At 37.7% G+C, this 72,089-nt stretch overlaps 2 protein-coding genes and 2 long non-coding RNA genes across 10 annotated transcripts in view; all 4 read right to left on the bottom strand.

Moving 5' to 3' along the window:
* Positions 1-558, bottom strand: part of LOC308346190 — a 6,012-nt gene extending 5,454 nt beyond the window's left edge. Inside the window, exon 1 of the long non-coding RNA XR_013967148.1 lies at positions 1-558. This exon is cut by the window's left edge and continues 691 nt beyond it. This is a non-coding gene — a long non-coding RNA (uncharacterized lncRNA).
* A 5,570-nt stretch (positions 559-6,128) lies between these two features.
* On the bottom strand, positions 6,129-17,363 carry LOC308346189. Its single transcript, XR_013967147.1, has 3 exons — positions 16,893-17,363; positions 15,926-16,076; positions 6,129-8,097 (listed from the first exon to the last, which is right to left on the bottom strand). It is a non-coding gene; the product is annotated as an uncharacterized lncRNA (long non-coding RNA).
* Positions 17,364-20,953: 3,590 nt separating this feature from the next.
* On the bottom strand, positions 20,954-33,973 carry SNRPN (small nuclear ribonucleoprotein polypeptide N). 5 transcript variants are annotated; one of them, XM_080807962.1, is made up of 8 exons: positions 33,820-33,973; positions 28,097-28,243; positions 26,705-26,856; positions 23,906-24,017; positions 23,338-23,490; positions 21,955-22,093; positions 21,402-21,527; positions 20,954-21,299 (listed from the first exon to the last, which is right to left on the bottom strand). In XM_080807962.1, the coding sequence occupies exons 2-8, from the start codon at positions 28,097-28,099 to the stop codon at positions 21,262-21,264; spliced, it is 723 nt and encodes a 240-aa protein (XP_080664088.1). In that variant the 5' UTR covers positions 28,100-28,243; positions 33,820-33,973; the 3' UTR covers positions 20,954-21,261. The 5 variants fall into 5 exon arrangements, with proteins under 5 accessions (XP_080664088.1, XP_080664090.1, XP_080664089.1 ...); XM_080807964.1 differs by having other exon boundaries at positions 28,097-28,154; positions 33,820-33,896; XM_080807963.1 differs by having other exon boundaries at positions 28,097-28,165; positions 33,820-33,872.
* Positions 28,112-51,161, bottom strand: SNURF (SNRPN upstream open reading frame). 3 transcript variants are annotated; one of them, XM_080807969.1, is made up of 4 exons: positions 51,040-51,161; positions 42,327-42,422; positions 33,847-33,973; positions 28,112-28,165 (listed from the first exon to the last, which is right to left on the bottom strand). In XM_080807969.1, exons 1-3 carry the CDS (start codon positions 51,051-51,053, stop codon positions 33,868-33,870), a joined length of 216 nt encoding a protein of 71 aa, XP_080664095.1. In that variant the 5' UTR covers positions 51,054-51,161; the 3' UTR covers positions 28,112-28,165; positions 33,847-33,867. The 3 variants fall into 3 exon arrangements, with proteins under 3 accessions (XP_080664095.1, XP_080664094.1, XP_080664093.1); XM_080807968.1 differs by having other exon boundaries at positions 28,114-28,243; XM_080807967.1 differs by lacking the exon at positions 28,112-28,165 and adding an exon at positions 33,030-33,097 and having other exon boundaries at positions 33,820-33,973.
* Between the last annotated feature and the right edge of the window lie 20,928 nt (positions 51,162-72,089).

Here is a 72,089-nt window from a genome sequence, read left to right as displayed (position 1 = left end):
AGTGTTTAAATTATATTCATATGATGAATAAGATATAACCATTATGATCTTTTAGGTATGTATTATTTCAGATGCTCTAATTATTTAATACTCAATATATAATATACTTTCTTCTTCGTAAATTTGAGACTTTGGAATAGATAAAATCCCAGCAGCAAGTTATACCACTTCAAATGTTTACACACTTTTATTTCAACTATTATTGACAAACTGCTATTCAAAAAATATGTTAATTTATATTTTCGTTTATATTCTTTATTTCTTAGAAGACTACCAAGATGCAACACTTTTGACATTTGTTTGACTACGCATAACATACAAATATAACTATACACTGGATATTTTTGATAAGCTCTTAGAATAATAAAATATTCATAATCACAGCAATTATTTTCATTTAGATGTATATATACATGGTAACAAAACACACACAAAATAACCATTTTATATTAAAAATAATATACATTTAGATATATCATGAAGTGGGATTATAGAAATGTTTAAGCTTAGATTTGACATATTTCCATAATTTTCAAAAAAAATAAAATGCAAAGCAATATGGTAATAAATGAGAAAGAGAATAATATCAGGTTTATACTCCTACAACTAATTTTACTGTATACAGGTGCTTAACATTTATATTATATATGTATATGCATATATACATATAAATTTGCCATAGTAGATTTATATGACACAGTAAAATAACAATTACTTAGCAATACAGGTATCACTTAAGTATGAACAGATCTGTGATTTTAAACAATTCCCTTTCTCATTTCTTCCTTATCCTAAGGATAACATACATCCTGATTAATTTTTTTTTAAGATTTTACTTACTTATTTGACAGAGAGAGAAATCACAAGTAGGCGGAGAGGCAGGCAGAGAGAGAGGGGGAAGCAGGTTCCCCGCTGAGCAGAGAGCCTGATGCGATGCGATGCGGGGCTCAATCCCAGGGCCCTGAGATCATGACTTGAGCCAAAAGCAGAGGCTTAACCCACTGAGCCACCCAGGCGCCCCTTGTTTGTTTTTTAAGTATAAAATCTAATCTTTTCTTCTATATGAGAAGCTAACGATCTGAAGAAAAAGGAAGCAATCTGAGGATTTGATGATCTATCTACCCCTCTGCCCAAACACCTACCTAACAATCATCAAAATGTTACATAACCTTAAAAGAACAATTATTACTTATTACACTGACAAAATATTTAGAAAAAAACAATTTATGGTATTTGACAATGTAATATTTATAAATGTATACATTGTGAAATTTCATGTCTGGAAAAACTAGGTATTTATAAATAATATAGTCATCTGCTATTTACAAAGTTGTCTTGTATGCTGTCATGCTGTCCAGTTAAATACAAAACTGAATAGTTCTAAGAGGGAGAATAAAATTTCTTATGTTACATATTTTCTATGATTAAATACATAATGCCCTTTCAGCAATACACCTATAAAATTATGACTTTGGATTCTTAATGTGTAATAAATACAAGGACTAAACAGTGATTAAAATGTAAAATTTTCTCTGAGAGAACTGAAGAGTGGTAGTACACCCTTCTAACTTTCTCCTTCTAACTTTCTAACTTTCCCTCCTAACTTTCTCCTTCCCCTAACAACAGATACCAAAATATGTATAGCTCAAGAAACCTAAAATTGTTATCAGTTGCAATGCTATTACAACACTTGATAACAGTGACTATGAAATTTTACAATGAATTATTTACAAAATTATACTTTGTGAGACTCTACACATCTAGAAAGACTAGATGTTAAAAAGTAAAAAAAAAAAAAAACTGTATCTGCCTATTATTTACAAAGTTGTCTTGAATATTGTCATGCAACCAAAGGAACAAATACAGAACTGTATATTGTTCCATGAGGTAGTATAAAAATCTCCTTAGAAAGTCATTTATATATCCAATGTAAACAACAACAATAAAACAAATATGGGAGAGGGATGAATAGGTGGAGCATAGAGAATTTTTAGGACAAATAAAATAATCTGTATAATACCATGAAGGATGCAGGACATTATACATTTGTCCACACTCACAAAATGTACAACACCAAGAGTTAGCCATAACAAAACATGGGCCTTGGCTTAGAACGATATGTCAATGAATATTCATCACTATTAACAGATGTACCAGTCTGGTAAGGGATGTTGATAATGGGGGGTGATTATGCATTTGCAGAATGGTTAATGATGGAGATTATGCCAAGTGTTGGGCTGGGGCTATATGGCAAATCTTTGTACCTTGCCCTCAAGTTTGCTGTGTACCTAAATCTGCTATAAAAAAATAGTCTTAACATAAAAATAAGATGCATATATATCAGGAAAGTCCTAATAAAATACGTCACAATACATTCAGAAACATCAAATGAATTTACACAGTGTAGGTTTAATGGCATACTATTTTACTATGAGAGTGGAATAAAGCACAATCTATTCTATTTCTCCTCGTAACAACCAAATTAATAGATAAATGTTGCACAGCTCCAAGAGCCTGTGCATAAATGATCAATGTCTTTGCTGTGCTGATTTTAAGACAATAATCCTAACACATTTACAATGAAAACATTTATATTATACTGCGACACTCAATATATCTAGAAATACTAAACCTTTTAAAATAAATATTTCACTTGCTCATTATTTACAAAGTTGTCATATTGCCACACAACAGATATACATAGAATTTTCTAATTCAGATTCTACAAAATGTTCTTTAGTAAAATGAATTTCATCAAGAATCTCAGTACATCTGAGAAAATAAGATATACCTGCATGTCCCTTAAACTGGCAGAAATATTTTTATATAAAATGGGTACAATTTAATTATTGCAGTCTAACTTTTCTTCTAAATAAAACTGGAGACAAAATACTGTTGACCACCCTGTCCTTCCTGACTGTGTACATTCATGTGCATGTGTATAAGCACACTAATGTTAACAAAAATAGGGCTCAAAATCCTTTAACTCAATTTTTAAATAATTTGTATTTAAAAATCTCAACAATCCATGCAATTCTACACAAAGGTAACAGTATCAAAAGAAAACTGTTTCTTCACACTATCATTATATTTATCAACAATTCTATCTACTTCCTTAGTCAAATGTTATAAAGTAGCCATTATAAATACCACTCCTTAACAAACCAAAGAGCTACCCAAACAGAATTCTTAGAATAATGTGCAAATGCTAAACATGTCAAACTTACATTTTATCAATAGCATGACTGCAACATATACATGATGTTCACCATCTCTTTAAACCAAAAAGAGTAGTTAAGAATCAAAAGAATCATACATTATAGATGAGACTGGAAAACATCCACCCCTCCATCCATATCCATCACAACAAACCACTGAACATGCAGAGAATCTAATTACTATACTGATTTTTAAAAGTATGGTATTTAAAAGTATGTTTGTCAGCAATGGCTATATATCTAGAAATAACAAGTGTTTTATAAATAATTACATACACAGCATTCTAGACATCATACTTAACAACAGAAGGTTATTTTATCATTTCATGTCTACAAGCATTAAAAAAAAGTTTATGTGCTCTAATTTTAGGTGAAATATATTCAAATATATAACAGCAATGTCTGAGCATCTATAAAATTATATGGTATAAAAATAAACATCTGATCACATGTGCATAACTACTTAGTAACAACACAACACACACCAGGTGAAAACACAGAAGTGGTCTTGTAACAGTTCTGTTTTTGCCCTAGCTGTTCAACATTAATAGGTTTGCTATGCGCATGTATGCATGCTGTGTGTTTATGTGGGGAGAGGGTATTTCTATATAGCTAGAAATTAAGATGTTATATAAATTAGTGAAAGGTTTCCCTGCACTTTTCCCAACATTTTTTTTTTTAATTTATTTGACAGACAGAAATCACAAGTAGGCAGAGAGGCAGGCAGAGAGAGAGGAGGAAGCAGGCTCCCTGCTGATCAGAGAGCCCGATGCGGGGCTCGATCCCAGGACCCTGGGATCATGACCTGAGCCGAAGGCAGAGGCTTTAACCCACTGAGCCACCCAGGCGCCCCTGTTCCCAACATTTAACATCCAAAATTTACATTGAAATAAGAAGTTATTCAAGTTTCACAATTGAAAATATGAATGACAGTTTCTGTACTCTAACAAAAATTGTTGAAAAAAATCTCAGTAACACAAAGAGAGAGAAAAAGAGGGAGGCAAACCAAGAAAAGACTCTTAACTATGAAGAAACAGTGTTACCAGTGTTACCGCTACCAGGTGGGAGGTGGGTGAGGGCATAGATTAACTACGTAATGTGGATTAAGGAGTGCATTTGTGATGAGGACTAGGTGTTGTATGAAGTGCTGAATCACTATATTGTACACATGAAATTATTACTATGCTATATGTTAACTATCTGAAATTTAAATAAAACCTTCACAAAATACACAAATATTAAAAAAAATCAAAATCAAGCCTAACTCATGAAGATGCTCACCCTATCTACACTCAATGTTTCTACCTCTAATGTTTCAATGAAAATATATTTCCAAAATTACTGACAGAAATCATATATCCAACAATGTTTTCGAAAATGACACTGATCTTCTATATCCAAAAAAATAATAATACAATCTCCAGCACCAAATACATCCTAAACAGACATGGTATAGTGATTCAACTTGCCAAAATAAAATGTTTTCACACTGTCGCTCAGATTTGTATTAAAAAAATAAGTGCCTATCAGCGAATCCTATGCAGATGTTCTGAAACAAAAACTAGCATTGGTCTATAGACTTAGGTAGCAGTCTAACAATATCTTCAGCAACTAAAGCTCAAACTGCAACTCCCTTTATCATGAACCACAAAATGACATGAAGAACAGACTAAACCTGAGTGATAACTACTTAGCCAAAAAACGTTTCTTTGCTATGATTTTTAATAAACACTTATTTTATAGACCTGTATACTATACAGCTGTGTGTATATTACACAGGTGTACATGAAAGAAATCCTATTAAATCAAGGATTAAAAGTTTAAAGCAAAAACTATTATATATCCTAACTATTTCACACAGAACAATCTAACAAAATCCCATGAACTTCACCTGCCCAATTATTTACTGAGATAATCTGACAACTGTTACCGTAATTTTTCACTCTATGTATAATTAATATATTTACAAAACATGCTGATATAATAGTTCCTTGGCTTTAATAAAACATAGTAATTGTGCCTATTATATACACATTATATAAAACATTTCTTGGATCAGCCCATCCTTTACTGACCATAGGTTTGACAGATAATTGTGAACATTCCCCATAAAAACTTACAATCACCTACACCTATATAATTAGATGTAAGTATTTTAAAACAAGAACAATTTGGTTATTATTAAATGTGGAATTCCACTGACATGTAAACATGAAAACTTTTCTAACCTGTTACGTTTAACCACATGTACGATTTATGTAGTAACTGTATTTTCTGTTGGTATACAAACATCTGAAAACCATGAACAGAGTCAGACCAATAGCTATGATGACATTTCCACCACGATGAGTCTTACATGAAACAATGAGATATTATACTAGACACTACACATTTACCACAACATAAAATTGAGCCTAAAGATAGGAAGAGGCTAGATATAACATCACTTTTGGGAAATAAAAATGTCTGTCCTATAATATTTACAGTTATGTCTATACATGTAAAAAATTAGATGTTAAACAAAGAAAGTTACATTATATATAACACTGTAATAAAATATGTAACATTATCAACTGAAAAGGAATTAACTTTAGGAACTGAGAGGCAATTCCACAATTCCAATTTTGTTACTGGTTAAAAGAGTAACAAAAACCCACACCAGTTTAACATTACAGTATTAATAAAATACATGTAAGATTCCCAACATCTGAACATGGAGTAAAGCCTGGCTGATCAAGAACTATCTCTGTACATATGCATACTCATATAGCCCTCAAAAACTCCTTATTCCCTATCTTCTAAATTCTGTTTTTATTTGTTTAAAACAAACAAGGCAATCTAGAAACTCCTCTGTAACCCAACGAAACTACATTCGAACAATTTAAATGACCAAATGTCAGCCATCACCATGCTTAAAAGGATGTTTTAACAGTACTTTTTTCTATTATATACAGAGAAATAAAAAAGGCCATTATATCCTAGTCCATCAAACATGCATAGAGACTGGCCTCTTATGCAGCAATTCCATCATGAGAATTCAATCTCATACCATACAAGTATTAACATAAAGAGCATTTAGAGTATAACATCCACAGCCGTATATAGCAGCCTTAAAAAAACTTACAAACACTGCATACAGAACAATCCCTACCCCAACCCCCAAAAAAGCCACAGCAATCCCATCATATAATATTAAATATCCATCATTCAGAGGTAACTTCTATTTCTTTAGTCATGATATTAAAAAATATTTCTTTTACATATGTTAGCAACCACCTTCTTAGCAATCACAATGCCTTAAGGTCACAAAGCAATTATATTTGGTTATTTCATATACAACAGTCTCAAAATGCACATAAATAACTAGTGCCTTATATTTTTTCCTGATTAATATAGTAAATACTCCCATGCCCATTTCTTCTTTGCTTTACATAAGCACTCGAACAATAAATATAGAATTTAGTACATCTTAATAAAATGGCCCATTTCTTTCTAAAATATTTTCCAGAAGGCAGTTTTACCAAACATGTTTTTATAAACTTCCCTAGGAAGCCTCTATTATCACAGCAACCATTTTTAAAAGTACCTAAAAACAACAGATTTGTTTATAAATGTAGGCCTCTGCATTTCAGCATTAGATTCCCAAAAAGGTTAAGTAAAGAAAGAATAAAATACATAAAAAATTATTACATTTAATTTCATTACATTTAATTACATTAATTTCATTCTCTTCACCACCAAATAGCTAATGAATAGTTCATGCATATTCATCATTTACTGAGTACTTTGTATTTCCATTTCAATACCATTACCCAATCACAATTTTTGTTAAGTATTTAGATAAATTCTTAAGCTATATATGTCCAGTAAAATAGTTAATAGATGAGGTTCCTAGCTCTTGTAAAATGGCAGGCAGTGGAAGAAAAAAAAAGAAAAAAGAAAACTAACACTTGTGTTTATCACATATGCAATCAATGCCACATATGCAAGGCTCTCACTGGTAAATATTTTGATGGCAAGTTGATACTCCATAAAAAAGCAAAATATTGAGATTTTTTTTCCAAATTCAAAGACTAACAATGAAATATAAGTATTTGAAAGGCAAGATGAATTTCAGGACTGTATGCATCTTTATTTGTCTGTGATTATTTGTAGTTGATGAAGCTTCTAGATTAATTCATGATGTGTTGTCTTTCCCCTTCTTTTCATATTTTCCTAGAAGGCTGGCATAAATGTACTTGAGATTCATCCACACTAGACCAATACTATTAAATGTCATCCACTTGAAATAATTTTCAATCAGCAGACACCTTCACGCACTTGCATTTTTGGGATAATTTGGAATGAGAGATGCTGTGCTAATCATGTTGGATCGTGAAATAGAGTAGAAGATCTAGACTGTCTCTACAGGAAGGTCCTGGTCAGTGACCCCTTAAATCAACATCAGATTTAGACTTCCATAGCAGTCCATAAGTAAAATTGCACAGGATACCCCAGAATGACTTGAAAACTACTATTTTATCAATGTAGAGGCACTCAGACTATCCTTCCCTGTCCGTGTTAATGGAAAAAAGGTTTGCACATTATCCTCTATCATTCTGGATTTTAATCACAATGTTTCTTGCTGCAAAAATTTCTCCAGATTCTTATCAGGGGCATCTTATTCAGGGAGTGAAAGTAGAACTTCCAGTTCTGACAGAGTCAAAAGATGATCTAAATATTATCAATTTATATAATCTTTGTCCTCTTCTCTGATTATTGCTTTTTTCTATCACTCTTGAAACATGTCAACTGCAGATTTTTGAAGCAACATGATGAGGTTTCTCATTATCTTTCCAAAAGACTGCTCTGGCAGACAGATGAATTAGAGAATCTGAAGCTAGAAGTAAGGGGATCAATTAGAAGTTTTAATACAGATAAAAGACAACAGTAACAACAAAACTAATCTAGAAAAGCAGCTCCAGAACCATCTAATGGAACTTATACAGCATCTACTGTCCAATAAATTTTCTAAGTTTCCGGATGAAATACTTGTCCTTGTTTCTTAGCCTCCATTCACATCCATGAATGATAGCCACTTCCTAACCTAGCTGGCATCACCTTTATATGTCTATGTAAAATTGATAAACAAATATATCATATGATGATTTCTAAAGGATGTTTATGAGTGATTTTCAGATATTTCATTTTACTTGCCAATATTTTCTTCTTTGAATTATCTGTAGATGTTTTTGTCATTTTGAATACAATCATTCCAAGTCTTTTTTTTAAGATTTTTTTTTATTTATTTATTTGACAGACAGATCACAAGTAGGCAGAGAGGCAGGCAGAGAGAGGAGGGAGGAAACAGACTCCCTGCTGAGCAGAGAGCCCGGTGCGAGGCTCGATCCCAGGACCCTGGGATCATGACCTGAGCCGAAGGCAGAGGCTTTAACCCACTGAGCCACCCAGGCTCCCCCATTCCAAGTCTTTTAGAGTTGTACAAATGTTTATGTACATTACAAAAACCAAGAAAATAAATAACTGATATATTTAGTCAACTTAAATGATGACACATTTTACATGTTTTTATGTGCCCAACTACTTTATTACCTACTGCAAGTAAAGGTCATATACCCTCAAAAACAATGCTCTCTTGATTTATAAGAGATATGCACAAAGGGCTAAGTTCAACAGAACACAGACTTTTTAAAATATTTAAACTTGCAAGATTTATTCTCCTTTGAGTTGTACTGAAACAGGAAGAAATATCCAATAAGAGTAGATAACTTTTTAAGGAACATCATTTTACATTTCCACCAAGACACAAATTAAAATGTGGCACTCTCTAAATGACAGAATAGGCAAGTTGATTTTAAGATAATAAATGGACCCACAACTCTATGGTCAAATAAACTTCAGGAAAGCAGGAAAAAATTATCTAGTGGAAAAAAGACAGTCTCTTCAATACATGGTGCTGGAAAAATTGGACAGCTATATATAGAAGAATGAAACTCAACCATTCTCTTACATCATACACAGAAACAAACTCAAAATGGATAAAAGACCTCCACGTGAGGCAGGACTCTATCAAAATCCCAGAGGAGAACACAGAGGAGAACTTCAACATCAGCCACAGCAACTTCTTTCAAGACATGTCTCCAAAGGAAAAGGAAACAAAAGCAAAAATGAACTTTTGGGAAGTCAACTAGATCAAAACCTTCTGCACAGCAAAGGAAACAGTCAACAAAACCAGGAGGCAACCCAAGGAATGGGAGAAGATATTCATAAATAACACTACAGATGAAGGTCTGATATCCAAGATCTATAAAGAACTCCTCAAACTAAACACCCAAAAGAGGTAATCATGTCAAAAAATGGTTAGAAGCCATGAACAGACACTTCACTAATGAAGACATACAAATGGCTAGTAGACATATGAAAAAATGTTCATCATCATTAGCCAGAGAAATTCAAATCAAAACCACACTGAGATACCACCTTACACCAGTTACTACAGAAAAAATTAACAAGGCAGGAAATGACAAAATGTTGGAGAGGATGTGGAGAAAGAGGAACTCTCTTACACTGTTGGTGGGAATGCAAGTTGGTGCAGCCACTTTGGAAAACAGTGTGGAGATTCCTCAAAAAATTAAAAATAGAGCTTCCCTATGACCCTGCAATTGCACTACTGGGTACTTACCCCAAAGATACAGACATAGTGAAAAAAGGGCCATATGTACCACAATGGCCACACTGGTCAAACTATGCCAAGAGCCAAGATGCCCTTCAACAGATGAATGGATAAAGAAGATATGGTCCATATATACAATGCAATATTACACCTCCATCAGAAAGGATGAATACCCAACTTTTGCATCAACATGGATAGGACTGGAGGAGATTATGCTGAGTGACGTAAGTCAAGCAGAGAAAATCAAGTATCTTAGGGTTTCACTTATTTGTGGAGCATAAGGAATAACATGGAGGACATTAGGAGAAAGAAAGGAAAAGTGATTTGGGGGAAATCAGCAGGGGATATAAACCATGAGAGACTGTGATTTCTGAGAAATAAACTGAGGGTTTTGGAAGGGAGGGGGTTGGGAGGATGGGTTAGCCTAGTGTAGGTATTAAGGAGGGCACATACTGCACAGATCACTGGGTGTGGTGCATATACAATGAATCTCGGAACACTGAAAAAAATAGAACAAAATTTTTAAAAAAGGTATTATCACTTAATTTTGTGATCCCAGCAATGTGCACAATAATATGTCCATGTTTCATGACTCGAAAAAATAATAAAGAATGAGAAATTTGAGTTTTAAGCTGAAACCAAGTTTTGTCTATACATAAGGAAAATTTCTTGTGCCATTTGCTCATTTATGTATTGATTCCACCAATACTAATGTTATTATGTTAATATCAATATAACAAAAATTGCTACCTTTCCTAAGTCCTACAAGATTCCAATTATCAATGTTTTGCTCTCCCTATAAGGGAAGGGTTAAGTCTATGCCTTCATGCAACCATTTTTATGAATCTTCCACATTGTATCCTTAGACATACAAATATTGTTTGGTAAGTCAGGGCTTTTATGCATTGTTTCTCCATTGTGACTTCACCATCTTAGAGGAAATGAGTATTTCTATTGTTACTTTGATAACATTTAAGGCCATGAGTCACTTAGTTGAGAAAACACCCCATCTGGGATGCCTGGGTGGCTAAGTCAGTTAAGTGTCTGCCTTTGGCTCAGTTCATGATCCCAGTGTCCTGGGATCCAATCTCCCACTGGGCTCCCTGCTTAGCAGGGACTCTGCTTCTCCTTCTGCCTGTGCTCTGTGCTCATTCTCTCTCTCTAGGTCTCTGACGAATAAATAAACAAAAGCCTGAAAAAAAAGAGAGGGAGAAAATACCCCATCTATCTAGAATACAAAGCCATTGTCCAGAGAAGCTCACCAAAGCAGATTATACATTATACAAAACATAAGTAAGAAAAATACAATGTGCAAAATGTTCTGCCACGGGGCGCCTGGGTGGCTCAATGGGTTAAGCCTCTGCCTTTGGCTCAAGTCATGATCTCAAGGTCCTGGGATCAAGACCCCCATCGGGCTCTCTGTTCAGTGGGGAGCCTTCTTCCCCCTCTCTCTCTCTCTTCCTGCCTCTCTGCCTACTTGTGTGATCCCTCTCTCTCTGTCAAATAAATTTTTTAAAAAATCTAAAAAAGAAAAATGTTCTGCCATTCTTCAAAAATAAGAAAACCAGTTTCACTGCAATAATTTATTTTCAGAAATCATAAGTTACAATATTAAAAAATCCTCTGTAATTTATTTTACTTACTCCAAGCCACAGAAAACAAGTCCCCTCATTTCAATTGTGGGTTCCTTATTTCCTACAGCATGGGGGAATGACTCTGATTTGACCTACATCTATATTCTTCAGACTTTGTATCCTAGAGAAATCCTTGGCTAATTTTCATTGTTTCTAAGTGGAAGTAGTCCATTGTAACACTATTCCCATTAAGAAGCACCATTAGAAAACAGCCCTAGATTTTAATAACCATATAGAGCCACCAGCGTATTCACAGTCAAGTTATAGCACAGTGGTTGAAATTTCCCCAGAAAACAGACTCAATCCCAACATCAACACCCAGAAATCCATTGGTATTACCAGTTTCTGGCCTACTTAAGATGATCCACAAGTGGCTGCTTAAAACAAAACAAGGGCACCTGGCTGTCTTAGTCATTAGAGTGTGCAACTCTTGATTTGGGGGATAACTGTAAGTTTGAGCTTCACACTGGGTGTAGAGATTACCTAAAAATAAAATCTTAAAAAAATACCCAAATGCAAAGTAATTCAAGTTATGATGTGTGATTAACAGAACACAAACCAGATAAACCTTGTCCCAGAAGCAGAATTATTATACAGAAATTACCATGTCCTGGAAATCACACAATTCACTGAGATTACATCTACTTTTTTTTTTCTTTAGATTTTTGTTTATTGATCATCTTACCGAACGTGAACTTGGTGAAAATTTGTATAGTTAATTCATTATCAAAAAGAAATTTGGGGCACCTGGGTGGCTCAGTGCATTAAAGCCTCTGCCTTCAGCTCCAGTCATGATCCCAGGGTCCTGGGATTGAGTCGGACATCAGGCTCTCTGCCTAGCATGGAGCCTGCTTCCTCCTTTCTCTGTCTGCGTCTCTTTTCTACTTGTGATCTCTGTCAAATAAATAAATAAAATCTTTAAAAAAATAAATTTACTTCTTCAAATGATGTACATAATTTAAATGTATACTGGCTATTTGTTCTCTGAAGAAAATCCAACTGTTTTCTACATGTGGTGCTAAAATCAGCATCTGTCAGCTTCTCAGACCTAGACCTACTGCTGATCCAGAATCCCTCACTCAAACTACACAAGCCCTCCTGGTAATTCACTTTTTTAATTTTTTTTAAGATTTTATTTATTTATTTGAGATACAGTGAGTGAGTGAGAAAGTGTGCACATGCTGCAGGGTGGGGGGAGGCAGAGAGAGAAGTGGACGCCCTGCTGAGCAGGAAGCCTGACAAGGGGCTTGATCCTGGGACCCTGGGATCATGACTTGAGCCAAAGGCAGACAATAGGCAGACACCATGAGAGTGTGGTTATTTGCGGGCACAATCAGAACACTGAAGTAACCAAACAAAATATGAGGTTATGAATATTCTAAAATTTCTGGCAGGGAAACAAGGACTTAAGAGAAATACCTGTGAAAAGACTTACCCTCCCTGTTCCTTTAAAAAAAAGGAATGTAATTTTTCTGAACCTCAAAAGCTTTTCCCTATAAACTACCACTCGTCATAGTATCAATACCCGTGTTATTTACACACACACACACCACATACTCCTTAACAAATTAAGATACCTATTTAAGAATTATATCCAGGTGGGGCACCTGGGTGGCTGAGTGGGTTAAGCCTCTGCCTTCGGCTCCGGTCATGATCCCAGGGTCCTGGGATTGAGCCCCGCATCCGGCTCTCTGCTTGGCGGGGAGCCTGCTTCCCTTCTTCTCTCTCTGCCTGCCTCTCTGCCTACTTGTGATCTCTCTCTCTGTCAAATAAATAAATAAATAAATAAATCTTTAAAAAAAAGAATTATATCCTGGTATATTCAACTATCCGTAGTACATTTCTATAAAGGCTTTTCCCAATTAACTGTTTAATTATTACTCAATTCCCTCATAACTAAAATAAGCAAATCAGAGGGATCTATCATAGAATGCCAATCACAGATAACAAAAGGTCCATTACTCACTCAAGTAAACATAAATAACAAAGAATAATGGGAGATTAAGGTCCTGATTCAAAAGAAAATGCATGGTACTTAGCAAATCAGTTCCTCTCTTGGGCTCAGTATTAACAACTACAAAATGTCACCTTCATCTCCTTAAATCACAGTCAAAACTTCTACATCTCCATTTAGGACTTGATAAAGATGCAGAAAGTAGTAACTTATTAGGAGAATTAGAGTAATCCATCTGATGTTTCTTTAGCATTCTGCTTAAGGTGTAACTCTCATTTCAAACTCATTTCTAACTCTCATTTCAAACCAAAGCAGTATCTCAACAACTAGAAATTTCGTATTCATGTTTACTGGAGCTGCCTCATAGTTTGGGGACATGCTCTTGGGAAACAGATATAAGGTTTGAACTGAATGATGATAGTAATATAAAAAAAAAACAGCAAAATACATCTACCACATCATTGCTCACTTGAAATCCCTAATAAAAAAGATCAGGTATACAAATGTTACAAACATAGAAGACATTCTATAAAAGGAAACTGCAGTAGTGGAATTTAGAAGTCACTTCCCTTTACATCTCTGGGAAAACCTACACTTCTATATTCCCTAACCTGCACAATATTGCTCCAAATACCTTGTGAAATTTACAGGCTAAGAACTTACGGTCAGATTTTATGTGTCCCAAGTACTTGGACTGACTCTTAGGCTATACTTCAGAGTACTCATGCTGAGCGTCATTTCATCATGCTCAGTTATCATAACTCATCACAAACCCAGTTAAGGTCTTTCCCAACAACTACTACAACTCTGTAAAGGAATATCTGCATACAGTACATCTCTACTAATGCATAGTCTTCTAGCTTAGGAAAACAAATGATCATCTTCATGTAACAAGGTAAGTTAAATGGCAGCAATACCATTCAACTGACACAGAATAAAGGTAAAAATATGGGAAAAAATTTAAAAGACAGTAAAACCCCAGCAATGTGATAGAATAACATTAAGATCTTTGCTGTCTTAGAACTAAATATAATAATTTATAATCTGCTTCTACAAGCAAGTCACCTAATAAATTAAAAAAATGAAATATTCGAATATATTAAGGATCTAGATTACATTGAAAACATCTACCAAAATATTCTAGAGTTAAGTTAGAATCAATGTCAATGGTCAAATAAAATTAAGGAAAATCCAATAAATAAAACACAAAGTCCAACAAGTCCACTGATACATGGTGTTTAGGATTCTGAAGGAGGTCTAACATTTCTAATACAAAGAACAAAGAGATAGATAATATAATCCAAATTATCATGGGACGAACAGAGCACATACTACTCTTCCTGATACAGATCTCCTAATAGACAATAAATTATTCCTATCAGGAACTGTACTTTTTAACTTTCTTTCTGTGTTGGGTTAAATGTTTTGGAAGATTAATGAGTGTACAAGGTATTATATAGAAGTGTCCTATATGTTAACCAACTACCATTTAAATAAAAACTTTTTTTTTAAATAGAAAAAAAACGTTACTAGGGGTATAAATAAATTTTATATAAGAACAGATATTACCATTTACATCAAAATGGATGGAATTGGAGGGTATTATGCTGAGCGAAATAAGTCAATCTGAGAAAGACAATTATCAAATGGTTTCACTCACATGTGGAATATAAGAAAAACTGCAGAGGATCATAGTGGAAGGGAGGGAAACTGAACTGGAACTTATCAAAGAAGGAGAAAAACCAAGAGAGGCTCAAATTAACTACAGTAAACAAACTGGGGTTTGCTGGAGGGGACATGGGTAGGGGGATGTAACTGGGTGCTGGGCATTAAGGAGGGCATGTGATGTGATGAGCACTGGGTATTATACGGAACTGATGAATTACTGAACTCTACATATGAAACTGATGATGTACTATAGCTTGTCTAATTAAATTAATCTTAAAAATATGGGAACAAGAGAGTCCAATGATTGCAGATATACAAACATCTCACCCCCTGGGTCACTGTGTTACCCACGTGAACAGTAAATCTAATATAAATGATTCATAATCATCAAATATCTGGCTGGTCTTCGAGACTTTTTATTGAATCTTGGCTACCTCACCTAATTTTTAAATTATTTTGCCCACCAAAGAAAATTAATCCAGTCCAGTCTTCTACTAACCAATTCTATTCTACATTAAAACTTCCTAAATTAGAGGCAAAAAAACATGATGTTAGCAACATGGCCTCCAGAGCAAAACTGAGGTGACACAGAATGCAGAAGACCTATTGGGACTATTTCTTTTGGTCTGCATCCTGCCAACAGAGGATACTAGGGGCAAACGGCACATCACTTTTAATACAAGGAAAGTCCCTTGAGGTTTCCTCATCTATCATTTAAGAAGTTGAATGCAGTATACTGCAGCCAACACCCAGCTTCTCCCCTTCACATTCTACTCACTTTTGGTATAGATGGACTTGCTGCATTAACACCTGAAGTCACTAATCAACATTCACATCTAAAACAAATATATCCTTGGAACTGGATTTCAAATACTGCTCTCTTATTGGTCCTCCATCATCTCAATTAAGCAGTAGAGATCCTCTCACCCCTGTAAAATCAAACAGAATTTTCTTATTTCTACTCTTTGACCAAAAATGACTAAAACGCATTGTAAACATCATGCCAAGGTACCTAGCTTCATAAAATTAAGTCCATATAAACATATTTCTGACTGGCTCCTATTTAGGAAAACCTGACCACTTCTGCATTAAGAATACAGAGCTAGGGGCACCTGAGTGGCTCTGTGGGTTAAAGCCTCTGCCTTCAGCTCAGGTCATGATCCTGGTGTCCTGGGATCGAGCCCCACACATCGGGTTCTCTGCTCTGAGGAGAGCCTGCTTCCTCCTCTCTCTCTGCCTGTCTCTCTGCCTACTTGTGATCTGTCTGTCAAATAAATAAATAAAATCTTAAAAAAAAAGAATACGGAGCTAGATAACAGTTAGGCATAGATTCTAATCACAGACATTACACTACATGGAAGGAACTATAATAAATCTTAAAAACTTGCACCCTAACATTTTTAAAAAATTGGTAATCCTGACACATTTTTTATTAATTATTTTTATTAACATATAATGTATTACTTGCCCCAGGGGTACAGGTCTGTGAATTGTCAGGCTTACACACTTCACAGTTCTCACTGTATCACATACCCTCCCCAATGTCCATAACCCAAACTCCCTCTCCATAACCCCCCTTCCCCCAGCAACCCTCAGTTTGTTTTGTGAGATTAAGAGTCTCTTATGGTTTGTCTCCCTCCATGTGATAGGGTCTATGCCCACTGATCACTGCAGACAACTGAAGAAAAACAAAACCAAAATAAATTGTCTTCAAACACCAGTGGTGTCCATGAAAGGACACTTACCATACTCACTGCATTTTATAGTAAATGTTCCACAAATATTAGTTCCCCTCTTTCGTGGACATCACTTAGACATCTCTAATTTCAGCATTCTGTTTCATCGAAGAGGTGGTCGTCTCCCTTTTACATGTCTTTGCTTCCATTTCAGCATGTGTGTGTGCCTTCTGGGATCTAAGGATGAGTTTCCTTTTTTGCTTTCAACAGCATACATGTTTAAAAAGAAGGGAAAAACAATGAGCTCAGAATATCTTATGAAAACTTAAAAAAAGATGTCTGAAGAATTGGCAATGTATACTGCCAATTTTCACCTGCCATTTCTAAGTATTCAAAGTTTCCACAATAAGCCAAAATATCTGTTGAAAATAATGTTCTATGAAAAGTCAACTGAGGCACATTGACTGGATTTCAGAGTGTCATTTAAGCTCATGTTTTGAAATCATTATGTTCAGACAAGGTCCTTTGTCATCATGAACCTAGCCAAGGCCTCTATAACACACTATTACTTTTCTTTACAAGGTTATTTTACCTGGAATGATTTTTGTTTGTCCTAACTGCAGCTAACACCATTTTCAGCTTCCTTGTGATACTACTGGGTAGAATCCACAGAGACGTATCAGAAAACTGAGTGGTCAAATTCTCTCCTCGTTTCAGAGTCATCAACTATGTGGGCAAAAAAGACCTTATTACGACTAAAAAAACTGAAATACAAAAAAAAAAAAAAGATTAGAATATGACACCGAAAAAATAAAAAATTAAATCAAATTTTAAAAAAGAATGTATCTTGCTTTACTTATTTACTATAATTCAAACATTAAGCTTTATTATATGAATGGTCACTCGCAGGGAACTGGAATGTACAGATGAATAAGAATCTGGCAATGTATTATCAATTGGATAACATGTATTTGAAAACTTCATATAATCTTAGAGGCTGTAACTGACTACTGGCTGAAAATTAAGTTTTATTGGAAATGAACACAATAAATTGTTTTCCTGATCTCTGAAATCAGATTATGTAAGTTCTAGACAAGTATTACTATTACCACATAACTCTGTAAGTTACTTTCTATTACATTATTATTCTAATGCAAGTTAAGACCTATGAGAATTAAAACACCAGTTAGGTTTACCAAAATTACAAGCCTTCTGGGCAACCCCCTTGGGTACCCTCCCTCCTTAGGAGCTTTGTATTACCACTTTGTTATCACTCAATAAACCTTGCATTGTTGCCCACACACACAAAAAAAAACAAAAACAAACAAACAAAAAAAACCTCGTCTTCTGGTATCACCTGCATGTGAATTCTGAGAAAGTTAAACTCACTGAAACAGACTATAATGGTGGTTGCCTGGGGCTGATGGGCTGTGTAAAATGGAGATGCTGATCAAAGGATATAGACTTTTAATTATAAGATGATTAAGTTCAAAGGATCTAATAAACAGCATGGGAACTATAGTTAACAGTATTATAATAATTGAAATTTGCCCAGAATAAATCTTAAATGTTCTCATCACAAGAAAAAAAATGGAACTATGCAAGGTAATGGATATGTTAAAAAACCTTGTAGAAATCTTTTCACAATAGAGGTGTATAGTAAATCATTATGTATCATACCTGAAAATTACATAATATAATTTATCAATTATATATTGATAAAGCTGAAGAAAATCACAGGACTTATAAAATTTTACATGACTGAAGAGAAAGGAGTGTATGAGGGCAGGAAGCCACATCATTTTTATACACTTTTATATGAAGTCCAGTTTACCTATCGTATCATATAAACACAGAATACCATCATAAAGATTTAAGGTAACATTAACTATTAAATCCCAGAATTCTATTTAAAATTATTATTTAAACCACAATGAAAAATCTGTATTGATGTGCTCTGTGTATATATTTATGAAATTACTGCTAATAAATGTGACCAGGAAATCAAGAAGTCATTGCCCAACTATGCTTTAGATATAATGTGTAATTCATGTGAATACAGAATGGGATAAAACTATAAGGGGCAAGTATTACTGCCATGAATGTTTGGAAACTCTTATGTCATTATGTGTTTACAAAGGAACTCTGTAGAAGCTCAGATCTAGCAATCCATAACAAAAGATCCAATCTTATACTCCACATGCAATTATAAGAGTATCTGTGCCAAGTATTTTTTTCAATATGTGTTCCCACAATCAAGGTTATCAAGCAATTAGGGAAGTTCCAGACAAAGAATATTACCACCAAATCAAAACACCCATTAGAAGTAAGCATCTTGCAGAATCTAGAGTTCTCGTCACTTACCTCTACCTTGCAAAAGTAGCCATCAACTTTACTTAAGGAAATATGAGAGAACAGGTTTCCTTTGAATATGATGCACAATCACTCATGCCAAAATCTAAGGATCATCCGCATTAAAAGATCTATGCAAGTAGAAAAGTTTTCCTTTCAAAACAGGAAAAAGTACCATAAATTATTCAAAAGTTGGTCCACAAAGGCCAACTGCATAGAAAACAAGGCTCTTTGCATATCACACACACAATTTTGAGCAGAAGTTCTAAGTCATATATATCAGTCAATTCTATCTTAACAGAACTGCTTTGCCTTCAGAGATCCAGATCAAGTACTTTGCCTGGTGCTCTAGTAATCAAGAAGTTCCACTGTAACATTTACAATCTCTAAAATAAGTATTACACCTGTCTTATATAAACCAACTAAACAAAGGTGGACCTGGCTACTTTACGTTCCCTTCCTGATAGTGGCCATCAATAATTAGAAACTACTCTAGGAGAGTCCATACAGATTTGGTGACAATAACTGCAGTAATTTTAAGGGTCCCTTTTCCTTGGGAGACTATTAGTTGAAAGGCCATGATTTAAAAGATGGAAATTGAAGGAGCACCTGGCTATCTCACTCAGTAGAGCATATGACTCTTGCTCTCAGGGCTGTGAGTTGGAGCTCCACTTTGGGTACAGAGATTATTTACAAACAAAGTCTTTTAAAAAATTAAAACTAAAAGGTGGAAATGGTGATATACACAACATTTTTTGGTAAAATCAAAGGAAAAGACACAATCAATCTACTGAAGTCTGAAGTTACTGAGGAATTAAAACCATCTTTAACTCATATTTTATAAGCTACTCTTACAATCAATAAGGACCGATTCATTGCCCAGTTGAAAGCTTAGCAGTAAAAACTAAAAAATTTTACCATCTCCCTTTTAAAAGTGAGTTCACCATTGTTGCATAACCATCTCAAACTAGACCCAGATATCTGGGCATCCCTCAGCTATTTAACTGGAAGATATTTCCCATTCCTCTAAACATTTCCAGTACACCACTAAGTGATGTGATTGGATAATTTGTACTCAAGAGTTATCGACTACATTTTAGGATGTAAGTTATCTGTATTTTAACTAACACAACTTATCCAAAATAATGAAATCTCCCTGGCTCCCAGTACCCAGGCTCTTCCATTCATTTAAAAAATTTGTAAGTAAGGGGTGTCTGGGTGGCTCAGTTTGTTAAGCGACTGCCTTCTGCTCAGGTCATGATCCTGGAATCCTGGGATGGAGTCCCACATTAGGATCCCTGCTAGGCAGGGATTCTGCTTCTCCCTTTGACCTCTTCCCTCTCCTGCTCTCTCTCTGAAAGAAATAAAATCTTTAAAAATAATAAACTAAGTAAAAAAATGTATAAGTAAATACTTACTGGTAGGCAGCGATGATTGTTCCAGGATCATATCATCTATTCTGATCACACAAGGCCCAAGGGCACTGTAAAAGTTCATTACCTGATATAAACTTCCATGAAAAGGAGTATCTCCAATTCCAAATGCTTCGATTTAATGAACAAAGTTTGTTTCAGTACCAGTTTCTTTCCATAGGTGGCCTTACAAGGCCTTTCATCCCATCCCTCCTTCCTTTCAGGTATGTATGACATAGCAAAGAGGAAGATGCCATATGTAAGTCTTAGCCTATTTACTTAAGCCCCTGGTTAAGGGTTTTCTTTTGTGTCATGTATACGAACTAGTATCAGTCAATGCACAAAGTAGAAGTTAGGAAGCTTAATCAGGTATCACAACCATTTTATCTTAAGAATCAAAGAGAAAATTATTTAAATGCATTGCTTAACAGAATTCACCTCATCCATAATAACTTCAAAACCAGAAAAATCCCAGTCTTCACTTTGGCCACAACAAAATCAACAGGCAAAAAAAGTACAACATACAACAGTACCTCGCAGTTTAATTGTTCTATGCATTTATTAGCTAGTATTAATGCAGCAAGGAGGGAACAACAGCTCACAAACACTCTACACAATTTCACAAGACACATCGCAGGGAAAAAAGTGACTTTTTAAGAATGATCAACAGTATCCTAGGGTCTTGGTGGACGCATTCCTGGGGGAGGTGGACCTGGGGGGAAAAAAAAGCAAAATTCCATGGGACCATTAGAAAAACATCACATAAATATTAAAGGGCCCAGCTGGCACCAATGCACAAAGTGTAGCCACTCACCTCTAATTCCTGGTGGAGGGGGTCTCATTCCTGGAGGGGGCATGCCTATTGGCGTCCCTCGAGCAGGGGGAAGCCCAATTGGTGGTCCCATGGGTGGTCTCATACCAGGTGGAGGAGCCATAATGCCTAGAGAAGAAAAATGGTAGAAATAAAGACCTCACAATTAAGCTCAGTTAAGATGATAGAATAAAATACAAGATAATATTTAAAGAAATGTGTCCAGATACTAAGTAGAGGGTTGAACAATTTCTCCTGGACCATTACCATGTAAGCCATCCCCAACTCCATTAGTAAGAGTCCACAGCTTTTCATTAAAAACTACTTAAAAAGAGGTTTAAAAGTGGGAAACATAATCTAAGCAACTAGTTAGGTACTTGGGCTGTTTCTTAGTTCAGTATCTTCTTAGAATATTTTTTGTCATCACTTCCTCCAGAAAATATAATTTTTTCACATAACATTACACACATACACACACACCCCACCACACACATATATATTTGATGTCTATATAGATAAATATCAAATTCTCTTACTTTCTGTATCAATTTCTTACCTGGAGGTGGTGTTGCTCGGCCCACAGGAGTGGGTGGGGTCCCCCGACCTGGTGGGTATTGAGTTGGGGCTCCGGCAATGCTGGCAGTAGCAGCAACTGCAGCAGCTGCTACAGTGCCTCTTCCCTGTGGAGTCATTACCTGACAAGGCATGGTCAGATATTGTAAAGGTTAAGGCACATTCTCACATTATTCAAACAAAGTAATCAGCAGATACCATGGCCTATTAAATATGATATAATAATTTTGTATTTCTCCCATTTTCATTTCAAAAATCTTAAAACACTCATACATCCTCCTAAAACCCTACATTCCTTATTTTCTTTTACTATTACTTTTTTTAATTTCTTTTCAGTGTTCCAGAATTCATTGTTTATGCACAACCAGTGCTCCATGCAATACATGCCCTCCATAATACCCACCACCAGGCTCACCCAACCCCCACCCCTCTCCCCTCCAAAACCCTCAGTTTGTTTCTCGGAGTCCACAGTCTCTCATAGTTCATCTCCCCCTCCCAACTAACTTCTCTCCATTTCCCATGTCCTCCGTGTTATTCCTTATGCTCCACAAATAAATAAAACCATATAATTCACTGTCTGCTTGACTTATTTCACTCAGCATAATCTCTTCCAGTCACATCCATGTTGATACAGAAGTTGGATATTCATCATTTCTGATGGAGGCATAGTACTCCATAGTGTATATGGACCACATCTTCCTTATCCATTGGTCCGTTGAAGGGCATCTTGGTTCTTTCCACAGTTTGGCGACTGTGGCTATTGCTGCTATGAACATTGGGGTGCAGATGGCCCTTCTTTTCACTACATCTGTATCGTTGGGGTAAATGCCCAATAGTGCAATTGCAAGGTCATAGCATAGCTCTTTTTTTAATTTCTTAAGGAATCTCCACACTGTTTTCCAAATACATTCCTTATTTTAACCTAAGTCCTTTCACATTTTTTCAACTTTTTTTTTTGAAGACTTTATTTATTTGACAGAGAAAGATCACAAGTAGGCAGAGAGGCAGGCAGAGAGAGAGAGAGGGGAGTAGCCTCCCCACTGAGCAGAGAGCCTGATGTGGGGCTTGATCCCAGGACCCTGAGATCATGATCTGAGCCGAAGACAGAGGCTTAACCCACTAAGCTACCCAGGCATCCCTCAACTCTGGTTTACCCATCCATACTTCTCTTTACTCATGCATTCTGGTAAGTTCCTCTTATCAAAGTGGCTTTAATCCTTTCCCCTCCCTAATGTGTATTTGTCTTTGATCACCTTCTACAACATATGCTGCTTACATAGTATAGGATGCACACTCAGGCTTTTAAATCTATTCGGCCTCTAGACATGTTCTCTAAATAATATAAAACCTTCTCCTATCTCCTCACCTGTTGGGATGGACCCCCAACCCCTCGGACAGGGCCTGCTAATCCAGCAGGAGCCTGGGGAATTGGAACACCAGCTGGCACTCCTCTGCCAGCTGCCCTGCCAACCCCAGGACCTCCTGCAGCTCCAGCAAGTGGTACCCGAGCAATTCCCGTCTGAAACAAGAAAAATTATTTGAAATTAAATTACTTACCAAGGTCATAAATAATCTTATTCCTAAAATATCACTACCTCCCACTATTTTCTCACATCGTCTAGTTTGTATTAGTTCCATATTCAAAGGAATAAACAAGTACACCATGGAGGCAATCAACACATTAAAAGTATGTATGTCAAATTTTTAGTACATATAAATCCGTCACTCCCACCCTTATATAAGTAGTCCCAGCACATAGAAAGTCCTTTATCACCATATATGGACAAGTAAGCACTGACCTTAAGTGCTGGGCACATTTTACTTGACAAATGTGTATTATTATTATGCCTTATTGTACCTTCATTTAGCAAACACCTCAAATAATCTGATGTCCTTCCACATTAATGTTCTGTCCTACCCTACAGCTTCCTTACATCTTTGGGGGGTGGTCCTTCCACAGTCATGGATACCAAGTTTTCCCCACGTAGTAACACCAGACCCAAAACCCGCTTTTCTTCACGCTCTGGCTGCTTAGCATTCTTTGGCCTATAAATCAAAAGTAAACATTGTTGAGATTAAATTAGTGATCACTCACTAAAATTTAAGTTAGGTATCAACTAAGACAATAACTGATGGAAGATATTCATGCTCAGTTACTAAGTTATTACTAAGTTATGACAAAACAAAGACCAATACAAAAACACTAGACTCACTGACATATAAGGATAAATGGTAAACCCCATTCCTATCAAATTTTTCAGAATGTTACCTCAATGTTTTATTTTAGCAAGATTAATTTTTGCTTCGTTAAACAAAATGCAAATTATGCAGCTAAAACTTTTAAGACAAGTAAACTGTAATGTGTTTTCACGTTAACTTGGGAAATAAATTTTTTTAAATCATATTTTAAGTAAATCTAGATGACAAGACAACTAAAATAGTAACAATAAGAGGCAGTGTGTTCATACCAAATGATAACGGCAAAAAAAAAAAAAAAACGGCTTTGAATAAGACATGACTATGCACTACTGGCATTACCACTTACATAATATAACTATAATTAAAATAAAATAACTATAATTAACGACAAAATTGAAAAAAAAACTTTGTAGTCACAACTGTCAGCAGCAAAAATCATATATTCATGAGGCATATACTATGTAATACGGGTAAAAGCAATTGACAATGTCATTCAACAATCCTCACTAAGTATTATCAGAGAATAATGTGCAGTTTAAAGCATTATACATGTGAAATTATCCTTATATCTTAGTGAGAAAAGTGAAACAGAGAAATTAATATGCCTGAAACTCTCAAATACCTTTAGAATTTGTATTTTAGGGAAAAATCTGGGTTATTTACACACACAAGAAAAAACATTGAGGGGCGCCTGGGTGGCTCAGTGGATTAAGCCTCTGCCTTTGGCTCAGGTCATCATCCCAGGGACCTGGAATAGAGCCCCGCATCGGGCTCTCTGCTCAGTGGGGAGCCTGCTTCCCCCTCTCTCTCTGCCTGCCTCTCTGCCTATGTGTGATCTCTCTCTCTGTCAAATAAATAAATAGGGGCGCCTGGGTGGCTCAGTGGGTTAAAGCCTCTGCCTTCGGCTCGGGTCATGATCCCAGGGTCTTGGGATCGAGCCCCACATCGGGCTCTCTGCTCAGCAGGGAGCCTGCTTCCTCCTCTCTCTCTGCCTGCCTCTCTGCCTACTTGTGATCTCTGTCTGTCCAATAAATAAATAAAATCTTTAAAAAATAAATAAATAAATAAATAAATAAATAAATAAAATCTTAAAAAAAAAAGAAAAAACATTGAAACATGCCACCATCCTAGAATATCTGAAATAATCCTACTTGGTGTGGAGGGAGGAGATGGAGAATACATGAAAAGGGAAAGATGTGGAATATGTTTTTTTTTTTAATTTATTTATTTGACAGACAGAGATCACAAGTAGGCAGAGAGGCAGACAGAGAGAGAGAGGGGGAAGCAGGCTCCCCGCTGAGCAGAGAGCCCGATGCGGGGCTTGATCCCAGGACCCTGGGATCATGACCTGAGCCGAAGGCAGAGGCTTTAACCCACTGAGCCACCCAGGTGCCCCTGTGGAATATGTTTTTGAATATGTTTTTTACCTGAGAGGAACAGACTTAAAAGAGTACAGCAGACAACTCATGCTGAGCATTATCTTTTTCTCCATATTTAATAAAACCTATATGAAATAGGCAAATTAAACTTCTGGATATCCAGATATCCAAGAATCCAGGGTGATGCCTCACAAGTTCTATCCCATGATAAAAGCCTAAAACAAAGCCATCTTGAATGTCCAGAGGTATTACAAGCACCAACTCAACACCTCTGAATGAAAAGTCAACTGAGTGGAAGTAGGATGCCACTAAGATCCACCAATTTCTGTGATCTTGCTGCAGATAGTCAACAGTTCCCTGTGAAAGCAAGCTCCCTGGTCACAGGTATAAAGATGGTAGCCTAATGCGGTAAGGCATAACCATAAAGGTTATTCCTGAAGAAATGAAGTGGGCATATGATAAATACAATAGCAAAAAGGATTAAGGATGGACACCAAATCAACACTGCACATGATGAATTTGGCCAAAACAAGGAACATGCAAAGAGGCTAGCATAACAAATGTTGAACTTATCCTGGAGTATTCTAATAATATCCCACCTCCTCTACCACTAAGATCGAATTGTTATCCTTAAGATTCCCTCAGGAATGCTGCAGAACCTAACCTATTAATAACATCTCATAACTTTTTTTTAAGATTTTATTTATTTGCCAGAGAGAGAGAGAGATCACAAGTAGGCAGAGAGGCAGGCATAGAGAGAGGGAAAGCAGGCTCCCCGCGGAGCAGAGAGCCTGATTCGGGGCTCGATCCCAGGACCCTGGGATCGTGACCTCAGCCCAAGGCAGAGGCTTAACCCACTGAGCCACCCAGATTCCCCATCTCATAACTTTTTAAATAAATGTAGATACTCTGTTCATACTGTGAGTTCTATTCCAAATTAAGTTCATGTATGTTTGCAAACTTAAAACAGTAGTGTAAATACAGTGACTTTAAGAGTGGGAGACCCTAATCCGATTCAGTAATGGTTTAGGTTGTGAGGCAATAGACTAGCCCTGCCACATTTTTCCTCCTCCCTTAACAGTTATCTTCTATAATTCCTTATTCCTATTACCCTCTCCCTCATTCTCCCACCAACCAAACCCAAAATGGTCTTACTTGATCTTTCTGAATTCATCGCAATCACAGAGGATCAAGTTCATATGTTTGTCAAAAGCCTTAAAGGTGCCAATGAAGATCCGGCCATCTTGCAAGATACATCTCATTCTATAGTCAATATGCTGCAGCATCTTGCTGCTCTTTCCCACAGTCTGAAAGGAGTAAGAAAGTTGTCAGTCAGTCATAAGCCAGTTTGTAATTACGTTATAACCTCCCCACCATGTCTTCCCTATTCCTTTGTCAATCCAAACTTGGTTTCCTTAACACATGCTGCCTCCCTTGTTTTCTCCAAAAATCCCTTCAGTCTCAAGATACTGGACCCAATTTAGGCCCAGAACAACTATACTACTCTGTGGAACCCTCTACTTCTCAGAATGTCTCGAGTGTAGTCTCCCATCATCCTAACTATATTTCCCTAACTACATTTCTTCCCCAACAGAGTCACAAACCCAGTTTCATGTTAGTTATTCCATCATTCTAATTAGTCTCCTTTCCCAATTTTAATCCCAAATCCCACTCTCTTTCAGAACACTTGACCCTATGGAGTATTTCTTTTCCCCTAGACCTGTAGCCAAACAGTGGGAAATTCCTACCCCCATCAGAAACTTTCCAATTCCCATTGACCCATTGCAAATACAAACTATTATTTAGTTCCCCAAAGACCTTTATCCTAGTTATATCACACCCCACATCCCCTCCCCTTCAGAGTTTGGAACAGTTGTTTCTCAAACCTTTTTCAGTTTGATTTAACCTACTAAGTCACTTCTAAAAATATTTTTATCTTAAATCACCCACTCTACTGAAATTTTAATATGCTGATAATACTGTATCTCTATTTATATACTGTAGTCCTTAAGAAGACCACAAGCTATCATAAAATCTAATATTCCTTCCACTTTCCAAATCAATTTTTGCTGCCTTAACATATCTTTCCTGTCGGGAATACACGCTATAAGTAATCTAAAGTTTAACAGAACCACAAAACAGATTATTAGGGTGTTTATCTCTTTAGAAACTGCTTATTATTATGCATTTCTCATGCCCTGAATTGCTAAACCCCTCCACCTTTAATGCAGAATTTATGTCTATTATAACCTCAGTCTTCTATCCACTGGATGGTCTCTTACTATTTTAAGTCATAAGGAAAACTCTCTTCTGTATTTTCTCACATGTAATATCCGTCCTTAAGATATTTCCAACCACTTTATCACTACTATAGGACGACAGACATAGCTGTTCTTCAGGTGGTATTTCATACAATGAGATACCATCTCTAAAGACTGATTTCTTATTTCTAACATTAAGAACCCAAAGATACCCCACACTCTGGTAAACCATTATACTAGGTCCTTGCAGTAGATTTTCACCTTCCTGTCTTAATATACACCTTACCATGGTTGCTGTTCCACCAAATCCAACGTCCACGGGAAGGTTTCAGGATCCTTAAGACCTAAAGGAAGGCTACAGATAAAGGTATGACGCAGGTTCTCCTATAAACAATGCAAGCTTGGGGCAGAAGCTTCAAACAGTAGATGGAGCCTGCAGAGGAAAGCATGATCTAGCTGCACTGCGATCTACCATGTTTAAAAACAGGCAGACAATTTTTCATGAAAATCATTTTAACAGACATGTTCAAAACACTTCCCATGTTCTTATACCCACCAAGTGAATACCAAATTTCACTATTCCCTCATCTTAATTCCCCCGTTTGTTTATATGACTATATGGACAACTTTCTTAGCAGTCAAAAAATATGCATTATGATAAAAGTTGTTTTTCCCAATATACTAATGAAAATGCTCTTAAATCTGGCAACCGATAGAGTCAAAACTGGAAAAAGTCTTAAGCTACTAATTACACTTATTTGAAAAGTAAACACATAAATTAGACTTGTATGGGAATTTGATTTTATGCATAGAAGTAACCCCATATCATAAACAGAATCTCATGTAATTTTACTTTTAACAATACAGACATTTCTAATAAAACTATTCTGTTTTCAATAAAGGCACTTTTCAAACAACATGTATGCTGCTTAAGTAAATTATGAATTATCTATTTCGGGATATGAAAAAAAATTATAGTGTCAACTGTAACATCAAAACGATAAGGTAAAAGGAATGTTTTGAGGATACAGTTTTCCATGTGGAACTACAGGACACTAGATCAGAAGGTAACAGAATGGTATGAACGAAATAATTCAGTTAAAGTGGTAAGATATAGATGTTTCTCTCTAATTACAAAAAATGTGATGGTAGTTAAATACATTTCTATGAGAATTTGGAGTACCATATTGTCTAAAAAATAAATTCATCATTACTCAGAATTTCTCCTAAACTTTGTTCTCCAAATGCAAACTGCCATGCACAATTTGTGCCCTTTTTCTGAAAGACAATCTACCTATATCCTCAACACTGTCCACGCTTCTCTTTCTTAAAAAAGATTTATTTATTTGAGAGAGACTGTGTACGTTCACAGTGCACAAGCAGGGGGTGGGGGGTAGGGAAGGGCAGAGGGAGAATCAGACTCCCCACTGAGCAGGGAGCCTGATGCCAGCTGAGCCAAAGTCAGATGCTCAACAGACTGAGCCACCCAGGAATGCCTGTAACATTTATCTCAACCGACAATAATAGCTATACACTTTTTTCTTCTCCCATCTATCTAATTTACATCTTTAAAGATACAATGACATCAGGGATAACCCCTTTTGTAGCATCCAATATTTGTACATGAATTAACATTTTGCATAAACTGGCATGTAAAGATCTCAAAAGATCTATTCAAATCAGCATACTAATGCACGCTCCCCTCCCCAAATAATTGTAGTTTCTTTTTAATTTAAATTAAATTAGCCAACATAGGAATAGTTTAAGGCCTATAATATAGGTGTTCTTAATCCTGACGGCATTATCTAGGAAGCAGAGTCTAAAATCCTATACTTGTTTATTTTTAAGTTAGCAATTCTTTTAGCAATTTTCATTTTTATAATATTGGATCTATTACGATATAAAGTCTTCAGCAATCTATTATAGAAGAAGGTAAATTATCTACAGAAATGGAAAAAAAAACATAGAAACAGAAAGTAAATTAAATGGTAACCTGAAGTTGGGTGTGGAAACAGAGAATGTATGTAAATGAGCATGAAGGATATTACTTTGGTAATGCAGCATCCTAAAAGTACCTGGCAATGGTTGCAAAAGTCAGTAAATTTTATGAAAAAATTAGGTACATTTTATAGTATATAAAATATATATCAATAGAGCTGTTCTTAAAATGTAAAAAGTCAAGACCTTCACATAATATACAAAGTCTGTAACATTACTTTTTATATTGCCATTATTGAAAAAATAAAACAAAAACAAAAAATGCTAACCATTCAACAAGACACTATTACTGGAGTACACCCCCTCTACCATCAACAATGGAGACATGCTACCAGACACTAAGCCACAAGACCGTGATTATTAGAACAAAAGAAAAAAAATGTAGGTTTAGATTTCAAGATTTCATTTAAGGGAAAAAATGTAATCACTGAAAAGTTTCTTATGTAAGGATGTAATGGGACCCAGCATCAAATGTGCATTTAAGGTAAAATTTTTAGTCAGTCCCCTTTCCAATGAAAATTTAAAATTCAGAAACAAGACTTTTACCTTCAAATGCCAAGAAGATTCAAGTACAGATTTCTCTATCAGCTTCAGTTTAAATGTTCTGTCCCAACTGGCATTTCAGTGAACACATAACCATCAGACCTAATTCATAGTTTAACTATAAGAAACCAACAAATTCAAAAAACATTTCCTTGTATAGTGGAAGGGTAAAAAGGAAAGGCCGGTCGGTACTGTTTCTGTCCATCACCTAAACTGTTTGAGTTTCCAAACCCTTCCCACATCTACTAGATGTTGTTAGCCAGTTACCAAGTATAAAAATGTACCTAGAGATGTGAGTCATAACCTAAAGAACTGGGAACACGGATATGTAATATAAAATAAAATATTCTATATAAATAAGAGGTACACATTTTACTCACAACTCAGATTAAAGGTTGACTGAAGTGATTTAGGAAGTTCCCTAAATTTAGCAAACCATAATCTTGAACCCTTGTAAGGGAAAGGATGTTTCACTTAAGAGATTGATCAAATTTATCTCCATAACAAATGACAGCAAAATCCTTCAGGAAGTAGAGCATAAGAGCAGCAACATGACACTGCCCTGATGAATTAGCAGCTACGATAAATCTCCTTATATCAAAAAGCCATGTAAGCAAATAAATGGCCCCAGGTCCCTGACTGGGGGCCTGAGATTCCTAATAGGAAAAATTCTTAAATTTCTGAAAAGTCTGGACTTTCAAATGATTAAACTTTATAAAAATATAAGTAAAAAATATAAAAATATAAGTGAAAAGATAAGATGTTCAAACCTGGCCAAGATACATACAACAGATGAGAAATCATATAATAATGGTAATGAATTAGTGCTCATTCAATTCTGGTAAAATATCACACCCCTCACAGAAAATGTTCATAGAAGTTAAACAAATTAAAAGGAGAAAACGCACATAAATGGGAAAGTACTCATCCACAAAGCAATGCCAATTAAAACCACACACACACACACACACACACACACACACACAAAAACATTTTCAATTTTTGGAACTGTTTATTTATCAAAGAAAAAGACACACAAAGATGGTTCTGAGAAACTAGCACTAGTAGTAATTATCCTTGATGGCAATCAACAATGCTTATGATGCTGTCACAAAGCAATGTAACAAAACATTTAAGTCATACTAATATGCATACCCTGCACTCCCCAACTAGATCCTTATCCTAATAAATTTAGGATACCAAATGTATCTTTAAAATATAGAATATTTATAAAGCATAGCAAACTAGAAAAAAAAACAAGTACAAGGGAAAAGTAAATCATGAATGAACTATCATTTATTCATTACAAATGATAATTATGTTGACTATAATAAAATGAAGAAATATTAGCGATATACATTTAAGTGAAATAAATACAAAATAAATTTATTTAAAAGCATGATTCCAACTAAAAAGAGCAAATGGGCAAAATGAAAGAAAATTCAATCATTTTTTCTTTTTTAATTCAACCTTATGCTGTGGTTGAAACATGGGTTTTAAAATCTTTGGTTTACCTCCCCATTTTTCTTGTCTATCACTTGGAAGCTTTAGATTTATATTGTAAAAAAGGAAACATAACAATTGTCAAAATGTCTTTAAAAACTACCCATTCTACATTTACTCTTTAGATATAATTCTTTAACATGATTCTAAGACTTGACCCTTATCCTAGAAATTTATCTGGTTCCCTATCTGTAATGTTTACTTTCATATACCTTCCTTCCTAATAAGCCCTTTCTCTTCACCACCTTCTATAGTATCACTAGACCCCTATTGTCCCAATTTGGTGTTTTCATCTTTAAATGTGATTCTCTAAGAAAGATGCCTGAGAACTTTCTTTTAAGGGAAAATATAGTATTGCAAGCTTTGCCTGCCATTCAATCTATCACAACTACTTCAATATGCTGTAGTGACAAATACAGCCACAGACCATACACAAATGAAAGGAAATAGCTGTGTGCCAATTAAAATTTCCTTTGGGAAACCTCTGGTGTAGCTAAAATAATCCTAGAAACTAGTGCTGTTTAACAAACACCTGAGACTAGAATAAAACGTTAAGATCAGAAAATCAGATGATCCTATACGCAAGATCATACTGTATGATTTAATTATTACAGGGATGCTTGGCTGGCTCAGTTGGTAGAACGTGTGACTCTGGATCTCAGGGTTATTAAGTTTGAGCCCCACATAAATAAATTAATTAATTAAATTATACTTAGGAACTTGTAAGAATATATGAACTGCAATGAAGAGAAAAAAATTCCTTGTTTAAAAAAAAATCCATTCTCACTTAATCACTTAAAAATGGCTTTACTCTGGGTAACAGCTGGGGACAATGCTCAGATTCCACTGTTTGAAATCAAGTCCACTGCCCTGCAATCAGCTCCAGGTAATTACTGGAGAATGCTGAGTAAAGGATTCAGCAGAGGAGAATTCTTCTCAGAAAATTTTTTCTATCTTTTAATTTAATATCAAAATAGTGGCTATAAACAGGCCTAAGTAATTTGAGTCAAGAGGTAATACACTAACAGAAATAGAAAATCTAGAATAAACTCATCTATAAAACTGTCTCTTGGTTTCTAAAAAGTATATTAAACCCTTTGGATTACAGGTATTCAAATCTTAAAATTTAAAAAAGGTCACATAAAACATAAAAAGACAGACTGTAAATAAATAAATTGAAAATATCATGGATAACAGTTTTATTACATTGTCAGCTGAATCAAATACATTGACACATTGTCAACTAATTCAAATACATTGTTTAAAAAAGTGAAAAAGACAAAACAAAAAAGGAATAATTAGTAAATATGCATGGGAAATTATTTAACTTACTTGATTATGAATGTGGTATGTATTTATAATTCAGCAGGAAAAATTGATAATGTATTTAAAACAATCAATGCAGGTAAAAGTATATCATAACTGGTATTCCCTTTTTTCAGGGTAACAGCGACTAATACTTCGTAATTCAATAAGAAAATGTACCTAAGCTTATACTTCTGACTCAATTTATTTGCACATCTGCATATCTGAGGAAATGATCCTAATATGTTATGTTCAGCAACTCACTGAAGCTTTACTAAAACTACCAGAAAAAGATTAAGTTTTTCACAAATGGTAATTACAAAGCATTCACTAGTAGGATATTCAGCAGCTATTTATAATGCAGTATGTTTATATAATATTAATTGGAAAATCAACAGAAATTAGACACAAATAAAACTACCTAAAAAGCATGAACTAGAATGATTGGGAAACTAAGTGTTAGATTAAGAAGACCAAGGTCCTATTGCTTGATTTTACTTTTTTGATCTTTCTGCAATGTGCCTATAATAAGAATTTTTTTATTTAATTCCAATTATGAAATTTTAAAGAACAAAACTTATTTCAACACATCTCAAATAATTAAGTGACCTCCAAACACATTATTTATTTATTTTTAACCATTACTGAATTAATTCTAACCTGGTTTTTCACTTGGAAATCAGCTACCTGGATGTTCCAATAACTGCTTTAACCACCTCTCGGTGTCTCAGCTAAAAATGCCTGTCTCAGTTCCGCCTGGAAATCCACCACAAGTACTTGCTGCTGCTGAGATCTCCTTGGGTACAGCTGACACCTATGACCAGAGCACAATACATTAAAATGAATATAAATGGAAAGAGAAAATTAAAAGGGTAACAATATGAAAGAAAATGTATAGATCCTTACATTTAAGGAGAGCCTCAATTGGGGTCAGAGTGCCCCATTATCTTATAAAGAGATTATAAGAAGAAACAGGAGTCTCTGTACACAGAACGTGCAGGGAACAGAAGGACACTTACTACTTTGGGGATACTACCCAAAGAAACTTTAAAATAAAAAAAAAGTTCTTTTGTTTTAAATAAACCCTGTAGAAAAACCATCAGAACCATATGCATCACTCACTTTCCTATCTGAAAACAATTCTTTAACCCTTAGCAAGAAGGAGGCATTTGCTAAGGCATTTCCAGCAAGACATTAAGCCTGTTAGCCATACTAAATACTCCAAGGAGTAACCATCTGAAACAAGGAAATACCAGAGCCCAAGCTTTTAGGTTCTCGAACTATATAAACTAACTACCTATTAGTTGGAAGGGAATTCCAGACAAAAGTCCTCAACATATCTCTATGGATCAGTTATTTGGCTGTGAATCTGGTTCTACGAATAATGATTTAGAAGTGTTGCTGGCTAACAAGTCAAGCATAAAAATAAATCACCAGCAATTCTGCTCTTGTTAAGTGTGTGTGTGTGTGTGTGTGTGTGTATGTATGTATCACGCACATGTGCATTATATATATGTATGTGTCTATTTATGAAACTACTCAATAGTAGTTACATTTGGAAACGGGCCTGAAAAAAGGTATTCCACTATTTTTTTAAAATTTTTAAATATACTTTAAACATTCTGTTATATAATAACGAATTAGGTTGGACTTTGTCCATGGCTCATGGGAGATAACCTCTAATTTCTCAAATTTACCAAGTGATAGAAATATCTTCATTATTCTTGATGGGCCCCTTGGATCACACCTGAGCTAATGCTAACAAGAGGATTCAGGATAGGGGCTGGCCAAGCCACAAGGAGCAAATACGTGATTAGAGTATAGGGCCATGGACCTGACCTCTTGGGAAGGAATGGCATCGAGGAAGATGGAGTTCAACCCCATGCTGAATGATTCAATCATGTTTAAATAATGAAACTCTAGGGACGCCTGGGTGGCTCAGTTGGTTAAGTGGCTGCCTTCGGCTCAGGTCATGATCCCAGCGTCCTGGGATCGAGTCCCACATTGGGCTCCTTGCTCGGCAGGGAGCCTGCTTCTCCCTCTGCCTCTGTGCTCCCTCTCTCTCTCTCTCTCTCTCTCTCTAACAAATAAATAAATTTTTAAAAAATCTTTAAAAAAATAAATAATGAAACTCTAATAAAAACTCTAGAAGACGGGGTGCCTGGGTGGCTCAGTTGCTTAAGCATCTGCCTTCAGCTAAGGTCATGATCCCGGGGTCCTGGGGGTTCTGGTATCAAGCCCCATGTCAGGCTCCCTGTTCAGCAGGAAGTATGCATCTCCCTCTACCACTCCCTCCACCCACAACCCATACTCTCTCTCTCTCTCAAATAAATACATGAAATTTTCTTTTCTTTTTCAATTTTTATGTTTTTCTTTTCAGTGTTCCAGAATTCATTGTTTATGTACCACACATAATACTACATGCAATACGTGTCCTCCATAATACCCACTACCAGGCTCACCCAACCTCCCACTCACCGCCCCTCCAAAACCCTCAGATTGTTTTTCAGAGTCCATAGTCTCTCATGGTTCATCTCCCCGTCCAATTTCCCCCAACTCCCTTCTCCTCTCCATCTCCCCATGTCCTCCATGTTATTCCTTATGCTCCACAAATAAGTGAAACCGTATGATAACTGACTCTCTCTGCTTGACTTATTTCACTCCGCATAATCCCTTCCAGTCCCATCCATGTTGATACAAAAGTTGGGTATTCATTCTTTCTGATGGAGGTATAATACTCCATAGTATATATGGACCACATCTTCCTTATCTATTCATCTGCTGAAGGGCATCTTGGTTCTCTTCCACAGTTTGGCGACTGTGGCCATTGCTGCTATGAATACTGGGGTAGAGACAGCTCTTCTTTTCACTACATCTGAATCTTTGGGGTAAATACCCAGTAGTGCAATAGCAGGGTCATAGGGAAGCTCTATTTTTAATCTCTTAAGGAATCTCCACACTGTTTTCCAAAGTGGCTTCACCAACTTGCATTCCCACCAACAGTTTAAGAGGGTTCCCCTTTCTCCACATCCTCTCCAACACAGGTTGTTTACTGTCTTGTTAATTTTGGCCATTCGAACTGGTGTAAGGTGGTATCTCAATGTGGTTTTGATTTGAATCTCCCTGATGGCTAGTGATGATGAATACTTTTTCAAAAAAAAAAAAAAAACAAACCTCTAGAAGGCACCTAAAGTTCTGGTGAGCTTCCTGGTTGGTGATATATACACACTGATAAGCTGAGAGTATTACAATCTAAGGTCCTGTAGTTATGGATCATGTCCTAGGAGTCTCTACATTTGGCTTATCCTGATTTGTATCTTCTATAGGAATCTTAATAGTAAGTGTAGTGCTTTTCTTTTGTGCTGTGAATCATTTTAACAAATTATGGAACCTGAGGAAACAGTGGAAACCCTGAATCTCTATCTGGACGTTCAGAAGTGCAAGTGGCCTGGAAACAAGGACTTGCAATTGTTATCTGCACTGAAGGTAATCTTAGGAAGGGACTGTACGCTTAACATGTCAGATCTGCACTAGCTCCATTAGGAATCTGAATTACACTGCTCATGCTTTTAAACTGTCCCATTTTTATTATCCCATTTTATTTTATTTACTTATTTATTTCCAAAAGGCAACTAAGAGTCTCACCTACTATGGTTCTAGAAGTGTTTCAGAGAAAAAAAATATATTCTTTGGCATTTTAAAACTCCTGTTGGTGGAGAGTTCCTCTTGGTTAATCTGAAACCCAGCTGTAGACTAAATTAGAACTGAGAAAATAAAATGCAATACAGAGTTCATTTCATAAAATGCAAATATAATTTAGAAAGACATCCAAAAGGATGCATAAAATAGACTCTCCAGGAGACTCTCCAGCCCCCATCTTCAAATTCTCTCAAATTTATAATACATCAAGGAATGGGAAAGACATTCACCAGCCCCAAAGATCACAAACAGATTTACTTGATAGATCTATTGGAAGATGGTATAACCATAAATTCCAAGAACAAAAACCAATGAGCTTCTATTAATAATTGTTGGTCTACGAGAGGTTTTGTCTGCATCGTTTTGGTTTTTATTCAATTTTGCTTTTTATCTTAGATGGAAATGATTAGCAAATCTTTACTAGCATTAGAACCAGTACCACACAATTTCTCTGGAATACTGACTTTTAGCACTTATGGTCTGGGAAAATGTGGGATATTGATGGGTTATCATTAAAATAAACAGACTACAGCTATTAACTATCCAAATCCTGAGAGAATTCTGAGCATACGTATCAGTATGCAAAGCTTAGCAAGTAAAAATACTGCTTACCCATTTTATAATACACTTACTCTCAAAATGAGAGAAATGACGGGGGAAATTACACTATTTCCCTAATTCGAAACTCCCCTCCCCCATTTAGCACCCTATAGTATTTATACATAATATAAACAGCAGAGGTTAGGAAATGAACTTATTTCTTCTTTGAAAGCAATAAAATGTTTCCATAGATTTGGACAAGAAAATGACAGCTAAAAGAGGGCTTAGAAATAATTAAGAGATTTTGTTATGTTGGTTCACACTAGTCCTATGCAAGATAAAGGCTCTAACAAAATTTAACGACAATAAACCATTATCCACTAACAAAAGAGTCTCCCTTCAAAAGAATCCCCCATACCTCAACTACAATCTTTTTTTTTTTAAGATTTTATTTAGTCATTTAAGAGAGAGAGACAGAGCACAAACAGGGGGAGAGGCAGGAAAGTGAGCAGTAGTCTTCCTTCTGAACTAGAGCCTGATGCAGAGCTCAGGCCTCCATCCCAGGACCTGGACATCATGACTTAACCTTCTGAGCCACCCAGGCACCCCTCAACTGCAATCTCTAAACAACCTTAAGATACTTCCAGAGGATCTGGGTAAAAATACCACTTTTTTTTTTAAAGATTTTATTTACTTATTTGACAGACAGATCACAAGTAGGCAGAGAGGCAGGCGGTGGCGGGGGGAAGCAGGCTCCCTGCTGAGCAGAGCTGGATGTGGGACTCGATCCTGAGCCGAAGGCAGAGGCTTTAACCCACTGAGCCATCCAGGTGCCCCAAAAATGGCACTTTGAAAATCTCTGAAGTTATATGGGATGCCTGGGCTGCTCAGTCATTAAGCATCTGCTTTTGGCTCAGGTCATGATCCCAGGGTCCTGGGATTGAGTCTCGCATTGAGCTCTCAGCTCAGTGGGAAGCCTGCTTCTCCCTCTCCCACTCACCCTGCTTGTGTTCCCTCTCTCACTGTGTCTCTCTCTGTCAAATAAATAAAATCAATCTTAAAAAAAAAGCTTTTAAGTTACAAAAGATATTACCATACAAGAGAAAATTAATATGGCAAGAGGTCTATTATAAAGGACAAATTATAGGGGCAACTCGGTGGCTCAGTTGGTTAAGTGGCCACACTCTTTGATTTTTGCTCAGGTGAGGATCTCAGGGTTGTGGGATTGAGCTCTGTTCCATGCTCAGCAGGGAATCTCCCTGAGAATTCTTTCTCCCTTTATCCCACCTCCCTCACTTGTGCATGGCTCATGCTCTCTCCCTTGCTCAATAAATCTTTTATTTTTTTGTTGGTTAGAACCTATTTTATTTTATTTTTATTATGTTATGTTAATCACCATACAGTACATCATTGGTTTTTGATGTAGTGTTCCATGATTCATTGTGTGTGTATAACACCCAGTGCTCCATGCAATCCCTGCCTTAATATCCATCACCAATACATCTTTTAAAAAATAGAACAAATTATATAGAATATCCATTCAGAAGATACTTTTTTTTTTCAGCATAACAGTATTCATTGTTTTTGCACCACACCCAGTGCTGCATGCAATCCGTGCCCTCTCTAATACCCACCACCTGGTTCCCCCAACCTCAAAACCCTCAGGTTGTTTTTCAGAGTCCATAGTCTCTCATGGTTCACCTCTTTTAAAGAAGTTCCCAAACTAAAAATGTAATAAAAGAATAATGAGCTCAGAAGAATAAACAAACAGGGAAAATGGGGAAATTGCTAGCCTCACCAGTAATTCAAAATGTGCAAGGGAATATATTGCAATTTTCCCATCTAAAATAAGAAAATACGAGAAATAGAAGACAAAATTTTACCTCCATTTTATAACAGCCTTTTTTAAAAAAGCTTTGTATTTGAGGAACCGAAATAAAATGTAAATAATTAATATTAAAGAATATTAACTTTTAAATTGACTGCCCTTATCTTTGTTGATAATAGCTAAGAAACCTATCTATCATTTTTTCCACTGGATATTTTTTCCTGTTTTGTCAAAGATTATTTGACCATAGAGTTGAGGGTCCATATCTGGGCTCTCTACTCTGTTCCACTGGTCCATGTGTCTGTTTTTATGCCAGTACCTAGCCATCAGGGAGATTCAAATCAAAACCACATTGAGATACCACCTTACACCAGTTAGAATGGCCAAAATTAGCAAGACAGGAAACAACGTGTGTTGGAGAGGATGTGGAGAAAGGGGAACCCTCTTACACTGTTGGTGGGAATGCAAACTGGTGCAGCCACTTTGGAGAACAGTGTGGAGATTCCTCAGGAAATTAAAAATAGATCTTCCCTATGACCCTGCAATTGCACTGCTGGGTATTTACCCCAAAGATACAGATGTAGTGAAAAGAAGGGCCATCTGTACCCCAATGTTTATAGCAGCAATGGCCACGGTCGCCAAACTGTGGAAAGAACCAAGATGCCCTTCAACGGATGAATGGATAAGGAAGATGTGGCCCATATACACTATGGAGTATTATGCCTCCATCAGAAAGGACGAATACCCAACTTTTGTAGCAACATGGACAGGACTGGAAGAGATTATGCTGAGTGAAATAAGTCAAACAGAGAAAGTCAAGTATCATATGGTTTCACTTATTGGTGGAGCATAACAAATAATATAGAGGACAAGGGTAGATGGAGAGGAGAAGGGAGTTGAGGGAAATTGGAAGGGGAGGTGAACCATGAGAGACTATGGACTCTGAAAAACAACCTGAGGGTTTTGAAGGGGCGGGGTGGGAGGGTGGGGGAACCAGGTGGTGGGTATTAGGGAGGGCACAGATTGCATGGAGCACTGGGTGTGGTGAAAAAACAATGAATACTGTTACGCTGAAAATAAATAAAAAATTAAAAAAAAAAAAAAGAAACCTATCTATCAGTAAGCTAATGATAAATGAAATTAGTAAACCACCCATATTCTACAATTTCTTTTTTTTTAAGATTTTTTATTTATTTATTTGACAGACAGAGATCACAAGTAGGCAGAGAGGCAGGCAGAAAGAGAGGAAGGGAAGCAGGCTCCCTGCTGAGCAGAAAGCCCCATGTGTGGCTTAATCCCAGGACCCCGGAATCACGACCCGAGCCGAAGGCAGAGGCTTTAACCCTCTGAGCCACCCAGGTGCCCCCATATTCTACAATTTCTAAAATAAGGTATTTATATGCACTGACATAGCAAGATCCCCAAGACATATTGTTGCAGAACAATAAATATTGCATATGTAAAGAGATCACAAGTATGCCTCCATTCCTCTCTCCCCTTCCATGTGTGCATACACATGAACAAATAGGAAAAGGCATGAAAGTACAGACATCTACATATCTATGGTTCCTCTCTAGGGAGGGAAGGGAAAAGGACAGATGGCAAGTTGAAGTAGATACTTTCTATCTCAAAGTTATATGTTTTATAAAGAGACAATATTCATATACTTTAAATATGTGTAATTTTGGATAATAACTAACTAAAATAACTTTAGGAAAATAAAAAAAATGCTACACACTGATTCTGTCAAGATTTGTGATAATAACAAAATGGAAGATCCAATAAATACTATGTATCAGGGGATACAAAATGTTGGTATACTTTGTTAAAACCCCCCTTTTAGAAACCAAAATTTAAAAGTGTCAGAGGGTATCAGGGTGGCTCAGTTGGTTAGGTGTCTAACTCTTGATTTTGGCGTGGGTCATGATCTGGGGTCCTGGGATGGAGTCCTGCATCTGACTCAATGCTTGGTAGGGAGTCTGCTAGAGATTTTCTCTCTCTCTCTCCGGTCCTCCCCCAGCTCCATCTCACACTCTTTTTCTTCCTAAAATGAATAATTAAATCTTTTGAAAAAATTAAAAAATAAAAGTGTGTATATCTATGTGTAGATATCCTATGTAAGAAGAGGAACAAATAGGGGCGCCTGGGTGGCTCAGTAGTTTAAGCCTCTGCCTTTGGCTTGAGGTCATGATCTCAGGGTCCTGGGATCGAGCCTCATGTTGGGTTTTCTGCTCAGCAGGGAGCCTGCTTCCCCCTCTTTCTCTGCCTGCCTCTCTGCCTACTTGTGATCTCTCTCTCTGTCAAATAAATAAAATCTTTAAAAAAAAAAAAAGAGGAATAAATGTACACATTTCAAGCTTTTTTTAAGATTTTATTTATTTGAGGGGCGCCTGGGTAGCTCAGTCGGTTAAGCAGCTGCCTTCAGCTCAGGTCATGATCCCAGGGTCCTGGGATTGAGCCTTGCATCAGGCCCCCTGCTCAGTGGAGAGCCTGCTTCTCCCCTCTCCCTCTGCCTGCTGCTCTGCCTGCTTGTGCTCTCTATCTCTCTGTCAAATAAATAAGTAAGTATATCTTAAAAAAAAAAAAGATTTTATTCGAGAGAGAGAGCACAACTGAGAGAGCAGAAGCAGGAGAAGCAGAGGGAGAGAGAGAAGCAGGTTCCCTGCTGAGCAGGGAGCGCAATGCAGGGTTAGATCTCAGGACATGACCTGAGCCCAAGGCAGTCGCTTAACTGACTGAGCCACCCAGGTTCCTTACATTTCAAGTTTTTAATTGGATAAATGTACTAACAAAAAATAAAAATCTGAATAATGCAGCATATGCATTAATTCATAAATTAGCATTTGGCCAATGAATCAAAAAAGTTGCGAACATAGAAGTGAATTTAGTAACAACATAAATTAAACAAATAATTTTTTAAACAAGTAATTTTAATATCAAAGTTGAAGGATATAGAATTTTATTGATAAAACCACCTACACATTTGGGGAAAAATGCATTTTACTGAAATTTTTAACATAAGTTAGTACTACCTGGTTAAGGTTGATTCAACTGTTTTGCTGTATCTTCTACAAACTGGTTCTCAAACGAGACTACTCACTCTTGGTTGCTCAGCGAGGCTGTCCTCCTACGTTTGACTTGGACTTCCACCTCTGGCACGTGCTGTTCTGTAGTCCGTCTCAGGTGTAAGCGGTCCCTGAAGCAGAAAGAATAATTTATTTGATAAGACTTCATCAATTTTAAAATAACCACTTACTTAAAGGCTATATTTATTTTTAAAATGTTTTATTTGAGAGAGAGAGCAAGTGAGAGAGAGCACAAGCAGGTTGAAGGGTAGAGGAAGATGCAGACTCCCCACTGGACAGGGACCCCAATGTGGGACTTGATCCCAGGTCTCCAGGACCATGACCTAGTTGAAGACTAGAGCACCAACTGAGCCTCTAAAGGCTGTGTTTAAAACTATATTTCATATGATGGAGTTTTTAAAGTGCTTATAATCCAACTAAAACAAGGCACAGTAATAATGTATGCCAATTATATCTCAATAAAAATGGTGGAAAAGAAAGGAGGCAAAATTTTAATGACAATATCCTCCAGTAGTCAGGATCTACCCTAAAGTCACTTCCTCCCTTTAGAAGCCCCTTAACATCAGAGATGCCTGAGTATCTCAGTCAGTTGAGCATCTGACTCTTGGTTTCAGCTCAGGTCATGATCTCAGGTGGTGAGATGGAGCCCCTTGTCAGGCTCTGTGCTCAGCAGGCTGTCAGCTTGGTTTCTCTCCCTCTGTCCCTACCCTCAACTCACAAGCATCCTCTGTCTCTTTCCCCCTCACACTCTCTCAAATAAATAAATCTGTGTTCAAAAAAAAAAAAAAAAAAAGCTCCCAGAGGTGCAGGAGGCTGGACGGCTTAGTCAGTTAAGCATCTGCCTTTGGCTCAGGTAATATCTCAGGTCCTGGAATCAGGTCCCACCCATATCTGGCTCTGTGGGAAGCCTGCTTCTCCCGCTGCTGCTGATTCTGTTGTCTGTCTCTCTTTGTCTCTCTCTCTCTGTGTCAAATAAATAAATAAAATCTTAAAAAAAAAAAAACCTGACAGCATGAGATATCAGAAAACTGGGGGCTTGGATATATCAGAGAAATAAGCAAAAAGAAAATATTTATTTCCACATATTTTTATATATACAGATATAAAGGTATACATTTACAAAGATATATGCACTAACCTCCTACCCATACCTACATCACCTGAAAAAAACAGCAATGTTGATTCCAAAACTGGCTTCAAAATATTTTAAAGATACTTTGAATTTATTTATTTGAGAGAGAGAAAAGGAGGAAAGGGGGGACAAAAAGGAAGAAGCAGATTCCCTGAGTAGGGAGTCTGAAGAGGGACTTGATCCCAGGACCCTGAGGTCAGGACCTGAGCTAAAGGCAGACACTTAATTGACTGAGCCACCCAGGTGCCCCTGGTCTGAAAATATTTTATTAGGACAGATCTTTTAGTATAATGGAAAAAGCGTAACATTTAAATTATAAAATTTCTACTTAAGCAACCCCCAGTGCAAATGCTATTTTCCTAGGATTTCTTAAACAAGAAATAAAAAGGATGCTTAAGCAGAAAATAAATATATAAAACCAACATATCTACCACTGTCTGATGATCTGCAGAACAGCTCACAAAATGGCTGCTCAAAGGATCTGAGCATGTAAATCTCCCACCTGGGTCATCCATCCATGTTAGAAACTACAGGAACCGCTCTTAAAACTGCAATTTAACAATGCTAATCAGAGAGGATAGCAGAAACAGGATTTTACGAAAGTCATGCAATGTATTATTTCCATGGCAGAATTCAAAAGAAGCATCCCCCAAACTAATTCTTTGAACCCTTGCTATTTTCGAATTCATGTTAGATTATGCAAAGTACCCCAATCAAATAGCTTTCCAATAAGCCTAAGTTGTTTTATTGCTTAAAAAAGCTTTACTGTTCCAATCAAGCAATAGAAATCATTTAAAAAGCACATATGTACATATCATATTTTTTAAATCATAAAAGTATATAATTTACTATTCTCCTTGACCTTTGATTAGGCAATGGTTTTCTTAAGATACCTGAAGTACCTGAGAAAGGAATCCATAAATTGGATTTCATCTGAAGTAAAAAATGTATTTGCTTCAAGGACACTTTATGTACAGCTGGCCAACCAAATGGGAGAAAATATTTGCAATTCACACAGCTCGAGTATTCTTACAACTCAATAAAATGAAAAAAACTCCACTTAAAAATGGATGAAAAGATTGGAACAAACATTTATATGAGCACGAAAAAAATACTTTATATCACTACAGTTATTAGGGAAATGCAAATAAACACTACAAACATACCACTTCATACCTCCAGAGTGGAGGAGGTGGAGAAACAGGTAGTGGGAATGTGAAATGGTGGAGCTTCTGGCACTTCCTAAAAATGTGTACCGTGGAGTTAGCATATGACACTAATCCCACTCCTAGAGGGAGTAAAATTATGTACTGCCAAACTGAACATAAGAGGGAGTAAAATATATATATATATGTATGTGTATGTATATACATACATAAAGATATATATATACACATATATAAAGATATATATATATATAAAAAAATATAAACTTGAGTGTGAATGTTCCCAGCAACATTTATCATAAGAGCCAAAAAGTGGAAACCACCCATAGTACAACCACTAAAAAAATGGATAAACCAAATATGGTGTGGTATGGTATAGTCAATACAATGGAAACGTCATTCAGTGCCAAAAAGGAATGAAGTATTTATTGATCAAACATAACTTCACAAATGTATTTGTTAATATATTAAAATTATGTAATAAAAAGAACCATAATAAACCTTTATGGCTCATAGGCCATCAATTATGATTGATCTAATCATATAATTGAAAATATTCCATTACCAAAAAATTAAAGAAATAAAAATCTTCAGTTCTTTTATTCCTTCATAGCAGTTGCTCAGTATGAAAAGGTCTGAGTTCATGGGATAAATGAAACAGTACATGAAATTATTCAATTTTCTAAATCCATTTTTAAAGCTACATGTAAAATCAAAGAGCAGCATTGTTTTCACAATATAGGAAGTGTGTTCTAAATATACATACATGTGAATGCATTTACAATCTTCTACTGCATTCCCAATCTAGAAACCAGCTTTCAGAAAATAAGCATTTAAAGGAAAAATAGAGAGGTGCCTGGCTGACTCAGTCAGTGAAACATGCAACTCTTGGGTTTAAGCCCCACAATGGGTGAAGAACTTACTTAAAAATGAAATCTTAAATAAATAAATAAACAATAAAGGAAAAAATGATGGGGTTTGTTGGCTCAGTTGTAGAGCATGTGACTCAGTTTCAGGGTTGTGAGTTCAAGCCCCACATGTGGCAGAGAATATACTTTTAAAAGTTAGTGAAAAAACAGGGAAAAAATTCTATGGGCACAGTGTTAATTTTTTTGCTCCAAAATTATTTATATTAAAAAAATAATACTAATTTGGAAATACACTGAGAAATAAGTGATGAGATCACACAATGTTTTTCCAAATAGCCTAACATTCTTTCAAATATATAATATGCCTTACATTCTGCCCAAAAAAACTAATAAAAATTCAACTACTAAGATCTCAAGAACAAAAAATTAAAAAAAGAAAATTGTGGTAATCTCATTCTACAGATCTTCCCATAATCATGAGAAAATCAGTGCCTCTAAGCCAAAACCTGTGAACCATCAAAAAGAAAATTCTAAGCCAGCCAGCATTCAGAAACTAGAAGACAAAAGAAATCGCTCCCTTACACAACCATTGCTAGTGAGAGAGGCAATCTTAACCATCAACAACTCTTAAGCCTTATGGCTCTGGGCCACAAAAGTGGAAGAGGAAAAGGAGACAAGCAATAAAATCCTAATGTACACTGAAGAAAGATAACAAGTCTCATTGTCCCTGTCATATCGAGAAAATATTCATACGCTGCTTATTAATTCAAGGATTCTTTCTATATATAGCTAAGTAGCAGAGTACAGTGTCAAAGTAAGAGATTAAACTCAAAATGGAAAGACCTAAATGTGAGACCTGAAACCATAAAACTCCTTAAAGAAGATATAAGCAATAATTTCTTGGGACGTTGGCCTTAGCAACATATTCCTATATGTAGGTCTCCTCTGGCAAGGGAAACAAAAAGTTAAACTATAGGGTCTACATGAAAATAAAAAGCTTTTGCAAGCCATGGACATCAACAAAACAAGCAGGCAACCTACTGAATAGGAAAAGGTATTTGCAAATGATATATCTGATAAGGTGTTTATGTAATATAATGTATCTGATAAGGGGTTAATATATAAATAACATAAAACCCAACGCATGCATGTACAAAAACACACAAATCAAAAAATCCCATTAAAAATCGGCAGAGGAACTGAATGGACTTTTTTTTTTTTTTCAAAGATGTACAGAGAGCCAACATACTCATAAGATGCTCAACATCACTCATCATCAGGAAAATGCAAATCATTAACATCATGAGATATCACCTCAAACCAGTCAGAATGGCTAGTATCAAAAAGACAACTGGGCGCCTTGGGTGCCTCAGTCATTAAGCATCTACCTTCGGCTCGGGTCATGATCCCAGGGTCCTGGGACCAAGGCCCGCATCCAGCTCCCTGGTTGACAGGAAGACTGCTTCTCCTCCACCCACTCCCCTGTTTGTGTTCCCTCTCTCACTGTCTGTCTGTCTCTCTCTCTCTCTCTCTCTGTGTCAAATAAATAAATAAAACCTTTAAAAAATACAAGAAATAAGTCTTGGTAAGGATGTGGAAAAAAGAAACTCATGCACTCTTGGTAGGAATGTAAACGTTTTCAATCACTGTGGAAAACAGTATATATGTTCCTCAAAAAATTAAAAACAGAAATAGCACATGATCCAGTAATTCTACTTCTGAGTATTTACGCAAAGAAAACAAAAGCACTAATTCAAAAACATACATGCACTCCTGGGTTTGACTGTAGAATTATGTGTAATAGCCAAGGTATTAAAGCAACCATCCGAGGGTCTGTCAATAGATGAATGGATAAAGATGCAGTATATAAATACAGTATTAATCAGCTATAACGAAAATTTTGCCAGTTTTTACAAGATGGATGGACCAAGAGAGTACTATAAGTCAGAAAAATTCAAATACCTTACTATTTCACTTATGTGTGGAATAAAAAAAAAAAAAAAAAGGACAACAACAACAAAAACAGAACAGGCACCCAAAAGCAGAGATGAAACTGATTGTTACCAGAAGAGAGAAGGTGGAGATGGACAAAATGGTGAAGGGAAGTGGGAGGTACAGGCTGGGGATGCAATAGGGAATATAGTCAATGATATGTACTTTAACAGCACTGCATGGTGACAGAGGGTAACTACACTTATGAACACTGCAGAACAGAGCTGCTGAATCACTACATTGTACACTTGAAACTAATGAAGCACTATGTGTCAACTAAACTCCAATTAAAAAAAAAAGATTAACTTTGAGACCTTGACATCTTAAGTGTGGAATTAAAAAAAAAAAATCTGAGCACATTCAGAGGAAAGGACAGGAATAAAGATGTCGCATCACCACATATGAGGAAAGGATTTCAGCAATGAAACGTGGGACAGATGCACTGGGAAAAACGAAGATAATACAAAATAATCTGAATAAATCCAAAATAGAAACTACCTTGCCTTAAGTAGCAATACAACCATCCCTGAACTGTTTCTTTGCACTAAATCACAAAAAGGGTTCACAAGGCCTCGTCATTTTCAGAAAGTCCTGATGCTAAGCCAAATATTCAGTGGGCAGGGCAGAGACCTTGAAACTTCAGAGGTCTTTCCAAAGGGATCCGCCATATTGACATCCTGAGCCTGCGTGTAAAACTACAAAATGGCTGACCAAGGTAATACACGCTCATTTTCTAAATATCCAAAATGATCAGAAGTTAAGCAAAATATATTTGAAATAGTATGTGTATATGAGTAGGAAAAATGAGCAAACCGTACTTATCGCAGAATTCCAAACTCCTGCTATTTTTAAAACTACTCAAAAAGAAAATTTCCATAACAAAGCTTTCCAAGACTTCTGGGTTTGTTTTCCTTAATTACATTCCAACTCAGCACAACCACATTGTTTGTGATGGGGGGCGGGGAAAGAGAAAAGCCTGCCCACCGGCATTCTGCAAAGAAAAACGAAGTCCTTGAAAATGCTCCCCTTCAAAGATAGAATACAGAATACAGAATAGTTAGTTAATTATATATTCTCACCAAATTTTCACAGTAGCTCCCATTTCAAAAATGATGGATCAAAAGCATCACTTTAAAAACTGAACTGGGGCAAGAATTCCCTTATCCAACCTGTACTTACAGCCGTGTAGCATTCTACTTTTCTGATTCTCTGCTCTGTTCCTCTTCCGCAAACAATACTTACAGGTCTCAGCTCCTAAGAACCCTGGAGGAGCCCTGACCCCCGATTTAAGGAAACTGTATATAAAGGCTGCGTCACAAAAAGAACATCCACAGATTAAGAAATATGACAGACTCTTAAGGGTGATGCAGTCGCACAATTATCAAATCTGGAAAGGGGAAATCAAATGTAATAAGGGATTTTCTAAAGGGTCATGAACCCCGCTCGAATATTAAGAACAATTAGACTGGTCATAATACAACCTAGGGTATCTACAAAAATGAAAAGTTGGGGCTCTCTTTAAGTGAGCAAACATTTAAAATCAGCACCACTGATAGAGGTGGCCTGAAGTAGTAGCACTGCAGATCACGGGCGACTTCGCCTTTCTTTCCCTGCCTGCAGGCCCCCATCTCTCTCCTCTGTTGTGCAACAGAAAAGGCAGGGGCACAGCATGGCTGCCAGTCTACGCAGGCATAGAATGTACAAGTCCATTGCCCCACTGCCATCTCCACTCCAATGTGGCCTTATGGGTAAGGGCCGGCCCAAGGTACCAGCTCAGCAAATCCACGTCTTCCTTCTGCTTACCCATGGCAGCACAAGAGGAAAGGAGCAGTCGTTACAGCATACAGGTGAAGGGGGTAGCTACCAGCCCCACCAAGTGGACACTGCGCAAACCCCCTCCCTCCTCGGGTGCCCGCCCCACTGCGGGGCAGAGACGGTGTCTTCCCAGTTGCGCCTGCGCACCCAAAATCCCGCACCCTTCCCCACTGCGGCACTTTGGGGAGGGGGCAACTGCCCACGTTGCCAGTCTCCTCCCCTCAGCGCTGCGCTTTGAAGGTGCCGCGGAAATTGCTGCTTGGGAGAAACCTCATACATTACCCTTCCCCCACTGCGGCACTGGCGGAGGGGTAGGCTGCCCCCCACCCTGTCACGCCTGCGCAGATCGGCACATCTGCAACGGCAGCCATCTTGGCGAGTCTCACAATGGTAGTGACGCGGCAGTGGACCCCTGAAAACCTTACTCCGAAGGCAGGGAAAGATCGATGCAAACAAGACACGCCTCTGCAGTGTTACACCCCAGAACCTGGCACAACTCTCACAAGTTCATAAAGCAAGCTCTGCACACCATACCCCTAATCTTATACCAAAACCTCAAAAGCAAGGAATTATACAGGAGTAAAATATCTGAAGACAAACTTTTCTGCAGGTATTCCTTTAGGTGAGCAATGGAGAGTAGGTTCGCCCTGATACAGACTCTTAAGACTGCAGAGAACTGAACATTCTCCCCTTTTCTTCAAACTAAAGGTGTGGACCCCTCGCTGCCTCTTCCATCAGCCCACCACCAGACTCGTGGTCCACTGCTCCCGCCCCTCTTACCGCGCTCATTCAACCACCGCCATGGCGGCCACTCTGCCAAGGTACCCACCGCCACCCGATCGCCCCTCCCGTCACCACCATCATGGCTGCCTCGCCACCCCCACACATACCATATCCAAGGTGGGTCACCCCTTTCACCGTGCCGCCCGTTTTGTAGCACCCTCATGGTGGCCTCCCTGACACCACCTCCCAAACACCACCGTGACAGCCACCCCCAGCTTACCAACTCCGCCCCTCCTTACCACCACCATGACGGTCACTTCACTGCCCCCTCCCATGGCAACCATATCACCCTGCTAGTCACCCCGCCATCTCTTCTCTATCACTGCCACTGTGGCCACCTCACTGACCCCCAAACCACCATCACGACCCCGTATCTACCCCCTCACTACCATCACCACCAAGAACAGATTACCCTCTACTCCCTCCCGCCACCACCATGACGACCACCATGGCAGCCACCATAGCTACACCAGGATCACATCATAGTAGACATCTCACCCTCAAGATCCTTCCTTATCACCACGGCAAGCACCCTGCTACCCCTGAGATACCACTGTCACCAAAACCGGATGCCCTACCCTGTCACCCCCTCCTTGGTACTGCGGACACCCCAGTGATTCCACCCCTGTCTTTCGCACTACAGTCATCACAATATACCTTCCTCAACCACAGTCATGGCCTCAGATCTCAAGGACAAAAGGCCACTTTAGAAAGGATCTGACAGGACACGATACAGTGGCATATACCAGCTGCAATACGACACGACATGGTCAGAGCACCCTCCGGGGAGGTACAACCAATCCCCAAACCTTCAAAAGTATCTCATTCAGTTCTCCAGAACAAAGAACTTTAGAGCCCGGATTTCCACTATATACAGCAATCCTTTAAGTTCTGCAAATCTGGAACACTGAACAAACAAAAAGGACTATTCCCCAGGCTGTCTCTAAGGGAAGAAATCCACAAGGCTAACCTGGCCCGCTCCATCGCGCTGCTGCCCAATCCTCAGAACAGACCGTCAGGCATCTCCGGCGACCACTCCACTCTGCGCTTAAGTCACTGCAGCAACACCAACTAATCACGCCAGTTTCACCTGCGCATGCGCAGCAAACCGCCCCTCCGCCTTTGGCTGCGCAACCGCGACAGTTTGCCGCAGTGCTGAGGTCCTGCCGCAGTGCAGGGGTGCCAGCGCCTGTGCTAACTGGCATTACCCGGGCGTGATGTTTGCTTGGCTCCAAGTAGCCAAGGCATTAGCGCCCTTTGAGGGGGACTCCAAGGACGACACCACCACCTGGGGTTCGATGGCAACGTTTTTCTCTTTCTTAAATATATATAAAATGTTGAGGAAATAATTCTTGGTTCCCCAACAAATCTTTGCAGGCACCGTGGGCCAAAAATCCTGATTTACAGTCATCTTCATGTCTTCCTATACCATGTCAGAAATGCTGATTTGGGGCCTGGATGGCTCAGTCCTTGAGCATCTACCTTTGGCTCAGGTCATGATCCCAGCGTCCTGAGATGGAGCCCCGCATGGGGCTTCCTGCTCCACAGGAGGCCTGCTTCTCTCTCTGCTCCTCCCCCTGCTGTGTTTCTCTCTGTCAAATAAATAAATAAGTAAAATCTTAAAAAACAAAAAAGAAAAAGAAAAATGCTGATTTGGAAAAGCTAAATTGATGCAAAACCACAGTCAATGCAATATTGCTAGATCATCGAAACCCAATCTAGGAGGAAACGCCTTTTGAAAGGTACTGTATTAGAGCGCCTGTGTGGCTCAGTCATTAAGCATCCGCGTTCGGCTCAGATAATGATTCCAGGGTCCTAGGATCCAGACCCACATTGAGCTCTCCCTCTCCCACTCCCCACGCTTGTGTTACCTCTCTTGCTATGTCTCTCTCTGTCAAACAAATAAATAAAATCCTAAAAAAAAAAAAAAAAGATACTCCATTATTTGAATTTGGTTAGATTTCTTTCCCTCTTTTTATGCTTTCTACTGTTTTGGGTTTTGTTTTGTTTTGTTTTTGCAAATTTTGAAAATTATGCCAGAACCATCATAATGTAATTAACCTCTCAAATACAGAATGGATAAGTAATTAAGTTGGAAAATTTGTCTACTCAATTTCTATAAAACGAAAAATGAACTTGGATTCCTACAAAAAACAAAACCTTTACATGGGTATATTGAAATTTTTACCAATAATCAGTGATAGCTAGAGTGGGGAAAATAACACTTTCATACAACAGGGATGAGCAAGTAGATAGAATGATTTTCTTTTTTTTCCCTAATAATACCCTTTACAAATTTAAGAGACACTTTGGTAACTCCAAAATTGTTACATATGTGTAACATGGTGAAAGACAATGCTAAGGAATGAAAGCTAAGGGAATAATCCTGAAGCTCTATTTGCATAGAATTTTACATAACTTTGTAATTTCTCAATTCTCCATGTCAATGAACTGAGGGGGAAGGTGGGCTAATGGTGACTAAATAGCTAAAATCCCCTCCCCATTCCCTTAAGCTAGTGCTCTGTTCCCAATCATTTTTTTTTTGTTCCCAATCATTTTATACTTTACAAACAAGTGTGAAGAGACGTGTCAGTGCAGACATCTATCATAATAAAATCTTGAAAACTATGTAATGTGCCTCATGAAAGATATATAGGCTAAGTAAATTTTACCTATGCATACAAACAATAATAGGCTGATATATAGAAATATAATACAGCTCATATAAAGAATCACTTGAAATTATCAATATTAAACAGATTTTTATTTACAAAGTTTCACTAATAGTTCATTTTTACACATTCTTGTGGAGTGACATATGAAGGAATTCATAATATACTACCCTAAAATATGCCACCCTGGCATACTGACTATTTTTAGTTACTCCCTTATAAATAGAAAGTCAACCCTGATCATGGGAGCAAATAGTAAAATATTATGTAAAATTAATGCTATGCGAATATTTTATGTAAATATATGTTACCTGCACATTTTTAAAAAATATATGAACGAATACACACCACTATACTGTTGAAAACTATCCTTGGACTCAGAATCATTGATTCAAATTCTAGTTTTGAAACTTGACAGCAACGTTACTTGAGGCAATTATCTAACTTTCTGTGCCTATTTTTTTTTAATCTGTAAAATATGGAGAAATTGTACTTACCTTACACAATGATCTGACAGCTAAATGAGTTAATATGCCTATATAGAATAGAGTTTGTTTCAGACCAAAAACTCTATAAAAGTGTTAGCTCTTCAAACAGCCCCAAATACTACAGTGGTAACTTCTACTAGGAAATAAAAATTTGGTATATGTGTTATTGTGGTTAATTAAAATCTGTACCTTATTCATATTTCCTCAGATTTTTTTTTTCATGTCATTTTCTCGTTGCAAGATACCATACATGTTTTTCAGGAGTCATGTCCCTTTAGGCTCCTGTTGTCTGTAAAAATTTGGGTGGGCTTTTTTTTTAATGTTTTTACCATGTTTATACTTTGTACAATGTTAATTAATTACTTTCAGAATTAAAAAATAAATATTAAGATATTATTATACTTAATTTGCAGCTCTAATATACTTGATTGTCTAGTTACTGACCCAGCTTCCAAATCCTTCTCCAGCCTGCTCTTTTTGACAACTCTGACCACACTCCTGATAGTTTTCTGGCTGCTCTACCACCTTAAGAAAATGGCTTTAGATGCCAAAGAAGGCGTGATAAGTTCCCTGAGCCTTACACACACTCCAAAGAGAGCTGACATATTGGATCATTCATATACTTAAAGAGTATAATTTATATCAGTTTATAAGTCTGATTGAGCATTCCCTGCAACTGGGAAGTAAACATACAAAAAAAAAAAAAGAGAGAGAGAGAGAGTGAGAGAGGGACTTTACCAATACACTTTGTTATAAGGACTATGATGCTAGACCCAGATATGTCTCCCAACAATTCCATTTTTCCCAAAGTCTAGACCTATCCCCAAGTCATACACTCATAGTTATACACCTAAGGGACAACAAATCTGGAGAAAAAGTATCCTCAAAATTAAAAAAAAAAAAATCTGTATACAACTGAGGCTAAAGAATTTGCAAAACTGATCAGAGCTCCTCCATCATATACAAAAATTAAGTCAAAATGGATTAAAGACTCAATATAAGAGTTTAAAATATAAAACTCTTAGATGAAAATATGGGTGTAAATCTGTGTGACCTTGACTTAAGTAAGCAACGTTTTCTTAGGATACAAAAAAAGTAAAGTAGACTTTACCACAATTACATTAAAATTTTTGCTTTAAAGGACACCATTAAGAAAATAAAATGACAACCAGCAGAATGGTGGAAACTATTTGCAAATATCATATAAAGGAAGTCTTACAACTCAACAAAAGATAGAATAAAGTGTGAAAGATTTGAATAAATAATTCACCCAAAAAAAGATATAAACAAATGGCCAATCAGCACATGAAAAGATGTTCAACATCATTAGTCATTAAGGAAATGCAAAAGATTAGCTCAATGAGGTGCCACTTCACACTCAGTAGGAGGGCTATAATCAAAAAGACAATAACAAGTGTTATGGAGGATGTGGACAAATTGGAACATTCATACTTTGCTTATAGGAATGTAAATTAGTGCATCACTTTAGAAAAAATTTTTGTAATACCTAAAACTTTAACCATAAAGTTATCCTATGATCCATAACTCTACTCTTGAGTATATAACCATAAAGAAATGAAAACACACATGTATGCAAAAATTTGTACATGAAGTTTCATAGCAATCTTATTATAATAGAGAGAGAAAGTAACTCAAATGTCTATCAACTGATGAATGGATAAACAAAATATGTGGTATGACATATTTATATTAAAATATCACTTAGCCATAAAAAGGAATGAAGTATTGATTCATGCTGTAAAATGGATGAAGCTTGAAAAATGTTATGCTAAGTGAAAAGATTCAAACATAAAAGGCCACATTTGATATGAGTCCACTTATATGAAATGTTCAAAATAGTCAAATTCATAGACACAGAAAGCCAAGCAGCGGTAGTCAGAGAATGGGGGAAGGATGAGTAGGGATTGACTGCTAGTGGTTATTGGGTTTCTTTATAGGATGATAAAATGTTTGAAATTAAATAGTAGGGATGCTTATAAAATATTGTGAATATACTAAAAATCACTGAATTGTACAATTTTTAAAAGGTGGATATTACAGTGTGTACATTATAATTTTTTTAATTCCAATTGAGGGACATTTTATAAAATACCCGAATAGCGATCCAAAAACTGTCAAAAACAAAAAAGTCTGAGAAACTTTCTGAGTTTTGTTACAACCCAGAAGAGCCTTGAGAGATGAGTACTAAATGTAATGTTATCCTGGATGAGATCCAGAACAGAGAAAGGACATTATGAAGAGACTGAGAACATCTAAATAAAGTCTAAACTTCAGTTTTGGTTCATTAATTATAACCAATGCACCATACTAATGTAAAATGTTGAGAATAGAGGAATATATGTGTGAGATATACAATAACGGCACTATCTTTGAAGTAAGTATGTAAGTATAAAGCTGTTCTGAGATAAAAAGTTAAGAGAATAAACTGATCAGAAATTATATACAGAAGTGTCCTGACATGGTCGCCTACAAAGGGAGCAGGTTGGTGGACAGGGCAGAAAGGAGAGGTACCACTGAAGCATCTCTGTAAGCATATCTTTTTAATTATCATTTGAATTTATGAACTGTACCAAATCAAAAGCAAACAATCAAATGATACAGAAAAAGTTGTTTAAGGACACGTGTATGGCAAAAGTATATAATAAACAAGGTTAAAAGAGACAGAATACCTTTGGAATACACTTAATATATACCCATTACATCAAGAACTCATAGAAATCAATAAGGGAGAGAGAATTTCCAAGGAAAAAAGTGCAAAGATGTTAGTCATTATAAAGTATTTGTTCTTTGTGATCTCTCTACTTTGCAACTGTGGCAGATCTCTCTCTACCTAGGTGGTCCTTCTTACCTTCTGCTTTGGCCACAATCAAACCTACAAAGCACACAGATTCCCCACTCTGGCCCTTCTAATTCCTCTGGCAGGTGAAGAACAAAGAATAAAGGCTCCCTTCCTAGCAGTGGAGCCCACCCCTCTGCCCCAAGCCATTACAAAACCCAAGAATACCCTCCGGAGGAGTAGGGGGCAAGCAGGTAAATAGGAAGAAGTCGAGAGACAGCCAGCTGAAAGACAATGGTTGGATTCTATCCATGAGGTCTTCCAACTTACACACACGTGTTCTGCTTCTTGGACAAGTTCTACATAAATCCCAACAGCATTATTTTGAATTATCTTCCTTTTTTAAATAATCCAAATAGACAGTGATAAATTAAAATATACAGACTTGATGTTTTCTTTTCTTTTCCTTTTTTTTAAGCTTTTATTTATTTATTTGACAGAGAGAAAGATAGTGAGAGCAGGCACATAAGCAGGGGGAGTGGGAGAAGGAGAAGGAGGCTTCCCGCAGAGCAGGGAGCCTGATGTGGGGCTCCATCTGAGGACCTGGGATCAGGACCTGAGCAGAAGGCAGATGCTAAATGACTGAGCCACCCAGGCACCCCTTGATGTTTTCTAAAGTAAACCAGTCAACATTAGGAGAAAAGCTTGAGGATGGGACGAAGCAAAGAAAAAATTTGTTTTGAAAGTGGATTTCTGTTTTTGAATTTGTTATATTGTGAAATTATTATGTGGTGAAAATGTATATAATTAATACAACACTAATAAATTTTCATAGAAAAATGAATGATGGAGATGCCTGGATGGCTCAGTCGGTTGAGCATCTGCCTTCAGCTCAGGTCATGATCCCAGGGGTCCTGGGATCAAGCCCCACATCTGGCTCCTTGCTCAGCGGGGAGCCTGCTTCCCCCTCTCCCTCTGCTACTCCCCCTGCTCATTCTTTTTTCTCTCTCACTAGCTCACTCTCAAATAAATTATTATTTTTTTAAAGTGAGTGATAGATTGTGATGGTTTTGACTCATATAAATTGTTTTGTATTTGCTGAATGTGAGGGAAGTATAAAAATCCTGCCCAGGTTTGAAAATAAGATGTCCTTCTACTTGAACAAAATCCCCCTTGTAGGGAGTAAAAAAAAAAAAAAATTTTTTAAATAAAATAAATATAACTATATAACAGAACAAGTTATAAAATTTTTAAATATAAAATAAGATATTATGAAGTTCTGTATGTGGGACAATTAGACAATCTCCAGTCTTCTTTTCTGCCACTAGGAGGACTTCTGTGGAGGAGTCTTTAAAACATGATTATTTATCTTTTTAGTAAAAACATTTTTGTTAATATGAAAATGAAAGCTATACCCACTAAAACCACTTTTTTGGAATTTTATTCCAACGTATCAGAACTAAAACAAATACAAAAGATAAAATTATAAAATAAGAGGCAAACATTTTGAGATACAGGTAAAATACTTCATATCTTAAACATATGTGGAATGTTGACAATATTTGAAATGATGCTGCAGAGAGGCTAGAGTCCTTTTTATGACAAAATTTAAAATTCAGAAGCAGAAGTTCAAGGCAATAAAGACTGCATGGTTTGAAGTCTGCATTCTATGCAGAGCAGCTATTTTTCATTATTCATTTTTTTATTTTACAGACACATATTCTGCTTACTATGTGTCAGGTAATTTTTCCAGGTACTTCACCATTAATCCAAATAACTACCCCTTGAGTGGCTTTCTATTTCCAAACCTCTCACGTATTAGGAAACTGAGCCCCAGAGAAGTCCAGAACCACATCCAAAGTCACACAGTTCACAACCAGTTGAACCCAGATTCAAGCCCAGCACTCTGTTCACTTCACCCGTGCTCTTAACCACTACTGCACGCTGCAGTAAATATTATGGGCAATGACTCTCATTATAATTCTTATTCTACAAACCTAAAGCCCAAGCAGTAAACTGGGTGAAAAGACAAAACAGAACACACACTTTGAGCACAAAAGCCCAAGACAGTGCCTACAGGCACTTTGCTCAAGGCACTGGGTGGCAGCCTTTCCCTACAGGCACAATCCATTCACAGGAGAACTGACCAGGAGTTATTTTTGCCTTAGGCTCCCTTCCCCCTATCTGAGGAACCACATTCTTGAAAATCCCAAGACTAGCTCCAGAAGAGGCTGGGCAGGGGGAGGAAATGCCTACTCCTCTTGAGAATACTCCAGCAGGTCACAAGTAACAAAAAAGACAGTCTTTCACCCACGGCTTTTGTATACATTCTCACTGTATCCAGGCTTTGGGCAAGAACCCCCTAGGTGGTCAGCAAATGACACCAAATCTTGCCTACAGCCTATGTTTTAAGTAGTTGGGAGGGAATCAAAAGAAAGACAATTTTGTGACACATGAAAATTACATAAAGTTCAAATTTCAGTATCCATACATAAAATGTAATTAGAACACAGCTGAATAGAAAAACCCAGTCTTTCCTTCCTAAATGGGAAAAATCCAGCTCTCCACTCCTGTGTGTTTCTCCTTCTCACATTATTACCCCATTCAGTTGGAATACTTCACTTCTGACACTTCTGTCACCAGTCCCAGAAGATTGCTCCTACCCACTTCAGATGCCAATCATAAGTAGCAGGTCCAGAGGTTCCCCATAACATCTGTCTGGAGTGGCTACAAATCAGAGGCTTATGTGACCTTCTGCACCTTTTGGTTTAATTAAGGCTCACTAAACTCAGGGAAACATTCACAGTTGACCCTTGAACAACAAAAATTTGAAATGCAAGAGTTCACTTTATAGGTCGATTTTTTCCAATAAATAAATTAGAAGATTTTTGGAGATTTGTAACAATTTGAAAAATTTTGCAAGCGAACTATGTAGCCTAGAAATACTGAAAAAATTAAGAAACAAACCGAGGGTTATAGAAGGGAGGGGGTGGGGGTATGGGGTAACCCATGGGGGATGGTTATTAAGGAGGGCCCGGGATATGATGATCACTGGGTGTTATACACATCCGATGAATCCTTGAACATTATATCAAAAACTAATGATGTACTACATGTTGGCTAATTGAACTAAATAAATAAATAAATAAATAAATGTATTAATGCTTTCTAATCAAAAAAAGAAAAGAAAAAGTATTGTTGAGGGGCACCTGGATGGCTCATGGGTTAAGCCTGTGCCTTCGGCTCAGGTCCTGGGATCAAGCCCTGCATCAGACTCTCTCTCAGAGGGGAGCCTGCTTCTCCCTCCCTCTCAGCTTGCCTCTCTCCCTCCCTCTCAGCCTGCCTCTCTGCCTAGTTGTGATCTCTGTCTCTCTCTCTCTCTATCAGATAAATAAATAAGGTCTTTAAAAAAATGAAAGAAAGAAAAAGTATTGTTGTTAGAGCCTGGTGATGGGTATTAAAGAGGGTACTGATTGCATGGAGCACTGGGTGTTACATGCAAACAATGAATCATGGAACACTATGTCAAAAACTAATGATGTACTGTATGGTGACTAACATAACACAATAAAAAAACAGAAAAAAATAATATAGTATATAATACATGTAACATACAAAATAGGTGTTAATCAACTATTTGTTATCAGTAAGGCTTCTGGTCAATTGTAAGCTATTAATAGTTAATTTGGGGGGAAGTAAAAAATTATACATAGATTTTCAACAGCGTGGGAATTAGCACCCCTAATCCCCACATTGTTTGAAGGTCAACTGGACCAGTTTAATCCAGTTTAATTAAGGACATGCTAAAAGGATATAGATGAACAACCATCTGAGGAGAGACCCAGGCAAAGTCTGGGAGGCTCCCGAGAGCAGAAGCATTTGTCCCATGGAGTTGGGGTATATCATCCTCTGAGTAATGGATGTTTTCACCAACCTGGAAGCTTAGTACCATACATTGGGTTTTTTTGTGGAGACTTCACTAGGATGACATGGTCAGTTATTAGCTCCATTTCTAGCCCCTCTCTCCTCTCTACAGAAGTGGGGGTGGGGCTGAAAAACTCCAAGCTCCTAATCATGACTTCACCTTTCTGGTGGTCAGCTCCCATCCAGGAGCCATCCAGGAACCCACCCAGAGTTGCCTCCTCAGAACAAGAGATCCTCCTAGGGTTCTTACCACTAAGGAATTTACAAGGGTTTTAGGAGCTCTGTGTCAGGGATGGGGTTGAAGACCAACTGTTAAAACAAGAGTTGCTCTTAGTGTTCTTATCAAGCAAAAAAAATCACAAGGATTTTAGGAACTTTGTGCCAGGAACTGTGAGTGTGTGTATATATATATATATTTTCTTTTATTAAAGTATAGCTGATACATATATTTTTTTTTCTATTATCTCATACAGCCACACCCATGTGTTTATATATTTATCTATGGCTACAACTTCAGAACTGAATAGTTACAATTGATGGGGTTCAGTCCACACTAAGCCAGAATACGGCTTGGAATATTGAATATTTAAGCCAATGGAGTTTGAGAAAATTATAGAAGAAAAAGAATTCACTTTGGGGGCACCTGGGTTGCTCAGTTGGTTAAGCGCCCCTCTTGATTTCATCTCTGTTCATGATCTCAGAGTTGTGAGATACAGCCCCACACTGAGTTGAGCGCTAGGCCTGGAGCCTGTTTAATATTTTCTCTTTCCTCTCCCTCTGCTCCTCCCCACTCTCCCAGGCTCTCTGAAAGAAAAGTTCACTTTGATCTCCCTCCCTACCCTTCTCCTCTGAAATAGGACATAGACTCCTCCTTTGAGAGGTGCTTTCCCTATGCCTAGAGAGAAGATGTATCCTTATTTCTAAAGACAAAGAGATGCCAAGAATTGAAAAAAAACAGCTCTTGCTAAATTTCTCCCAGTTTGCTACACTAACCTCAAATTCTTTGACCTAACATATTCTTCCATGACTACTCACATTTCAACAAATCTGGCAAAAAATAATCATCTCTGTTTCTTTGGGGCCTCATTCCCTTGGAAGTAAAAGCTTCTGCATCACATAAAACTTACATCAAATAAATAAATAAATAAATAAATAAATAATTTAAAATAAAATAAAATCAAACTTACATTAATTTTCAGACCCAGCCAGAGCCCTAAAGAGGCTTGAGGAAAACTTTTCCTCCCCTACATAGCAGAAACCAGATGGTTCACAAAACAAAAATATTTACTATCTGATAGTGATGGTAATTTTGTGTGTCAATTGAATAGGCCATAATACCCAGATATTTGACGAAACATCAATCTGTGTGTTTCTGTGAACATATTTTTAGATGGGATTAATATTTAAATAGTTTTAGAGTAAAGCAGATTACATTCCATAATGTAGGTTAGCCTCACTTAATCAACTGAAGGGTTTTTTTGTTGTTGTTGTTTTTGTGGGTTTTTTTTTGTTTTTTGTTTGTTTGTTTTTGTTTTTTTGCAGGGAGCGGGAGAGAAAATGTGCAAAAGCTGGGTGGGGAGAAGGGGAGGGACAGAGAGACCGAGAATGTCTAGCAGGCTCTACTCTCAGCAGAACCTGACTTGGGGCTCAATCTCATGACCCTGGGATCATGACCTGAGCCAAAATCAAGAGTCAGAAGCCTAACCAACTGAGCCATCCAGGCACCCCCATTTGAAGGTCTTATGAGAAAACAGAGGTCCCCTAAGTGGGTATTTTGCCAGTAGACTGACTTTGGACTCAAGCTGCGAATCAACTCTTCACTGGACCTCCAGCCTCCTAGGCCTATCCTGTAGATTTTGGACTTGCCAGCCTTCAGAACCACATGAGTCAATTTAAAAAAATTAGATTTTATTTTTAAGTAATCTCTACACCCAATGTGGGGTTCCAACTCACAACCCTGAGATCAAGGTTCATGTGCTTTTCTGACTGAGCCAGCCAAGTACCCCATGTGAGTCAATTTCTTAAAATCAATGTCTCTCGGGCACCTGGGTGGCTCAATGGGTTAAAGCCTCTGCCTTCGGCTCAGGTCATGATCCCAGGGTCCTGGGATCAAGCCCCACATTGGGCTCTCTGCTCAGCAAGGAGCCTGCCTCCTCCTCTTTCTCTGCCTGCCTCTCTGCCTACTTGTGATCTCTGTCTGTCAAGTAAATAAATTAAATCTTTTAAAAAAATCAATGTATTTCTCCCTTTCAAAATAAAGGGGAGAGACACACACACACACACACACACACACACACATGCACATACACACACAGACTGACCAACCAGTATACACACCCTATTTGTTCTGCTTCTCAGGAGAATGCTAATACAGATTTTGGTACATAGAGTGGTTCTAGAGGAACAAAATATTAAGGATGAGTTTTTGGAGTTGGTTTTAGGGTTTCTGTAATTGGTTCTTTTTAAGATTTTATTTATTTATTCATGAAAGACAGAGAGAGAAAGAGAGAAGGAGGTAGAGGGAGAAGCCGACTCCCACTGAGTAGGGAGCCTGATGCAAGACTCTATCTTAGGACCCTAGGACCATGAACTGCGAAAAGGCAGATGCTCAACCAACTAAGCCACCCAGGTACCCTGTGCAGTTGGTTCTTTAAGCTGGTTAGGCTTAAAGGGATCCCATATATATTAGTAAAGAGAACATGGATAGTCTATGGTATGATGTAGCAATGGAGATATGCAAAATACAAACTTTGGACACCCTAATCACACACTTATAGGAGGCAAGACTGTGGGTGACTGTGTACATAAGGCCCTCAATTTTTTTCTTAAACTAACAAATAAATTTATATTGCCTGATTATAGGTTCCCTATGATCATATGATAGAGGAAGAAAAAACTCAGGCCTGCAGAATATGCAGACATCACCCAAAAATACATAGCTGCAGCACTATGTCCCTTTTCTGGGATATTCCTGAAGGAACACAAAAAAGTGGTAAATTCTTTTCCAGTGGGCAGAATTTCTAGCAGTGCTCCTAGTTGTTTATTTTGCTTCGGAGAAATGATCAGACATGTGATTATATGTTGATTGTTATGCTATAGCCAATGGCTTGGCCAGGGATTTGGAAAGAACATGATTGGGAAATTGGCAATAAGGAGGTCTGGGAAAGAGGTATACAGATAGACTATCCTGAATGGGCAAACATTGTGAAGACATTTTTGTTCCCTGTGGATGTTAAGCAAAGGATGAACTCAGAAGGGAAGGATTTGAATAATCAAGTGAATAGTATGACCTATTCTGTGGACACCAGTCACCCCATTTCCCCAGCTACCCATCATCACTCAACAGACCCATGAACAGAGAGATGATGGTGGTAGGAACAGAGGTTATGCATGATCTCAGCAACATGAATGTCCACTCACCATGGCAAACCTGGATGCAGACACCAATGAGAACCCAATCTGGCAGAAGCAGAGATCAACACTGAGTCTCTGATATGGCACAATTCCCTGGGGTATTCAGCTAGCTACTTGGTGGCAGGCTGATCACATTGGACCATTCCGTCATAGAAACCATAGAACCATTTCGTTCTTACTGAAATAAATTTACTTACGTACTCTGGATATGGATTTGCCTTCCCTGAGCAGTATTTCTGCCCACACTGTCAAACTACCACCCATGGTCTTGCAACATATCATATCCACTGACATGTATCCTTCTCATCAAGGAACTCACTTCAAAGTGATGGGGTTCAGGACCAGCTACCCCCAAGTGTGTCACTTTAGCATATTGGATATTTGAGAATAAAGGAGTTTGAGAAAAAAACAGAATCAGGAAGTTCACTCATACTCTATCCCCCACCTCACCCTAAAACAGGCCATAAAACCTCATGTGAAAGATACCCTCCCAATATCCAGAAAAAGTAAACGTATTTATCTCTGAACACAAAGGGATACTGAGAAAAATCTGAGCAAACAAGACCTTTTATGTTTTCCCACGTTTACTACAATTACTTCCTACTCCTTAGCATATTTCTCCATGACTGCCCACTTTTCAAAAACCTATCATCAATATACTCAGGTCTGTTTCTCTGGGTCTTCATTTCTTTAAGGCTCCTATGTTACATAAAATTTACATTAAGTAATTTTCATGATTTTCTCCTGTTAATCTGCCTTCAGAATATTCAGATCCAGGGGCACCTGGGTGACTCAGTCAGTTTGCCTTCAACTCCGGTCATGATGTCAGGGTCCTAAGATTGAGCCTCATATCCACTGGGCTCCCTGGGGCCCATCAGTGGAGAGTCTGCTTCTCCCTCTCCCTCAGCTCCTCTCTGCTGCTCATGTTCTTTCTCTCTCTAATAAATAAATAAAATCTTAAAAAAAATATTCAGATCCAGCCAGAGGCCCTACAAGGGTCAAGAAAACCTTTTTTATCCCCAGTAACAGGAAATGAAGTACAGCACTGGTACAACACTGGTGGGAATTCACTCATCTTACCATGTTTCCCACCATCCTAAAGCTGCTGGCTTATAGAATGGTAAAATGGGCTTTGAAAGACTCAGATGCAGTGTCAGCTAGTGGTAATGCCTCGTAGAGCTGGGGCAAGGTTTTTCAGGAGGATGCACATGCCATGAATCTGCATGCAGTATGGTACAGTTTCTCAGATAGTCAAGATTCATGGATTCAGGAATTAAAGGGTAGAAATGGGAATGACCCTGTTACTTATTAATCCTAGAAACCTACAAGAAAGTTTTACTTCTTGTCCCTATGACCTATGCTTTTCTCGCCTAGAGATTTTTGTTCCAAAGGGAAGGATACTGGGGCACCTGGGTGGCTCGGTCAGTTAAGCATCTGCCTTCAGCTCAGGTCATGATCCTGGAGTCCTGCAATTGTGCCCCATGGGGGGCTCCCTGCTCAGCTGGCAGTCTGCTTCTCCCTCTGACTCTGCCTCTCCCCCTGCTTATGCTCTCCCTTGCTCACTCTCTCTCAAATAAAACAGTAAAAATTAAAAAAAAAAAGATACCTCAAAAAGAAGACAGAGTGATTCCACCAAACTGTAAGTTAAGACTGCCCCCCAGCCACTTTGGGCTCCTTGTGTCTTCAAAACAACAAATAGAGGAGCTACTATGCTGGCTGGGTGACTTCCTAATTAACAATGGAAAATTCAACTACTAACCACAGGAGAATTAAGGAAGAGGATGTTAGGACATCTCCTATAATTAAAGCCAATAGAAGCCTACAACAACTCATGGTCCAGACTCTTAAGAAATGAAGGTTTGGTTACACCACCAGGTAAAGAACCACAACTAGTCGAGGTGCTGGCTGAAGGCAAAGGGGATACAGAATGGGTAGTGGAAGAAGGTAGTTATAAATACTGGCTAAAACCACAGGAAGGAGGCCTAAATAGTAATTAGTATTCTCTCTTCGTTTTGTTATATGTTTGGGTGGGTGTTTTATTTAGATATCACTAACTTTACATCATAGTATTTCAATTACATGGTAGCAAGGAAAAAAGTTAAGATCACCCAAGGACTTTGTATCCTTTTCTGGATAAAGAGTGAGTTTTTAGTTTTACTCAAAGTTTTAGTTTTACTCAAAATAGCTGTATCATGTTAGGCAGAAATAGAACATTGCTAATATCTTTATTTGGAAATTGAGTATGTTTGTTTGGGTTTTTTGAGAGGGAGGGGCAGAAGGAGAGAAAAAATCTTTCTTTCTTAAGATTATCCTTTATTATTTATTTGATTTTTAAAAAAATATATTTTTTAAAGATTTTATTTATTTATTTGACAGACGGAGATCACAAGTAGGCAGAGGGGCAGGCAGAGAGAGAGGGGGAAGTAGGCCCCCCACTGAGCAGAGAACCCAATGTGGGGCTCAACCCCAGGACCCTGAGATCATGACCTGAGCCGAAGGCAGAGGTCCAACCCACTGAGCCACCCAGGCTCAATTATTTTAATTTTAAAATTAATTTTTTAAAAATATATTTTATTTATATATTTGAGATGGAGAGAGAGCACAAGCAGGAAAGAAGGGCAGAGGCAGAGAGAGAAGCATACTCCCCGCTGCGCAGGGAGCCTGATATGGGGCTTGATCCCAGGACCCTGAGTTCATGACCTGAGCTGAAGGCAGACGCTTAAGCGACGGAGCCACCCAAGGGCCCCAAGATTATTTGAGAGAGAGAGTGGGAGTGAGAGTGAGAACATGATTCAGGGGATAGGTAGAAGAAGCAGAATCCCTGCTGAGCAGGGAACCCCCCCAATGGGGGCTTGATCTCAGGACACTTAACTGACTGAGCCACCCAGGCGCCCCTGGAGATTAGTATGGCTTAAGGAAATATATATGAATGCCAAGTTGACAGGAGATGGATTTATGATGTTAATTTTATGTGTCAAATTGGCTGAGCCACAGCACCCATATATTTGGTCAAGCATCAGCCTGGATGCAATTGTGAAGGTGTTTTTTGGAGGAGATCAACAACTAAATATACCATTAGTTATGTGGATTAACTTCTTTTGTGGGTGGGTCTTATCCAATTAGTTGAAGGTTTTGAGAGAGAACAGAGTGAGGTTTCCTAAGAAAGAGGAAATTTGGGGCACCTGGGTGGTTCAGTCTTTAAGTCTCTGCCTTCAACTCAGGTCATGATCCAGGATCCTGGCATTGAACCCCACAACAGGCTTCCTGATCAGTGGGAAGCCTGCTTCTCCCTCTCCCACTCCCCCTCCTTTGTTCCCTCTCTTGCTATGTCTCTCTCTGTCAAATAAGACATAAAGTCTTGAAAGAAGAAAGAAAGGAAGAAAGGGAGGGAGGGAGGGAAGGAAATTTTGTCTCCAGCCTGGTGTTGGATTAAAGCCTGCAACTTGGGCGCCTGGGTGGCTCAGTGGGTTAAGCCTCTGTCTTCTGCTCAAGTCATGATGTCAGGGTCCTGGGATCAAGTCCCGCATCGGTCTCTCTGCTCAGCAGGGAGCCTGCTTCCTCCTCTCTCTCTGCCTGCCTCTCTGCCTCCTTGTGATCTCTCTTGTCAAATAAATAAATACAATCTTAAAAAAAAATAAAGTCTGCAACTCTTTCTTTGTCTTTAATCTACCAGCTTATCCTGCAGATTTTGGACTTGTCAGTCTCCATAATTACATGAGTCAGTTTCTAAAAGTAAATCTCTCTGTCCTTAATAAACTGGCCCTTTAGAAAAAAAAGGTTTGCTGATCTGTATCCTGGTCACATGGCCTATATCATGAAAACTGTCAGAGATTCTTAGTCAGAATAGTGTGATTTAAAATCTTCCTCATCGTATTTATTCTTACAAGATCTACTAGGAATGCTAACTTTGAAATGTAAACCCTAAAACATATTTTTAGAAAATGCAAAACACATAGACAAATGGAATAAAACCCAGAAATAAACTTGCCTATAGTTCAAATGATTTTAACAGGAATACAAAGGCCATTCAATGGCCTTTGTATTCCTGCTATTTTTTTTCAAGGTATTTCTTTTGTAAAGGAGCCAGATTTGGCAACTAGACTGAAAATCTTCCAGAATTCTGTACAAATGTGTAATATACAAATATACACAAGGCTTTTGCCAAGAAAAGATAGCAAAACAAATGACAGAGGCGGCTTTGGTGCCACATACCACCTAGGGCATCTCAACACCCCCTAGGAGTGTGAGGGGCTGACAGACCATGACATGGGCTACACACGTAAAACACACTACATTACACTATGTACACTGAAGTATAAAAGACCCACTGTCCCCTTGGCCAGCTCACAAGCCCTCTGGCAGGAAGGAAGGCCATTTGCCAGACAGTCCATATAAGGAGAACTCCTGTAAGTGGGAGAACCTTGTGCAATGGAGTGGTTTGCCCTAAAAACTATTAACAGCACAAGGCATGCCCTTAAAGAGACAGGTGTTAAGAGTGAATTCAGGAGATGGACCACTCCTTGTGCTCCGAGGAGCTCCTTGTCATCTTTCCCTCCCTCCCTCTTTCTCTGAGCCTCACTCCATCTCAGTGAACCGAACAAACATAGAACATAGTCTATTCAACACACAGTGCTGGGAAAATTAAACATCCATATGCAAAACAATGAATTTGTATAAAAGACCTAAACTTAAGAGCTAAAATTATAAATCTCATAGAGAAATGCTTCATGACATTTGATTTGTCAGTGATTTCTTTGATGACACCAAAAGCACAGGAAAAAAACAAAAAAAAATAGATGAAATGGGAGTACACCAAATTTTAAAACCTTTGTGTATCAGTAATGTGAAACAAAAACAAAAACAAAAACAAGCTGCAGGATGGGGAAATATTTTCAAATCATATATCTGATACGTGGTTAATATCCACAATATATAAGAATTCCTGCAATCCAACCACCACCACCACCAAAATAACCTGGTTAAGAAACCGGCAAAAGACTGGAATAAACATTTCTCCAAAGAAGTTGAAGATAAACCAATCAGTAAAAGATCAGCATACAACAAGATACCACTTTACACCCTTTTGAGTGGTTGTTGAATTAAACAACAATAACAGAAACAGAATAACTAGTATTGGCAAGGATAGAGAGAAATTAGAACCCTTGAGCTTTGCTGTTGGAAAGGTAAAATGCTACATCTGCTATGGGAAACAGTGTTTCCTAAGAACAAAAGGACAGAATTACCAGATGTGGCATATATATGTAGTATATACATGCAACAGAATATTATTCAGTTTTAGAAAGGGAGAAAACTCTGATACATGTTACAACATGGATGAACCTTGAAGACCTTATGTCAGTGAAATATGAGACGGCAAAGAACAAATTCCACTTATATGAAGTATCTAGACTAGTCAAATTCACAGAGAAAGAAAATAGAATAATCATTGCCAGGGACTAGGGATAGGGACAAAGGGGGAATTGTTATTTAATGGGTACAGAGGGGCACCTGGATGGTTCAGTCATTAAGCATCGGCCTCCAGCTCAGGTCATGAACCCAGGATCCTGATCATAGGATACTGTAATGGAGCCCCACGTGGGGTTCCCTCTTCTTCATGGACCCTTCTTCCTCTCCCACTCCTCCTGCTTATGTTCCCTCTCTGTGAAACAAAGTCTTTAAAATAATTGGGCACAGAGTTTCACTTTTGCAAAGTGAAAAGAGTTCTGAAGATGTATGTTTGATGATTGCAAAACAATGTGACACACTTAACGCTGCAGAGCTGTACACTTGAAAATGGTTAAGATGGGGACGCCTGGGTGGCTCAGTGTGTTAAGCCTCTGTTTTTGGCTCAGGTCCTGATCTCAGGGTCCTAGAATGGAGCCCCATATCAGCCTCTCTGCTCAGCAGGGAACCTGCTCCCCACCCCTGCCTGCCTCTCTGCCTACTTGTGATCTGTCTGCCAAGTAAATAAATAAAATCTTTAAATAAAAATGGTTAATATGGTAAATTTTATGTAATATGTGTTAAACCACACACACACACACACACACACACACACACAGAGGTTATGCAAAGCATTATAACAAATAAGCAAATTACTAGATTCCTTTTTTATATAAAGATTTTATTTTATTCATTTATTAATAAAGAATTATTTATTTATTTGACAGAAAGAGAAATCACAAGTAGGCAGAGAGGCAGGCAGAGAGATGGGAAGCAGGCTCCCCACCAAGGAGAGAGCCCAAAGCAGGCCTAGATCCAAGGATCCTGAGACCACAACCTGAGCAGAAGGCAGAGGCTTAAACCGCTGAGCCACCCAGGCGCCCTATATAAAGATTTTATTTATTTATTTGACAAAGAGGGACACAGTGAGAGAGGGAACACAAGCAGGGGAAGTGGAGAGGGAGAAGCAGGCTTCCTGCTGAGCAAGGAGCCCAATGCAGGGCTCATCCCAGGACCCCCAGGACTCCGGGATCATGACCTGAACCAGAGGCAGATGCTCAACAATGGAGCCACCCAGGCACCCCAAATTATTAGATTCCTGAAAATCAAGTCCCAATCCAAATTTTAAAGGTACTAAAAAATGTCGGTACATTATACATGTCCAGGGAAAACTGTTTCGGTTTTACTAAATACTTTATAAATTACTACTAAAACAGATTTATCTTTTATCAACAATGCTGTTGATTATTAAAAATAAGTAAATTTTTTTTGGTTCCCACTCCCCTGGCCTCAACTATTATTAGTCCATTGATCCATACCTATACTATATTCAAATCTGACTCCCCTCCCACTGAGATTCTGGTTCCTAACGCCCTCACTATTCTTAACAGATAACAGGAATCTGGGCTCCCTGAAAGTTAATATGGTATCAAACTTGGCCTTCCAACCGCTGATGATAAAGGGCATGTTAAGCTATCCCTGATTCTTAGAGACAAATTTTAAGCAAAATTAATAAGGAATAAAAATAAGTACATGTTTAAGCAAGAGATTCATCATTACACAATTCACAGGATACTCATGAAAATTTTCAGTGGGAAGGAGGAGGAAGAATGAAAAATGGAGAAATAATATAAATAACACAAAGAATGAACACCTACAGTTCACTTTTCCCAAAAGCAGGAATGATCTTCTGATACTTAACCTTATTTGGGGGTTTTCAGATTTTCATGGTTTGAAAGATCTCATGTTTGAAATTGTATTTGCTCCAAACAGACAACACATGCTAGAGATGACATGTTTAGAGCAACGCAATCTCCAATCCAAATGCCTTGGCATGTGTCACTCCCCTTGAGACCTTTCAGGACTCCTCTCTCCAATACTGTCCTCAAAACATGTCCCACTTCACCTTCAAGAAACATGCCCTATTCCTCCATGGTCTTGTCACATCTAAATCTCAGGTCATACTCTTGCCTCTACCCTAGAACCTATTTCTCTCCATCACTGCTTTAGTTTGGACAGTACAAACCTAACTTCTCAGAAGGCTTTTGGAGGTAGAGACCCCTTAACACAAAGCATATTCCCTATCCCAGTACTTCTATCTGGATTTCAAATAAACCACCAATTAAACAAAATCTATCTTCTACCAGAACATCATCTCTAAGATAAAAGGGGTCTTATCTTCCTAACTTGTGATCTCCCATGATAGACACCCAACTAACTGAATGCCTGCCCCCACATGAGTTCCAGAAGAGTTCAACTGGATTAATCAGAAGTCAGCAACCCTTTTCTGTAAAGAGGCAAACAGTAGATATTTTAGGCTTTAAGAGCAATGGGTCTCTGTTGCAACTACTTTGCTGCTGTGTAGTGCAAAAAAGCCACATACATGTGTAAATAAATGGACATAACTGTACTCCAATAAAATTCTAATGTTGTTGTCATCCTACAGACTTGTCCATATATTCGCAGAGAATTGTACTTTGCTCACTGTCCCGTAGCAGGCTGTCTGATTGCTTACCTTCTCTCTTTTCTGAATCTGCTCCCCACCAGAGCGTAGATATTGTACCAACAATTCCACAAACGGGCTGGCAAAAAATGAAGGTTCAATTACCATTATATAACAAATGATTCTCACTGCTGGGAAACATATTATACTTAAAAAAAGAAGAAGAAAACTGAAATACACTGGAAATCATTTGGCATATGTGACATCATTGCTAATAAGACCAGGACTAAGTATAATATAGTACACTTAGGAGAGGGTATCACTAGGCAAAACTAAGGGATAGAAGCAGCAGTGGCTCTGTGTTGCTAACAGATGTGCTGGGGAGAGTGCCATAATAACTGAACCTTGTTAGCAGGGCTGGATCCTGGCTCACAGAATATGGAGCTCCAACCCCAAAGGTGAGAGCCTTACCCCTGGGGAACTAGCTACCTATGATACTACGATTTGGAACAAGAAATCCACAAGAAACCATCTAGAGCCACCCAGGTGCCCCCTGGGTGGCTCTAGATGCTTAAGCATCTGCCCTCCAGCTCAGGTTATGATTCGGTGGTGGTCCTGGGATCGAGACCTGCATTGTGCTCCCCGCTCCACAGGGAGTCTGCTCCCCACCCCCACTACTTACACTCTCTCTGTCAAATAAATAAAAAAAATCTTAAAAAAATAAAGAAATAGGGGCACCTGGGTGGCTCAGTGGGTTAAGCCTCTGCCTTTGGCTCAGCTCATGGTCTCAGGGTCCTGCTCCCCCCCCCATGCCTGCCTCTCTGTCTACTTGTGTTCTCT

Source organism: Martes martes (assembly GCF_963455335.1).
Source record: "Martes martes genome assembly, chromosome: 7".
NCBI classification, from domain to species: Eukaryota; Metazoa; Chordata; class Mammalia; order Carnivora; family Mustelidae; genus Martes; species Martes martes.
The sequence above is the reverse complement of the archived record's forward strand: the minus strand, read 5'-3'. Positions and strand labels throughout refer to the sequence as shown.

Bases quoted from the DNA above. Each gene is read 5' to 3' on its own strand.
- SNRPN (XM_080807962.1), bottom strand. The intron at 22,094-23,337 runs GTGAGGAGATAG...ATGCCTTGTCAG, and splicing joins TTGGGGGTCCATCCCAACAG to GTAATGACTCCACAGGGAAG. The intron at 21,528-21,954 runs GTAAGAAATTGA...TTTCTTCTCTAG, and splicing joins CCGAGCAACACCACCTCCAG to GCATTATGGCTCCTCCACCT.
- SNURF (XM_080807969.1), bottom strand. The intron at 33,974-42,326 runs GTGAGTAGTCTC...CTCTGGTCATAG, and splicing joins GCCTCGCTGAGCAACCAAGA to GTGTCAGCTGTACCCAAGGA.